The sequence below is a fragment of the Cryptomeria japonica genome, chromosome 8, assembly GCF_030272615.1.
Source record: "Cryptomeria japonica chromosome 8, Sugi_1.0, whole genome shotgun sequence".
Taxonomy (NCBI): Eukaryota; Viridiplantae; Streptophyta; class Pinopsida; order Cupressales; family Cupressaceae; genus Cryptomeria; species Cryptomeria japonica.
The window spans coordinates 240,568,207-240,640,295 of NC_081412.1; the positions used below are offsets into that span (position 1 = coordinate 240,568,207).

Below are 72,089 nucleotides of genomic sequence, written 5' to 3' on the forward strand. Positions count from 1 at the left end.
GTTAATGGTCACTTCAGTCGAAGAGTTCATATTAGACATGTTAGATTGTGATGGAGGTATTATGTTATTGAAAGAAGGTATTGATTGAGAGTAAGGTGGCAGGACACTATGATAGTTAGTCATAGGAGATGATTGGAAAGAAGGAACACTACAAGGAGGAATGGAATGGTTAAATGAATTGCCCCCTTGCGTCATGTTCATTTGTGGAGATGTAATAGGGACACTCATTGAAGGAATGAATGAAGAAGTCGGATTGAATGAAGGAAGAGGGTTGATTGAAGAAGAAGGATTGCCCCCATGACTGGTGATCATAGGTGGAATGTTTTGTATTGAAGTAGTCATTATGTTTGATGTAAAAGTGGGTATACTAGCAATAGAAGTTGTCAAAGGGGTAGAATGATTGACTTGAGTAGGAGGTTGTGTATAGCCTAAAGTTTCGGCACAACTCTTCATAGGCATCACATTCGAATCCACGATGTGTGCAATACTACGCAAAACATCAATTCCATTCTTATCACTTTGAACCATACGTTTTAGACCCTCAATTAATGAAAGAGCTTGACTATCGGGATATTCTTGAGACATCCATTGCTGAAAATCATCAAATTGGTTATCCAATTTCGAAAGTTGTTCTACAGAAACCTCATGGAGAGCTTTTTCATCATTAAGAGGATTAGAGGAATTACCCATGTCCTCGTTAAAAAGGCCATTCAAATTAGGTTCCATCTCCTCGGTAATTAAACCTTGGAAAGACTTAATTCTAAGGCTTCGTCTAATGGGAATAGTGTAAGTAGGGCTTATTGTTGTAAAACTCATGCACAACTTCCAAGAAAGGTAGGCACAATTGAAAATTAGGGCCAAGGGGGTAGCACTTAATTTTAATTGTTATCTTGAAAATTGAGATCTTGAATTTTGAATTTATTTTCCAATTTAGAGGTAGCAAATTTCAATAAAATCAGCCAATCTCCTAGATTTAAGCTGTTAAATGCAATCATGACAATCTCCCGAAGTTTTAGAAAAAATGTCAGGGACCGTGGCGAACGGAGTGCACACGGTCCTCGCAACTTTTTTCAAAATTTTCAAGGATGAAAGTTATGATGATTTTAAAGCTAATCTGAAAAAATTGAGTGATTTCACGATCTGTAGATAGGCCAAATTAAAGTTGCAATCTCAAAATTGAACCCTACCAAGATTGTTGAAAAATGCAAAATTTGAATTTTGAAAAAGAGAGGGAAACTGAAATTTTGAATTTTATGATTTTAGAGGGAATACTGAAAGCAATGCAAGCTTTGAAATTTAAAAGTTGACTCGATTTCATGCAAAATTCAAATTTGAAAGAAGAAATCAAAGTTGTTGCAATTAAACACTTAATTTCAAAAGTCACAAACTGCAAGAATTTGAATAAAGCACTGAAATTTCGAATGAATGCCAACACACTTTTCAGATTTAGGACTGTAAGAAACACAATTTTAACACAAAATTTCAATTTCAACAATTTTTGAATGATTATAAGCCTTAATCCAAGCAATTACTAGACCAACTTTGACTTTAATTTTGAAAGTGTTGGAATTGATGAAATCAGCCAAGATTCTAGATTCTAGCAGAAGAATACAGTAAGATCTAGCTCTCAAAATTTCAGAAAAAATGTCGGGGACGATGGCGCTCGGGTTGCACACGGTCCTCGCAACTTTTTTCAAAATTTTCAGGGATGAGAGATATTATGATTTTGTTGCGGAATCCAAAGTTATAGCTGATTTGGAGGTGTTTTGATCAGTGAAATCATCAGTCAAAGGTTGAATCAAGAGGGTTTTAAAAATTAGGGTTTTGACACTTAACCACTTAATTTTCAGAATTAAAGCACAAATATGATTTGACAATTTGCAATAGAAGGGTAGATCTGGAACAAGCATTAACAATTAAACATTTCACAAGCTCAATTACTAAAAAGATGATTTAGGGTTTTTATGCAATTAACTTCTAAAATTTGCAAAAGATCAAACATGGAAATGTAATTAAGGAAGCAAAAAAAAAATTTCAGATCTAACCATGAATAATCAGAATTAGGATGTTCACGTCGGGTTCACCAAAATGTAAAGCGGAAAATCGAACCCTAGGTGTTCCCCCACTCCATGGAGAGAGAAAGGAGGTCACTAGGATTGACGGTTTTCACTTAGGAGAGACTTTACATTCAAAAGAGGGGTTGAAACTCACAAGATCCAATCCCACACAATGCAAGATTGAATTCTAAATGAGTTTCAAGGGTTGAGACAGCAAGGATACCCTCTTTTGTAAAGAATGTAGATAGAAGGATTGAACTAGGAGTGTATGTAAAAGTAAGAAAGATTCGCTTGTAGACGGAGATAGGGACACGGGATGAAGCTACGAACCTGAAATTAGCAGTAAAATGTCGAGACGATGCTGTCCTGCAAGTTTGAGCGAAAGTTGATGGGATGATGGCACCCGGAGTGCACACGGTCCTCCGAAAAATCTGTGAAACGAAGGGGGATATGTTTGTCTCTGCACAAGGATTCCAGATCTTCAATTACAGCCGCGTACCTGCAACCTACACGCAGAAAAGAGAGGACGATTGGGGGGTTAGGGATTAGGGGTTTGCCTTTAGGTCAAACCCCGGTTTTGGAATTAACCAAGAAATGAGAATGTTGTAAATGTAAGTGTTTGTAATGTAATCAAGTACTGATACCTTGTTGTAAGAATGTTTGTATTCTTACATGTGAAGGTGTAATGATGGTGTATGTTGTATGTTGTAGGTGATCTCCTCTTCAATGGTTGAATCCTTGTCTTGAATGCAACACCTAGCCTTGAATGGAGACTTAGAATGCTCAATTGCTTGAAGGAATGCTTGAATTTTTGAATGTTTGAATGTTTGAATATCGCTTCCGCCTCTTGCCTACATATGTTTTTCCTCCCTCTTTTGGGAAGGGAAATGTAGTTTATATACTTGTCAATTAGGGTTAGGAGACTGATTTTTCCAACCTTAGGCCGACCTAGGAACATTATTTTCCAAATTGCAAACTTAAAGACCCGATGCCCAACAAGAGACCGGGCCCAAAATAGGGCCAGGGACCAGGGTGTTGGGCGCCATGGTCCCGAGGGACCAGGGCACTAGGCGCCATGGTCCCACCTCCCGGGACAGCAGGGTGCAAGGAGGATCAAGCCAAGGTGCAGAAAGATGCAGTTTTTGATGTCGTAAACAGGTTTCAGGGTCTCCATTCAGGTTCAACGTTGCGCCGCCATCGTGAAGACCCAAATGCAGTCGAAATTGCAAGTGTCACAATTTTAGGACGCTATATATATATATATATATATATATATATATATATATATATATATATATATATATATATATATATATATATATATATATATATATATATATATATAAGTTGTTAAATTATCGCAAAAGAAAAGAAAACAAAACAAAATGATGATGCAACACAGTACGAAGAAATGTACAGTGAAATGATTTGCATAGGGTTGAGGGCCGCTGCAGGGAGGGGACGACGTAGTCATGTCGCAAGTTGAGGGGGTACCTAGTGGTACCCTCCACTAACCTACGACACTGGCCACAGGGTAGTGGGGGGGACCACGGTTGTCCCCTCATCACTACAGGTCTGCGCTCACAGACCCGCAGTGATGATGGGACCCGTGGGCCCTTCCCACTCCCCAGAAAAAAAAAATCAATTTTAAATGTTAAGTGTTAAATCTTTTTTTTTTAATATACATAAAGTTTTAGTTTAATTAAATTATTTATATATATATATATATAATTTTAGTTTAATAAAAATTTTAACTTAGGTAATTTTTTTTTAGATTTATAATTAGTTTTAGCAATTTATAAACCGCAAACTAAACTATACCAAATATTATAAATTAGACTTTTTTTTAATCCACTTAAGCAATTGATCCATATTAAATGATTTGAAGCTAAATTCTATTTTGGGATTAGTGGCTTTATAAGCGATATTTTCGCATGTAATTACACTACCTTCGCCTCATGCAAATTCCTTACATTGATTACCTTTATTGGTGTCTCCATCTCCATGCAAGTTTCACGTTTAAATATTATTATGCAAGTTTCCCAATCGTTATTATTATGCAAAGTTATATTTCAAGTTTTGAATAATAAATAATGTTAGTTATGGCTTTTATTCCATGTAATTCATCAAGTAGTTATCTCAATTAATTGAGCCTTGCAATGTCTAAATTCATAATTATTTTTCAAGCATGATGTTTATCATAAGTTAGAAAATTAAATAAAGGAAGTTGGAAAACCAAAACCTAGTAGTGTTCGGTATATACAGTGCCTCTGGGTCACGCTTATAGGTAATGCCATCATGTTGAACTACTGCACTTAATGCCTAATAAAGCTACATCAATGACGTATGTGGCATCATCCCTATAAATCGTTGGGGAGTAATAAGGGACACTTGGAAGTTAAAATCCAAGGGGCGGGTAATCCCCCTTGGATCGATAATTTAATAAGATAATTCTAAAACAATCTTTCATTCACTGAGTTAAACTACAGTAAACCCCTATAGGGATGTTGAGTGAAATGTTTTTATGAAATTGTTTTAATCTCGAATAATTGTTGTCAATTGACAATTGGTTATGGATGACGCTTATGATAAGATTTTAGGATCTAGTGTTTTAGGCCACAAGCAATAGGCCATCTTGAGCCTTTGCTTAAGCGCTACCATCGTGGGTAGCAACCGCAGAGAAACTGTCTGGGACATTGACCCTAGAAAGGGTTGCGTACCCACTAATTAGTTTACATCAAACCATAGAGTAGAAAATAGAACTACATACTTTACGCCTTGATCCCGTGCCGAAGCGGGTATGTAGGTAGTCTTGGGACGAAGTTGTCCCTCATACTCAGGCGTTCGTGGGTGGGGTCTAGGCTTGGTAAAGGAAAGATTGAGTAAGAATCCTATTTGAAAGATAAGATAATTAAAATTGGAAAAAGTAATTCAATGCATACTCGGAAGGAATCCCATATGGATTCGCTTGACTTCCTGAGGCTTTAAGCCAAATTTCAAGGCGGAATTCAAGCTTGTATTATGTTATTCAATTACTCCTAAGGACGGCGACCTCGATGCACTTCTGTTAGAAGAGTGTAGTACTTAGTGAGTGACTCAGGACCCAAATGGTCCCGATGAGTCTAAGTCTCTGGCCAGAGCACCTCCTATCCCGATTGGATAGATGCCTACCCCATATGGGCAGATGCCTATCCCGTATTGGATAGATGAAATCTTATGTCCCGTATGGACAAATGGTTAGATGCTCATCCCAGATGAATGAATGCCTAATCCAAATGGATGGATGCCCAGAGTATGCAATTGAATCAAACACAATGATTAAATTAAACACAAAAAAAAAAGAATGGTCAATTTTGTTGAGTTAATTATGGTGGGTTATTACATGTGGTATCAGAGCAAAGGTTCAAATCTAGGCCTTGTGCTCACTTAAATTTATTCAACTAAGGGAATGTTTTGCAATGGTATAAATTAAATTTTAAAATCCTAAATCAAGAACTAACTACATAATTTAACTTTCACGTAAAAACCTAGAATGGCTAGAGGAAGAGGAAGAGTAAGAGGAAGAGGAAGGGGAAATGGAAGACATACTAGGAGTCAAAGGGAAGAAAACCATGAGGAAGACCCTGAAGAGGATCGACACAACCCAGGAAATAACAAAGATGGGGTCAAAACTATAATCGACCTTCTAACCAAACAAAGAGATAAAATCAACTTCTTGGAACAAACAATGCAGGACCTTAGGGAAAGGCAGAATGACTTTTAAAATAGAAGTGGTACCAAAAATGGAAACCCTAGTAGCAATCAAGGGAATATGATGGGTAATAGAAAGGAAAATAACATATTGGAACTCTCCAAGGACTTAAAGAAAATCACCCCTCCTAAGTTTGATGGGAGGCAAATTGGTGAAGGAGCTGAGAATTGGCTAAATGAAATGGAAAAGTATTTTGAACTAAGAGATTTTAGCGAAACAACCAAGGCTTTATGGGGTTCCTATCAACTCACAGGGGAGGCAGCTAGTTGGTGGACCAACACCAAGGAACAAAATGGGTATAGCAGGGATACAATCACATGGGATCAATTTATTCACCACTTCCGAGAGAGGTGGCTCCCTCAATTGTTCTTTGATGAGAAGGTGACAAAATTCCATAATCTACGTCAAGGGCCCCTATCCATTCAACAATATTGGGATAAGTTCGCCAAGTTGCTTAAATATGTACCTATGTACCAGAAAGATGAAGAAGGCCAAGCAAGGAAGTTCATTTTGGGGCTAAATACCAACATAGGGGCAAAGTTGACATGCATGGACCCAAAAACATGAACGAAGTACTTGAAAAGTCCCTAAGGCAAGAGAGGAAGATTCAAACACTAGCAAGGTGGACCTATAATGGGAACCACTCATTTAAAAGGAAGCAGGAATTCAATGGGAACACTAATTTCAACAAAGGTCAAAGGAATAATTCTTCCGAAAGAAGGCCACCTCCTAATCAATATCAGAGGAATGGAAATAATAATAATAACAGGGGCAATAATAACAGAGGCAACTATAGCAGGAATGACCAGTAGAACAGGGTAACTTATCCACCCAGGGCCAATGAAACAAGGAATGATCCCCCTAGGAATCAAGGTAGGAGGGGTCCTCCAGGTGGATGCTTCATGTGTGGGGGAAACCATTTTGCTAGAGAGTGTCCCAAGATGCAAGGACAGATTAGGGCCAATCAACCCCAACAAGGGCCCCAACAAAGGATTCATGCAGCAGTTAGGAAACGAAGAGGAAGATACCAGAATGTTCCCGTGAAAACTATAGGTACACTATTTGAACAGCCAATTTCAATTGTAATTGACACTGGATCATTTGAATGTTTCATCTCACCTGAATTAGTAAGCAAACATGCATTAAAAGTTAATCAAATGGAGTCATCATGGACGGTTCAATATGGGGATAAGGCAACTAGGGAAGTAACTGAGTGTTTGCCAAGGGCAAGGGTACAATTTCCTGAGTTCGAAACAAGGGTAGATCTCTATGTGACACCCCTAGGATTATATGATGTAATTATTGGAATGAGTTGGTTAACAAACCATCAAGCTGATGTAGATTGCTATAACAAAGTTGTTGAATGTTTGGATGATGGGGGGAAAAAGGTCAAAATCCAAGGAAAGTTTAAACCCATTAATATAGAAAACATATCAACCATGCAATTAAAGAAGGAAAGAAGAAGAGGAGGCCAAATCTATATGGTTGAAATTGATGAAGGAAAAGAGGAGAATACACCAACCTTTGAAAATACCCCTTTCTTAAAAGAATTCAAGGATGTTCTTCCAGAAGAATTACCCGGCTTACCCCCTAAGAGGAAGTTTGACTTTTCTATCGAAGTGCTACCAGGAGCTGAACCAAAATCAAGGGCACCTTACCGAGTGAACACAACTGAATTACAAGAGCTCAAAATGCAATTAGAGGAACTCTTAGCTAAGGGATTAATAAGGCCAAGTGTATCACCATGGGGAGCGCCAGTCTTATTTGTTAAGAAGAAGGATGGAACCTTAAGACTATGCATCGACTATAGGATGTTGAACAAGGTCACAATAAATAATAGGTAGCCCTTACGTCGCATAGAGGATCTTTTTGACCAAATGAAAGGAGTAGCAGTTTTCTCAAAGATAGACCTCTAGTCAGGGTACCATCAACTCAGAATTAAGGAGGAAGACATTCCGAAGACAACTTTCAGGACGAGATATGGGCATTATGAATTCACAGTAGTTCCTTTTGGTGTAACCAATGCCCCAGCTGCATTTATGAACCTAATGAATAGTGTACTCCATGACTACTTGGATAAATTTGTTTTGGTATTTTTGGATGACATATTGATTTACTCTAGGAATGAGGAGGAACATTTAGTACACCTACAAATTGTTTTGCAAAGGTTGAGAGAACTTCTTTAGATCTGCATAAAGTTTGTTAACTCCTGGGTGCCCTGAATAAGGGGCATTGTGAGCCTCCGACAAGACTACTTCCCTTAAGTTCCCTGAATTAGGAATATAGATTCTGTTATTGTATCTGAGCAACCCATCTTCGTCTAATGTATACCCTTGAATCTTAGGATCGGTTGGATCGTATTCTAAAGTCAATTTGACTTGTTCATACCATGGCTTATGTCCTTGTTCATCCATTACTTGCCTTTTAAAAGAAGTTTTGAATGTTGCTATAGTCATCAAGTGTCTCCTCCTACTTAAGGCATTTGCCACCCTATTTTCCTTCCCCTTAATATATTCAATTTCAAAATCATATTCACTTAGAAACTCTAACCACCTTCTTTGTCTGGCATTTAAGTGGGGTTGGGTAAAGATGTACTTTAGTCCTTGGTTATCTGACTTTAACTCAAAGGGCTTCCCTAGTAAGAAGTGTCTTCATTTTTGTAGGGCACGGACCATCGCTGCCAACTCTAAGTCGTGGGGTGCATAATTGACTTCATGAGTCTTTAGCTTTCTGGATTCATAAGCTACTACCCCTTCATCTTGGACAAGTACTCCTCCTAAACCTTCAATGGAAGCATCAGTTACGACTGTGAAGTGTCCATTCGGATCTGGTACCTTTAGAATGGGTGTTGAAGTTAGTTTCCCTTTCAAAATTTGGAATGCCTTATCACTTTGTTCTGTCCACAAAAATCTTTTACCCTTCCTTTGTAATGAGGTGATGGGGTTTGCTATCTTAGAAAATCCTTCCACAAACCTCTTATAGTAACCTACTAGCCCCATAAAGCTTCTTACCTCTAAAATGTTTTTAGGGATCGGCCATTCTACTATTGCCTTTATTTTATCTAGATCAACTGCTATTCCTTCCTTTCATATTATATACCCAAGGCAGTGAATCTTTTCCTCAAAGAAGGCACATTTTGACAATTTTCCATATAACTTATGTTCTCTCAACCTTTGCAAAACAATTTGTAGGTGTACTAAATGTTCCTCCTCATTCCTAGAGTAATCAATATGTCATCCAAAATTACCAAAACAAATTTATCCAAGTAGTCATGGAGTACACTATTCATTAGGTTCATAAATGCAGCTGGGGCGTTGGTTAATCCAAAAAGAACTACTGTGAATTCATAATGCCCATATCTAGTCCTAAAAGTTGTCTTCCGAATGTCTTCCTCCTTAATTCTGAGTTGATGGTACCCTGACCGGAGGTCTATCTTTGAGAAAATTGCTGCTCCTTTCATTTGGTCAAAAAGATCCTCTATGCGAGGTAAGGGATACCTATTCTTTATTGTGACCTTGTTCAACATCCTATAGTCGATGCATAGTCTTAAGGTTTCATCCTTCTTAACAAATAAGACTGGTGCTCCCCATGGTGATACACTTGGCCTTATTAATCCCTTAGCTAAGAGTTCCTCTAATTGCATTTTGAGCTCTTGTAATTCAGTTGTGTTCACTCGGTAAGGTGCCCTTGATTTTGGTTCAGCTCCTGGTAGCACTTCGATAGAAAAGTCAAACTTCCTCTTAGGGGGTAAGCCGGGTAATTCTTCTGGAAAAACATCCTTGAATTCTTTTAAGAAAGGGGTATTTTCAAAGGTTGGTGTATTCTCCTCTTTTCCTTCATCAATTTCAACCATATAGATTTGGCCTCCTCTTCTTCTTTCCTTCTTTAATTGCATGGCTGGTATGGTTTCTATATTAATGGGTTTAAACTTTCCTTGGATTTTGACCTTTTTCCCCCCATCATCCAAACATTCAACAACTTTGTTATAGCAATCTACATCAGCTTGATGGTTTGTTAACCAACTCATTCCAATAATTACATCATATAATCCTAGGGGTGTCACATAGAGATCTACCCTTGTTTCGAACTCAGGAAATTGTACCCTTGCCCTTGGCAAACACTTAGTTACTTCCCTAGTTGCCTTATCCCCATATTGAACCGTCCATGATGACTCCATTTGATTAACTTTTAATGCATGTTTGCTTACTAATTCAGGTGAGATGAAACATTCAGATGATCCAGTGTCAATTAGAATTGAAATTGGTTGTTCAAATAGTGTACCTGTAGTTTCCATGGGAACATTCTAGTATCTTCCTCTTCGTTTCCTAACTGCTGCATGAATCCTTTGTTGGGGCCCTTGTTGGGGTTGATTGGCCCTAATCTGTCCTTGCATCCTACGACACTCTCTAGCAAAATGGTTTCCCCCACACATGAAGCATCCACCTCGTGGACCCCTCCTACCTTGATTCCTAGGGGGATCATTCCTTGTTTCATTGGCCCTGGGTGGATAAGTTACCTTGTTCTGCTAGTCATTCCCGTTATAGTTGCCTCTGTTATTATTGCCCCTGTTATTATTATTATTTCCATTCCTCTGATATTGATTAGGAGGTGGCCTTCTTTTGAAAGAATTATTCCTTTGACCTTTGTTGAAATTAGTGTTCCCGTTGAATTCCAGCTTCCTTTTAAATGAGTGGTTCCCATTATAGTTCTGCCCTGCTAGTGTTTGAATCTTCCTCTCTTGCCTTAGGGACTTTTCAAGTACTTCGTTCATGTTTTTGGGTCCATGCATGTCAACCTTTGCCCCTATGTTGGTATTTAGCCCCAAAATGAACTTCCTTGCTTGGCCTTCTTCATCTTTCTGGTACATAGGTACATATTTAAGCAACTTGGTGAACTTATCCCAATATTGTTGAATGGATAGGGGCCCTTGATGTAGATTATGGAATTCTGTCACCTTCTCATCAAAGAACAATTGAGGGAGCCACCTCTCTCGGAAGTGGTGAATAAATTGATCCCGTGTGACTGTATCCTTGCTATACCCATTTTGTTCCTTGGTGTTGGTCCACCAACTAGCTGCCTCCCCTGTGAGTTGATAGGAACCCCATAAAGCCTTGGTTGTTTCGCTAAAATCTCTTAGTTCAAAATACTTTTCCATTTCATTTAGCCAATTCTCAGCTCCTTCACCAATTTGCCTCCCATCAAACTTAGGAGGGGTGATTTTCTTTAAGTCCTTGGAGAGTTCCAATATGTTATTTTCCTTTCTATTACCCATCATATTCCCGTGATTGCTACCAGGGTTTCCATTATCGGTACCACTTCTATTTTCAAAGTCATTCCGCCTTTCCCTAAGGTCCTGCATTGTTTGTTCCAAGTAGTTGATTTTATCTCTTTGTTCGATTAGAAGGTCGATTATAGCTTTGACCCCATCTTCATTATTTCTTGGGTTGTGTCAATCCTCTTCAGGGTCTTCCTCATGGTTTTCTTCATGGTTTTCCTCATGGTTTTCTTCCCTTTGACTCCTAGTACGTCTTCCATTTCCCCTTCCTCTTCCTCTTCCTCTTCCTCTAGCCATTCTAGTTTTTTACCTGAAAGTTAAATTATGTAGTTAGTTCTTGGTTTAGGATTTTAAAATTTAATTTCTACCATTGCAAAACATTCCCTTAGTTGAATAAATTGAAGTGAGCACAAGGCCTAGATTTGAACCTTTGCTCTGATACCACATGTAATAACCCACCATAATTAACACAACAAAATTGACCATTCTTTTTTTTGTGTGTTTAATTTAATCATTGTGTTTGATTCAATTGCATACTATGGGCATCCATCCATTTGGATTAGGCATTCATCCATCCGGGATGAGCATCTAACCATACGGGTTAGGCGTTTGTCCATACAGGACATAAGATTTCATCTCTCCAATACGGGATAGGCATCTGCCCATACGGGGTAGGCATCTATCCAATCGGGATAGGAGGTGCTCTGGCCAGAGACTTAGACTCATTGGGACCATTCAGGTCCCGAGTCACTCACTAAGTACTACACTCTTCTAACAGAAGTGCACCGAGGTCGCCGTCCTTAGGAGTAATTGAATAACATAATACAAGCTTGAATTCCGCCTCAGAATTTGGCTTAAAGCCTCGGGAAGTCAAGCGAATCCATACGAGATTCCTTTCGAGTATGCATTGAATTACTTTTTCCAATTTTAATTATCTTATCTTTCAAATAGGATTCTTACTCAATCTTTCCTTTACCAAGCCTAGACCCCACCCACGAACGCCTGAGTACGAGGGACAACTCTGTCCCAAGACTGCCTACATACCCGCTTCGGCACGGGATCAAGGCGTAAAGTATGTAGTTCTATTTTCTACTCTATGGTTTGATGTAAACTGATTAGTGGGTATGCAACCCTTTCTAGGGTCAATGTCCCAAACAATTTCTCTGCGGTTGCTACCCACGGTGGTAGCGCTTAAGCAAAGGCTCAAGATGGCCTATGGCTTGTGGCCTAAAACACTAGATCCTAAAATCTTATCATAAGCGTCATCCATGACCAATTGTCAATTGACAGCAATTCTTCGAGATTAAAAAATTTTCATAAAAGCATTTCACTCAACATCCCTATAGGGGTTTACTATAGTTTAACTCAGTGAATGAAAGATCGTTTTAGAATTATCTTATTAAATTATCAATCCAAGGGGGATTACCCGCCCCTTGGATTTTAACTTCCAAGTGTCCCTTATTACTCCCCGACGATTTATAGGGACGATGCCACAGATGTCGTTGATGTAGCTTTATTAGGCGTTAAGTGCAGTAGTTCAACACGACGGCATTACCCGTAAGCGTGACCTAGAGGCACTGTATATACCGAACGCTACTAGGTTTCGGTTTTCCAACTTCCTTTATTTTATTTTCTAACTTATGATAAACATCATGCTTGAAAAATAATCATGAATTTAGACATTGCAAGGCTCAATTAATTGAGATAACTACTTGATGAATTACATGGAATAATAGCCATAACTAACATTATTTATTATTCAAAACTTGAAATATAACTTTGCATAATAATAACGATTGGGAAACTTGCATTATAATAACGATTGGGAAAGTTGCATAATAATATTTAAATGTGAAACTTGCATGGAGATGGAGACGCCAATAAAGGTAATCAATGTAAGGAATTTGCATGAGGCGAAAGTAGTGTAATTACATGCGAGAATATTGCTTATAAAGCCACTAATCCCAAAATAGAATTTAGCTTCAAATCATTTAATATGGATCAATTGCTTAAGTGGATAAAAAAAAAGTCTAATTTATAATATTTGGTATAGTTTAGTTTGCGGTTTATAAATTGCTAAAACTAATTATAAATCTAAAAAAAATTTACCTAAGTTAAAAATTTTATTAAACTAAAATTATATATATATATATATAAAGAATTTAATTAAACTAAAACTTTATGTATATAAAAAAAAAAGATTTAACACTTAACATTTAAAATTGATTTTTTTTTTTTTTGTTCAATGACATGGTACCGGAGAGTGGGAAGGGCCCACGGGTCCCATCATCACTGCGGACCTGTGGGCGCAGACCCGCAGTGATGAGGGGACCGTCGTGGTCCCCCCCACTACCCTGTGGCCACTCCCGTAGGTTAGTGGAGGGTACCACTAGGTACCCCCTCAACCTACGACATGACTACGTCGTCCCCTCCCTGCAGCGGCCCTCAACCCTATGCAAATCATTTCGCTGTACATTTCTTCGTACTGTGTTGCATCATCATTTTCTTTTATTGTATTTTCTCTTGCGATAATTTAACAACTTTTATATATATATATATATATGGTTTCCAGTTTTAAATTATTTAAGCACAGAGAGTATTATATAACCAGTATATGAGAGATAAATATTAATGTAAACAATAAGGATTTATTTGCAGGAGTGAATAACACAGAGGGTTATTCACAGAGAGATCTATTCCTCAGTTTCAACTATTATTTCCAGAGAGAGGCAGATAACCAGACATAAAAACATTAATGGAACCAAATGAGAATATCACAGAGAATTATTCACATCGAAATCTATCCTTCCATTTCGACTAATTTTCACAGAGAAAATATATAACCAGACTCAAAAACATTAATGGAACCAAATGAGAAAATCACAGAGAATTATTCACAGCGAAATCTATCCTTCCATTTCAACTAATTTTCACAGAGAGAATATATAACCAGATAATAGAAAAAAATATTTATGGGATCAAATGAGATCAAGGATTCATTCACAGGAGATATATTCTTCAACTTCAACTGATATTCACAGAGGAATTTTGATTCAACTATTATTCACAAAGAGATCTATTTAAAGATTGAGATTCAGATTTCTATTCGAAAAACCAGAGAGATGAATTAGAGGGAGGAAATAAGGATTGATCTAATCTAATTCTTAGCAAGGAATTGAAAAAAAATCTTTTTTTTTTTTTTTTCTTTTACTAATCTAATACTCAGCAAGGAATTGAAACAAATTGATCTAATTCTCATCAAGGAATTGAAACAAGATTGATCTAATCTAATTCGCAGCAAGAACAAGATGCATGATTCAAAATAAAATAAAACTGAATTAAAAGAACCTGGATACTTGAAATTGATGTAGAATCCCCTATGAATCCTTCAATTAGCCTCCCTTGATCCTTCAAGCTTGAAAAAAAAATCCTCCAAAGCAACCTTAGCTATTCTCCAAAATGAAATATGACTACCAAAACAATTACTTGAGAGAAGAATTTCTACAAGGAATAACCAACTCCCATTTTTTAAAACTTGCATATCATTTATAAGAAAAATCCCTCTATTCCACTATCTAGAAAATTTAATTAAAAAGGAGATTCTTTCCCAATTTTGGACTTCATGCAAATTGATTAGACTTAGTGGAGGAGTTACATGCAAGGTGGTGGAGAATCCTCTAGAAGCTTCTTATTATTCCTACAACATGTGTCATAATTGAATGTGGAAAATAAATAAATAAGAATAATGTATATTTTCCATGTGTGTGTGTGTGTGTGTTATTATTTTTCATTCTTTTTTATAACATTTATTCAATCATTTAAATAGCTTATCCAAAAAAAATATAATAGAATAGTATTTTAAAAAGGAGGGTTGTGACAATCACTTTGTCTTATAATTTATAGAAGGAAATATTACTAAACCCAAAATACTCACACTAATCAAAATGCTTATCAAAATAAGAAAAAATGTCAATTATCTTTTCATTAATCAAGGTTCATGGATATTTTTCTCCAATGTGACCCAAATGTTAGTACCACAACATATATGTGTTTTTAAATTTTCTAGCTGTATTGGTAGAGTTACAAACATGGAGGCATTCAACCCAAATAAAGTTCCAACATGATATCTTTTAGCTACCACCAAACTCTCTATCTTACCAACGTAGAACAAGAATTGCCAAATGACACTTGTATTACAAACTCATTCAATTTGGATTTATAAAGGATTTTTCTCACAAGTCCAAGAATGTGAAAAATATTATCATGGGATTTAATCCTCCTATGTAATTGAAAAACAACTATGCATTTCCTTCACCAACAATCCAGTAGAGAGTTTCATTACCAAGGGAAGCTCACGAGGGCTTCACTTAGTGAGCCTAGGTTATAGCACGTGTGTTCATAGCATACTAAAGAATCCCCCTATTTCAAAAAATATTGCCCTAGACTCCTTTTTTGTCACCCCCTCCCAATACACAACCCGAATTAAAAGCCCCATATTTTCACCAAATATTGTATTTTTTCATAGTCGGAATTAAAAACTCTTATATTTTCACTGATAAGCAGTATATTGCACCCTCATTTTTGGGATATTAAACCCCCCAATATGACTGCACGTGATATAATATTGCCTAGCCAGTGAAGCCCCCATGGGGAGGCTTTGCCTCCATCATAATCCTCATAAGATGAAAACTAACATTAGAGTCAAATGGTAGGATCAATCTAAATCAATGAGCCAAGAATCATTACTAATAGTATAAGTAGAGATATATAAAGCATAAGTATCACCATCATTAGAAGATTTCTTTGTGGAAGAATCAAAGGATTTATTTTTTCTACATTCCCTCTTCAAATTCTCTTTCTTGTGATTGTTCCTATTTGTTACTCTTCTCTTCCCTAGGGTTTGGGATTCACCTATTGATCTTTATATCTACTTTTTAATTTCTTCCTATACCTATCATACCCATATTTAAATTCTTAGTCCTTCCCTAAATATACAAGGCATCCTTTGAGCCATTGTTTATGGATTTCCTTCTCATTTTCTTTGAAACTAAAGTAACAATGAGTGTCCATATTTTAACTTTACATCACCACTAGGAACTAGAAAATAAATTTCTACAATTGAAAAAGAGAAAAGTAAAAAGATCCATTTATCTTCCTCTTGCATTTTAACATATTTAGAAACTAGTTGACTTGTAACCAAATTAAAAGAAATTAAATGATTTGTAATCTTATCACCGTCTTTCATTTTCAAATAATATAATAATGTTTTAGGATACACTTCATTGGTTAGAAGCACTTGTCCTCTTCCATAGCTTGTATGCAGCATAGTATCCTAAAAAACATTCAAAGAGATGAAATATGCAAGGAACAACTAAATGGCAAGAATCCAACCAACTCGCTCTAACAAAGGGAGTAGTTCTTTGATCATTATTAATATGCAAGGAACAACTAAATGTCAAGAATTCGACCAATTGGCTCTACCAGAGAGAGTAGTTCTTTGATCATCATTATGTCCCATGTCAATAGAAGGTTCCAATAGCATCCTTATACTTGGAACTATACCACTTCACTTAGCATCATTGACTATGTAAAGAGAAGAAAAAGAAGGAATGTGTTGTCATGTGATTTCTTCCAAGAGGAACTCACTACACATTATAGTGACAATCTTATGGTAGCTTATTTAACTAGATTATTAAGTAGAGTAAATAGGTACAGTCAAGGAGTATACTCAACAATTCCAAACCTTAACGGTGGAGCATGTTACAAAGGAAATTTTGAAGAAAAGGGACTAAATTAAATTTAAGGTATGCATATTCAATCCAATTTCATGTCCAATTATTATCGTAAGGTGGATAGATGAAAAGATTTTGGATAACAAAAGGGAAAAATTTTATAGCAACATAGATTGAAGAACCCCTACATCATCATTCCTTCAACCTATGAGATTGACACTTCAACAAATTGAAGAAAAAAGGGCCAAATAGTTATATTAAATAACTTTGATGAAAAATACAATTGAGAACATAAATATACTAAGAAGAAATTATTATACATGAAGGCAACTATGATGAAGAAATTAATGAATAGGATATAGTGGTTATGGAAGACACAAAATGTGTCCAACCATCTTGTGTCATGCATTATTAGGTATTGGCATCCCACAAACCCTTAAGATATTAGATTTCCTTAAGCAAAAGAAGTTAATAGTATTGATTGACTCAAGAAATACTTATAGCTGTTAGTGTAGGTTTTTTATTTCCCTTATGTTAAGGGATATTTATTTTTCCTACACATGTGTTCTTAAGCTTGTTTAGGTTATTAGGAGTGGTTAATATGAGGACACGTGGCAAAATACTTCAACTACATGTGTGACTCTACACCTCACATGGGTAGTTAAATTACACACCCTCTTTTGGCTTGTTGTGCCACCTCTCATAACCACTATTTTGTCATTTCCTAAGTGGGTTATGGGGTAGTTGGGTTTCTCACCCTCTTTTGGCCTTATGTGCCAACTTTTTCAACTCCTTTCCTCTGTTCATGTAAGGAGGTTATGCCACATGTTTTGGCATTTACCAAGTAGGTAAAACCTCCCACTTTTTATGGGGAATAGGAGTTAATGTACCCCTTGGATGTATATGCTATTATTCTTCTATATAATAAGCATTATACTCTCACCTTCACTAGTTTAGTGACAACTCGGTGAGAGTCTTCTCCAAATTCTCTTCTATCTCGATGTTTTTCTCTCATATCAGATTTATCTTCATTCAGCAATTTTGATCTTCGATCATTTGTTTCTTGGAGTTGTATGTGATCTACGACCGACATCAGATCCTAGCTCGGTTCTTGCTTGTTGCATAATCTAACAATAGCTTCATCAAAAAAAAATTATAAAACATGGTTGAACTATTATCCAACCTCAAAATTTTAGGTTATGATTGAAATTGGAGGTACAATCAATTGTTCAAGGAAATGCCTTAGTACTAAACTCACCATGGGAAACTACATACTTATTATCCTATGTTTGATATCCTCATGGCTAGAGAATTTTTTTGGGGAATCTAATAGTTCACTACCTTAGGAATAACTTTATATGAACTTTTAGGATTTATTCATGTGTTTTATAAAACATTTGAGCTAAGGGAGTTTAATGCAAAGTATCCACAAATGATAAGTTTGAACCAAATATAAAAGATCACTAACAAGGGAGTAGATAGGGGTGTGGGTCAACTATTGTCATTGGAGGTATAATAGTCAAAGATTTATACACCAAATCCACAAGAAAATTGAGGGATTAGTCAAAAAGACTTACTACCTCTTCTTCGAAGGTACACCAAAAGGTAAAGTGGAAGAATGTGTTCATTACCAACAAGAGGTACTCTTTAGTCTCATGAAGAACAAGTCAAAGACATATAACAAAATGAAGCAACAAATTGATCAAAATGTAAAATTTTAATACAAATAGTTCTACATGATCTAGATGTAGAGGGAAGGCCCATCTTGAACCCTAAGTTAACTTTCCAAACATGCACAAAGAATTGAGGACTAGGAAAATCGTAAAATAATACATCAAATAGAATTATTTGTATTTTGAAGATGTCAAATGGGAAGATGAATATTTTGAGAAAAAGCATCCATAATTGATCAACATCGAGGGCAATACTTGTGTGAAGGTAGAGCTTTCTATGCCCTTAATTCTATAGTGTCCAAAGGATGTGTATGTTTAACTTGTGGCTAGCATAACCCTTAATTCATATGATCATTTATTTAGTCATATACGAGTAGGTAAGTCAACCTAGGTGGCATCCATGGCATAAGTTAGTATATATAGGAGATAATTTTTATTTTATTAGCATCGTAATGTAATTCTTACTAGGGGCTTTTGGATGTTTTCCCCTCAAAGTATTCTCTTGTACAAGTTATCATTACAATTTCTATTTCATCTAACAAGATGCCTAATAGCAATATTCATGGTACTTAGTACATTCAAAATTATGGACATACTAAAGGAATATTGATGGAACCATTCCACAAAATTATAAAGTAACATTTATTGAATATGCACACTCAATATGATTCTTATTCCACATCCAATGTTTCTCTTAAATGTTATAATGGAATTACTAATATTGGCTAAGATCATCCCTACTTTGGATTGATTTCATCTTCTTCTTATACATTTGTGGATTGAGCATGCATAGGTTTCCCCCTTGGTACTGCATCAATACTTGAAATTTATGTGGAACAATGACTATGAGGTGGCTACTAATTCATGTCATGAGTATTGACCCTTTTACAAGTAAAGAAACTTTACAATGGATCATTTCATAAGGAAGCCAAAATTTCCTCTATAAAAGTAACCTAATGCTATGTTTGATCTATATAAATGCTACATGGAACAATAGAATCTTAATCATATGGCTACAACTCCTAAGATTACTACCTTAAAATTGTATAGGGGCATTGACATATTTCTTAAGTCTTATAATCTTGATTCTAGTTATATTCAACATTTGTATGCACCTCCTCGCCACTATCAACGCCACTATCTATCTCAAAACAAGCAATCTAGGAATGATCTTGCTCCACAAAAGTGACAATTTCTCCTACCAATTTAAAACCCTATTTTTTTCATCCCAACATAGATGGTTTCTAGTCATTCCCACTCCTTACACCCTACTTTAACTGCTTCCTACAACTAAGATTGTCCTTTTCCTTAACCATGGACTAAATATTTTCATTCACTATGTACTCCACCTAAACATAAATCATAGTATGCACCCTACCATTCCTTACAGTAGCTTAGAACTAAGTTGGTGCAAGAGCACCTAGTTTTGAGTCCAACTTGTTCATTTTGGTGTGTTTGTTCATATTTTGGTTTGAGATGGTGAATAAGAGTCTTCTCTTAGGTCCTCATATATTTTTGAAATGTTTTTGTAGGTTGAATGTCCTTAGGACAATGCATTTGCTCAAATTTTGGCTTGTAAGCCTAAAACGACATAATCTTGAATTTGATGTAAAATGCCTTGAATAGCCTTGTTTGGCATTGGGACATGTTAATGTAATGGTCTTTAGCCATCGTAGATGGTTTGGAGGAGAAAACAAAGCATGTAAGGCAAAAATGCACTTTTTGGCAAAAGTTGTCAAAGTTACTTGAAAACTTTTTGCAATGTTGAGCAACTTTTTGCATTTTTGAGCAAAGGATTGGTTAGGAAACCGATGGAGAGTTAGTTAGGCTAAAAATGGCATATAAATTCCTTGAGAATGAATGTAATGAGGTTTTTGAACACCTGGAGTAGATTGGAATACAAATTGGAGACCAGTTTTGAGTTTTACCTTGCATTTTTCAAAAATTAGAGCAACAATCCATACTTAATGGATTGATTGCATTGATGTTCTTTGCTTGTTGTTTTGTACATGTTCTTGTAGTGCTCAGGAAGCATTTTGGTTAGTTTTATTGCAGGTTTGAATTGAGTTTTCAATTTTGCAAGATCTCGGCCTGAGCAAGGGTTTGAGAGGCCCAAACATGGTTCCAACTTGAAGTCCTTTGAGTTTTTCTCAATAACCCTTGGGACTCGAGACATGGAACCTTTGTACAGTGTACATAGCTTTTATTTTCCTTTGGAGATTGTTGAAAGGCTAATGAGCATCATTTCCTAGGCGAGCTCAATCATAGCCCAGTTAGGAAATGAATGAGATTATGCAAGTGTTTGCACGGATGAGCAGGGTTGGAGTTGCAGAGTGTTTGGAATGAACAAGTGGGGTGTGGTAGAACATATGTGTGAGTTTGAAGGTGTGGTAGATCAAGGAAGACACCTAACCCTTGGAAAAAGACCAAAACAAGCCTAAAACCCTCTAAAACAAGCATTTATCGGGTTTCGTACCTGTACAGTCAGACTGAGATTCCTCACTTCATAAATTGGAAAGTACTTCCAAAAGGGTATCCTAATCATCAAATATTTTGTGTGGGTCTTTGGGGGAATTGTGAGCAAATCCACAAAAACCGGTTAGGTAGGGCCGATTGGGGCTCTAGGGGTACTAGGCCTAGAAAATAGGGAATGGAAGGAGCGATGGGGAAATGAGTCAAACCCATGCTCAAAACTAGTTGATTACCCTTGGAAAACATCATAAACACCTACTATAACCTATGCAAGCATTTGTTAGGAGTTTGAGAGTGTGAGGTTGGATTTACCCTTGTGAATCTCAGCCAAGCTTGAGCAACCAGTGAGCATATCTTGATTGGGAGCACTCTTAGAGATTTGAGATGTCTAAATTGATTAGTAGACCAAATGAACAATGAAGGGAGCCCACTAGGACAACACTTGACTGCCCTTAGACAAGGAATTAACCCTCTTTGAGTTTACCTCCCCGTCATAAGCCCCTTCTCCCTTTGATATTATACCGCCTTCCATGGCATCCCCTTCTTTACCTATTGGTCTTATAGATCCTTCCCAACCTCCTATCAATCTTCACATGTATCCCACATCTAATATCATTACTAAGAATCCTCATTATCCTCCTACTTATACTAAAACACATTCTAGGAATACTCCTAACTATCATGTTTAGCCTCCCCTTATTCCTCCTTATGACTTAGTGGTGACTACTATTTCAATTGTTCCTTCCATGTTTTGTATTATTTTTCCTCTTGGGGATAGTATGTTTGCAATTGTTGTTGATGTTTCACCTTTGTCTTCTAATAATAATGACTAGTGTAGATCGCTAACGTTGCATCAACCAATTTTTACAATTATGGCTAATGATTTTGGCCTTGTGGATGATGGTGACTTAGTCAAATGCATTGATTGGATGAATATTTTTCATTGTTACTAGATTATTATGAATTTTCAACTCATTGTATGTGCTTGTGCTTTTTGGCCCCCACTATAATGGGTTAAGTGTGATACTAGGTTGAGCTCATCCTAACACATTGTGGGTGGCAATGTATGATGGTATATGATGTGCAACTCTTAACTATATGTGCTACCTAGCATGTTTTCTTTGTATGTGTGTATCTACACTCCTCTTGATTAACTTGGGTGTTCATACCCTTTTACATGTTAATCTAAGTATTTTTGGACCATTGTTATATGTTATGTTTCCTTGTATATCTCATATCCTCACATATGCCTTTGTCTACTTTATGTTGTTTACACTCATTGTGTAATTCCTACTCAAACCTTTTGGGGATGATGTGAATTGTTAAGGCATAAAATCCCCTTTTTATGTTAACCCAACTTAGACATATTTGTTGATCTAGTCGCCATTGTGTCATGTTTCCTACTTTGCTCTTCTTACTTGTATGTGATGTCTTATAAGAATAGATAATGATTATCCTAGGCTAGAGATCATATTATATAATATCCTATCTAGACTAAATTCACTCTCATAGAACTCTTTGTACCTTTTTATGTTCATGTGTTTTATTTTCGTACTCCGTGACATGTATCTACACTCATCTCCACATTTCCTCTTCTTCACTCCTAATATAATTCTATTCATTTCAACTACTTATCTTCTTATGCCTTTTGGTAATCCATGTGCACTCATATATGCCTTACATTCTTGATAGTTATCTTATAATTGACCTTAACTTTCTCTATTTTCCATGGGCATATACCCCTTTCTACAATTCATATATACATACATAGTATTCTTCTCTTGACACATACATACAACCATGTTAATGTGATTCCTCATACTTTCTACTTTAAAATTTTATATTCTATGGTCTCCTTATAGATTACATGTACATTTATTTACAATGTTAATTACATTTCCTATCTTCTACGTTATCACTGTATATAGGAAAACAGACATAAGATTCATAACACATGAGTTAGCTAACCACAAAAAGCAACAAGTTATGAAAATGAATCCTAATACATTCAATGAAAGAACGAAAACAAAACATTAAAATAAATACGCAAACCATCCCAATGTGTTGTCTTCATTAACCTCCATTGTTATCCTTTCACCTTCAAATAGGATTTTTGTGGATCTAACCTACAAGACAAGTGCAATTGAAAAACAATATTGCGAAGATAGAGTGAAATCGACAGAATAAGGGTACTCGAAGCGTGGTTGTCGAAAATGAGCAATGAGGGCTCAATTTATAGACTTTGAAATCACATTGAACGGACAAGATCAACTCAATCTAATGGTTAAGATTCTGTGCAAGGATGAGTTAAAAGAGAAATTGTCATTAGAAGTGAAGACAAAAAGTCGTTAAATCAAAAGGAAAATGGAACTTTCTATTTGCATGCCAAATATTCCATTTAAACTTGACATAAACTACAACAAATGGAGAGAAAAGGGGAGAGGGGAAAATGAGGTGGAATTAATAATTTAAAATTATTAATTTCACTCATAACTCAAATTAGGCAATTAATATATAAAAATATTAATTGTAGGAAAAAAAAAGGTGAAAGAATAAATAAATGAATATATTCATTTATTTATTCAAAAGGGAGGACATGTTAGTAAGAAAGGGGGTTGATTAATTACTTAATTATTAAACCTAGGTGAAATGATCAAATGATTAAGGAATCCCAACCCGGTTGTTGAATTAGGTCCTAATAGTGATGATTGATTGGCTAATAATTGATAAAAAATAATGACAAGCAATTGAGGTTGACAACAAAATAGGACAAAAGATCGAAAAAGACTCAAGATTGATAATGATTTTGATAAGAGACTGATAAGATTGATTGATAAAGTGTCATGAAAAGCTAATAGAGTGTCACAAAAGACTGATTGAAATTGATTGATAAAGAGGTTGATAATTAATGACTAATTAATTATCAACAAAGAGGGAATTGAGTCTAATTGTCAAGATGAGACCAATTCGAATGATTTGAAAATGATAAAATGTCAATCATAATGATTTAGGACCAAATGCGAATGAACAAGACTGATTAGGGTTGGATTTCAAATGAACTGAAACTAGAGGAATGACACAAAGTCAGCATATGATGAAGATTGAATGCGGCATAGAAGACATGTTAAAAATTAGGTTAGCGACGTAGGAGTGATGACCGATTTTGAGTGTCTACAATCACAATTGTCATTCCCTTGCAAGCACCTTATATTGATCCTTAGTACTTAGGTGGTGATTGATCCTTAGTACTTAGATGCACCACCTCAATTACATGTTCCCCTCTTCCTTAGGCCATTTTTCTCTCATTATTACCACTCTATCCCTCATTTATGATTTGTGTGGCCTATTAAGAACATTAAGTGTTGACCCACTACTTAGGGGCAACTATATTAAATTAATGAGAATATCCCATTATAGGTTTCCTATTCTATCACCTTTCCTACTATTATGCCTTATAAAAAAATCCTTTTCCTCCTCTCTTAACCTTATTGATCAAGTCCTCTTCTTATTGCAAATTAATTTAATGGGTGCATAGTATATGCATTATATCTGCATTGTTTATTGCACTATTATCACTTGGCATGGCTTTGCCTTTTTTATCAATTAGGGTGGCAACCACATATTGACAAACATAATGCCCTCATCATCACATTTTTGTTTTGTGTTTAGCCTAATCTATTAGGTGGTGGGAACCTCATATAATCAAGTGGTGACCACATAACTATCATCATCATTACCATTTCCACATGTTGCCCTAGTCTAATTCATTCAATGGCAATGACATCAACATTTTTTGTTAATTTTTTCCTAAATTATAACCAAAACTTCTGCCAATGTCGCATTCTATTGTGTAGCTCATATGTAGCCTTATCTCATTATTTGATTCATCATGGATTGAAGCAGTCACCGGTGAGGAGGGACCTCAAAGAGATCAATCCAGACCGGTTAGCAAGAGTAACACAACAAAAACACAAAGATATGATGGAGGCAATGCAAAACATATTATTTTATTTCATGGAAATTGGTTACAACCAACCGGTAACAACCGGGTTACAGCATAACCGGCTCATGGGCCTGGTAGAACATACAGAATAGGTCACAACCGGTACCTTGAATCTTGAGATCTATCTTCTATGCACAATCTCACTACTTGATTCTTCGATTGATTACATTCTAATGTGCAATTACAATTATATATACGATTCAAAGGATCCAGTCGGCCCAAAAAGGGATCAAAACCCGAAGAACAAGACCTAACATGCAAAATAAACAAGGTCAGCCTCCGCTAAGAGATTCCTCTGGAAAATCCAAATGATGAAACGTAGATCGCGGGAAAAGGTCGACCACATGCCAAGGAACATCGGAATCAATGCCCAAGGCTCTGCAAGCTTCGGAAGGGGTTCCAGTAGATCGCCAAAATAGGTCCAGGCAATTGATAACAAGAACTGTCAACCAGTAACATGAAACTGTCAAGGGATCCGATAGCAATATCTTGCCGAAAAATGATCCAAATGCGATGCGGTCTAGAAATAAGAAAGATGATCAAGTCTTCAAGTAAAATCCAACTCCACAGGATCCAGTGAGCCAAAACCGAGACACACAAAAAAGATAGGCTAAAACTGCAAGATTGCTATGAACCGAGGATGCTCCTGCATCATGGATTATCTTCTATTTTCCTCTCTAGTGTTACTACATTAGACATATGGATTATTGGGAGTTTGTGAATATCTTTTATTTAACATTTCATTCCTATTTTATAGTATTACTTTCTTTATCATACAATAACTCTACTTTCTCTTGTTTGGGTGAATTGTAGGTTAATTGTAGGTTACTAGCATGCGATGGAAACGAAAGAATAGGGAGATTAAGAGCACACATTGTCCCATATATTTTTTTTGTGTGTATCATTTATAAAAAATTAAATTATTATGAAATGTACTTTACTTGCATTAATTGCACTTCACTTTAGATGATTCTTCAATTACTATCATTAACCCACAAAATTGGGGTCAAATGTAAGGTCAAATTCTACCTACTTTAAAATATCCACTATATGTTCTCACACTCATTTTGTTGCACATTCCTTTAGTTGTGTTTTATGACCATTCCATAAGTTTCTATGGTTTTCTCCAATCATATATGGGTAATGAAATAGAATCAACTTGAGCAACTTAACTTCCATCAACCTTGAAAGTTTAGATGCTTAGCTCTTCAAGGACGCCTATGTTAATGTAGCACTAGTGTCTATGTTCAAATTTAGAAAAGTGACTCACCTCCCCACCCCTCATTTCACCTTAATTATTATCATACTTTCGACAATCATTTGCCCCCAAAACTAGTATAAGCCTAACGTGATCCCTTTTTGTAATGATCATTCTCACAATAAAGAATTAGAAAATATAGTCCCCCTCTATCCCTCTCCCTCTCTCTCTCCAATTGTGGGTAATATGCAAGGACTTCATTACAAAGTATGGTAGCTAGGTAAAAGTCTAAAGTATAGAGATTTAAATCCATTTTGTGGCATCTAAGCCATGGTGTCTTAGCAATTGGTTTCCACATTCATCTATTGTTTCATAAAATCCATCAAATCCCCATATGAATCAATTTCTCTTTTTCCAATCTAAGTCATAATATGAAAAACGATAGCCATTAGCCTTCTCAGTAATATCGAAGCAAAATCCCATAATTTCTTCTCTTGCATCTCTCTTTGTATCTCCTTCACTACATGCACTAATTCTTTTTTCTTAGTTTAGCCTAAAACATATTTGTAATCATTTCATATATTGTGAGTTAACTCTCACCATGGTTTTTCTCTATTTGAGTTTTCCACGTAAATCTGGTTTTTTCTTGTGCATTGTGTATCATTATTCTATGTTTCATTGCTGCTAATAAGGATAAAGATAAATTGACACTGTGTGAAAGATAAAAGTTTAAAGTATTGTATTTTAAAGGTACGGACTGATTCAATTTCCCTCCCCCGCCGCCGCCGCCCTCTCAATCCTAAGGTGTGTTCAACACAATCTCCCACAACAAGCACTTGAATGTTTCGTTTACCTGAAACTTTGTGTCTTGTCTGATGCAGCCTTATTGTTCTCCTTTGCCAAATAATCCCAGCCCACCACCAAATATTTTGGTAGATAAAAAGGCATGTTTACATACAGATATAAGCATGCAACAATGCATACACACATCTAATTGAATTTCTTGCTGCTATGCTTTCACAACAAAGAAAACCCCGATCCTAGGCAAATACAAATGAAATATTTAATAAACAAATTACTACACGCTGGATTTTCAACGATAAATTTATGCTCTAATGTAAACCACAACTAGATTCCTTGGTAGGACTGCACCTTTTGACTTGGTTCAGAGGAATTCTTGCTCCCGCTCAATCTACAGACTCTGTGCAACATATAACTTCTTCGGATAGGCATCCTTCCTCTTCACACAAGGTGACCATGGTTGAAGTGTCAATTGAGAACTCCCCCCTCAGTCCGCATTCAGCGGAGTTAGATAATGGTGTATCTTGGATGACTGGTCAGAGAAGAGAGAAGTCTTTCTAAATCTATTTTGGAATTCCATCCCCAAGTTAAGGGTATGCAAATTGCAAGGAAAGGGTGAGACATAGTGTAAGTTGGGTTGGGTTGGATGTTTTCCAATGGCATCTTGGCTGCAACTTGATGCTGTTGAATCTTTTCTGATGTCTGTTGTGTTGTTGTTGGCCGGTTGTAATTTCTACTAATGTTTTGCTGTAAAAGGATGTTAGGAACCCATTAAAACCTATTCATCCCTAAATCAAAAACACTGGGTTCACTAACAAAAGGTTGATATTTTTATTTTTGACGAGTTTATATTAATGATTCGATCAATAAAGCATTACAACCCAACTTCAAAATGATGGAAATAGCTCACTTACCTCATGTTTCTCTGGGAAGTGTCTTACTGATGAAATGTGTAGCATTTTCAGTCACCTGACAGCATTCTTGTAAGATTCAATGGGGAATACCAAGAATTCTGTTAATAATCCCAAATGCTTTGGCAAACTCTCACTGTAAGTGGAAACGATGTCTGAGTTGACCTTCTCAACATAATATAACAAAAAATTTGCAACCAGCAAAAATTCTTACTTGTGTCTTATCAGCCATTCCCAACTGCATTGCATCGGTTTTCTGACACAAAGTGATCTATCTCCCACAGTCAATGCTTGAACTTCTTATATAGGTCAACCAATTTATAACCTGCATGTCATCTACTGCTCTCTAAATGATTGCCTCTCATCTTTGCTAATGATCGTGCATTTTTATCTGTATAATAGATGTTTGGTAGACGATAGAAATTGGGATAAGACATGAGCTTGTTGGACTTGATACTATCACCACATCCAAGACACACTCATCCCTGTAATATGTAAACAAGAAGTTTAACAAAGAAATTGCTGCAAAATGGGTTTCTAAGAAGTAATCTTGAAAGGGCACACAGATGCAAGTGACAACTTCTAAAACGTTTGTAATTTACTATACTCCATTTATATTAATCCTTAACGAACATCATCACTAGTTATTGTATGAGAATATTCCACCCTTGAAATAACGGAAATTGTCTGCAATGTTGATGTAATTTTTTGGGTGCAATCTTAGAGATGAAACTGGTCACACTGTGCCTGTCATAACAACAAAGAAGGTTATTTGTCAGTCCAAGTAGAATTGCAAGGACTGTCTTAAACTTAATAATCCCAGTAACATTAGCCAAAAGCTGGTCTAACCTTTTCAACATTGTGCGGCGCAAGGTTTGTATCAAAAACAGATCATGGCTCTATCTGCCAATGTGACATCAACAGTATCTCATAGTTTATTTAATCAATACTGTGATCGATCTCCAGCATTGAACTTTGTTATTGGCATCGACCAAGTTACCACGTCTCAATTACCCTTATTGACCATCGTTTGACATCTTTCCTGAGTGATATGGATACCTCCTGTAGCATAGTTGTTTTGTACACAATAAGAGAGACATCTTTATCTATTCAGACGCTACCAAACAAATACACATAAACTTCATTTAATTATACTATACCCTCATTATCATCATACAAGAAAATCCTTGGCCCAGACAAATGTAAATGCGATCTTCCTCAACAAACGGCTGCAGCTTGAGGAAATTAATTGTGCTACAAAGTGAACACACAGAGATGAACATAGCAAACTTAACACATTGGTTGTTGCCCATGCATATTGAAATCACCAATAGTCCCTGCAAGAGCATAATCCATCCTTGAAGTGATGGAAACGGTTTGCATCCCTCATATAAATATCTCGGTCAGCAATTTTGGAGATGAATTTGGCAGCATTGTGGCAGTCACCACAAACACGAAGGTTTTTCGTAATCCGAAGTGGAGTTCCAGGGCTTGTGTTTATAATGCCAAATGCAATGGCCAACTTCTCGCTGTGAGTCGACAGCATATCTTCCTTCAACTCCTCTTCCACGTCATGCAGAACAAAATTTGTGTCAGGTACATATCCTGCCTCCTCCATCTGCACTGTTAAGGTGTCCAGCATTTTGTATATTTTCCCTGATTGAGGATGCGACCTGTCTCCAACAAGAAATGCTTGAACGCTGTTGCTTACTTCTATTAAGCTATATCCTGGAGTCTTTTTCAATCCCCTTTCTTTCATCATCAATCTCATTTTCGCTACATCATCCCATCTGCCAGCTGCAGCATAAATGTTTGAAAGCAGTATGTAGCATCCAGCATTGTCAGGCTCTAAGTCCAAAAGGTGTTCTGCCACACAATGCCCTAAATGAATATTGCTGTGGATTCTACATGCTCCAAGCAAGGCACCCCACACACTGGCACTGGGTTCTAATGGCATTGCTCTAATAAAGTCCCATGCTTCATTCAGATGCCCAGCACGTCCAAGGAGGTCCACCATACAAGCATAGTGTTCTACTTTAGGAACAATGGAATAATTTTGAGTCATAGAATTAAAATATTTCCAGCCCTGCTCCACTAGGCCTGCATGACTACAGGCAGACAAAAGAGAAACAAAAGTTATGTGATTGGGCATTTCACCAGCCAGCTGCATTTGACGAAAAAGCATAATTGCTTCCTCACCAAGCCCATGCATTCCATAACCAGCAATCATTGTACTCCACGAAACTACATTTCTTTCAGGCATCTGATCAAACAATTGGCGTGCAATCTCTACACTTCCACAATTGGCATATGTGTCGATCAGGGCTGTCCCCACTCCAACATCAGAATGAAATCCACTTTTAATTATATAACCATGAATCTGCTTACCTTGATGCAGAGCTGCAAAACGGGTAGATGACAGAAGTACATTCACCATTGTCACCGTGTTAGGTTTCACGGCCACTATTTGCATCTGACGAAAGAGTGCCATAGCCTCACTGGGAAGCCCACTATGGGAATATCCACCAATCATTGCTGTCCATGATATTGTGTTTCTATTAGACATTCTATCAAATAATTGGCGTGCACTATCTACATTCCCACATTTGGCATACATATCTATGAGGGAATTCTGCACAAAAGCATCCAAATCTAAATTTGCCTTAACTATGTAACCATGGACGCACTTGCCTTGATGCAGGGCTCTTAAATGGGCACATGCCTGGATGATTATTACCATAGTACAGGAGTCAGAAGTTGCATCTATCTGCTGCATTTGATAAAAGACAGTAAAGGCCTCCCTGGCATTTTCATTCTGAACATATCCAGCAAGCATGGAATTCCATGACACCACATTTCTTTCAGACATTTTCTCAAACAAAAGATGTGCCAGATTTACTCTTCCACACTTGGAATACATGTCTATAAGAGAATTTCCTATGTAAACATCTGATTCGAACCCACTTTTGATTACATAGCAATGCATTATCTCACCTTCCAGTAAAGCTCTTACATGGGTACATGTCTGAAGCACGCTTACCATGGTAAAAGAATCAGGTCTTATGTTTGCCAATTGCATTTGACTATAGAGTTTCATGCTCTCGCTGCCATTTTCACTTTGACTGTACCCAGCAATGAGCGTACTCCATGTTATGACATCCTTTACAGTCATCTTGTCAAACACCCTTCGCCCGTTCTCTATACTCCCACACCTAATATACATGGCTACAAGAGAGTTACCCAGATTGACATCCAACTCAAACCCTTTTCTAATTATGTAATCATGAATGCACTTCCCCTGCCGTAGAACACCTAGATGAGCGCATGCTTGAAGTGCAGACACCAGAGTCGCTGAATCTGTTCTCACATCTGCTAAGACCATTTCATTAAAAAGTAACAGTGCCTCCTTCCCCAGCCCATTATGTGCATACCCAGCTATCATTGCATTCCATGAAACCAAACTTCGATTAGGCATTTCGTCAAACACCAGTTCCGCAAAATCTATACTCCTACATTTCGTATATAGAGATAACAAAGAATTACTCACAACTATATCCGAGTCAAACCCACTCTTAACTACAAGACCATGAATCCACTTAGCATGGTGTGGAGTTTCTAACCAAACACATGCCCTCATCACATTGACGATGGTTATACTACTGGGGAGCATGCCACAGTTTCTCATCTGAGAAAAGATTCGCAACGCTTCATGCCCATTACCATTCTGAGCATATCCCACGATCATAGAATTCCATGACACTACATCTCTTTGCGGCATTTTGTCAAATATTTGACGTGCAAAGTCAACCCATCCACATTTTCCATACATATTAATAAGTGAATTGGCTACATAAATATCAGATTCATATCCAGCTCTCACGATGTCTTCATGAATGCCATGACCATTTTCAATAGCCGAAAGGCCGAGACCTGTACAGGCCTTGAGAACCAGGGTGAAACTAAAATTGTCTGCTTCTATTCCTCCTTTTTTCATCTGGTAATACAGTGAAAGAGACTCACCAAACAACCCAAATTTTGAATACTCCCCAATAATAACATTCCATAACAAAACATTTGTTTTGTTTGTTATTCTGTCAAACACAAGACGTGAATTCTTCAAACTGCCACAATTGGCATACATACTCATCAATCTGGTAGCTAGAAAAGTGTCTTGGCTGAACCCATCTATGAGAATACGGGCATGCAGTTTGGTGAGTATTTTTATGTTGCTGCATGCCTGCAATAGGCAAGCATATGTGTTGGGATTCAGATTGTATTGCGATGATACACCTTGTACCTCCTCTGTGCATCGATAGCTTGATATAGTATTTAAGGGTTTGAATAGAAAAAAATTGTTGCATTTGAATTTCTGAATAACCTTCTCAGAATGCCAGTGCAATACCATTATACATTTAACTGTAAAATAAGCTTAAATTAGATGTAAGTGAGTTTAGATTTGTTTTATACGCCTTTAAAAAACAATTTTCCTATTTGAATCTGCATCCAATGCATTGCAGTGGAGAAACATGTACTGTATTTGTGCGCCAAGGGAAGTCAGAAAATTGTTGAGATGTAAAAGCCAGGCTAGGAACGACTAACATTATAAACTCGAATTAAGGACAAAACTAAGGGTAAGGATGTTTTGGTGAAGTCTTGGAAACTTCCGCCTTCTTGGAGGCCTGGTGAGGGAAGAGTGGCGCGTGACCCCTTTCCGAATGACCTACAGAAGGATTCTCTCATCTTTATCTCAACCCTGAAGATTTAGATGATCTCCTTCGTATTGTCACCGATGTCGTCGTGGATCATTTCAGGTTGTCAAATGGTTTTTCCTAAAGATTATCAGAATCAATGCGAGACTTCCTCTATCCATGATAATGAGGGAACCCCTAAGGTACCTGATGAAGATAAGAAAATGTTGGCTATCTTGGAGGAGGTAGCCAAAGATGTTAACATAATGAAAAATCATAATGAATAAGGTCTGGAAAAATTGGTTATAATTACCTACACTACCATCCAAAACAGTGCTGAAAGTATTAAACTCAGAAGATTCAAGCCACTAAAACTACTGGTGCAGCTATTGTTGATGTAGAAAATTTGAGTAAGGGTAAACAAGTGACATCTGAGAAGAGACCTTGCATGCGTATTTGGGATAGCATGAAGAAGTCAGCCGAGGAGGCCAAGATTTAATTCACAGGATTTGGCTAATCTCCACTTTAACATCAATCTGATGGAGATGGAAGTTAGAGAGACTCAAAAACTTGCAATAGTTGTGCTTGTCATTACTATTTTTTTTTAGTTGGTTGTGTGTATCTATGTAGTAGCATTTTGTTAAAAAGGTTTTCGGTCTTTTCAAAAAAAATTTCACTTTACAAAAATATTAACGTAAGAAAGATTAAAACCAAATTCCATGTAAAAATTTAAGCAAATAGAATGAATAATTTCATGAATATGTCAAAAAAAAATCCAATGCCATCTTTGATATAAATTTAAATTATTTACTTTTGAATTTGCATCTAGTTTTGGCATTAGGTGTATTTGAAAATATTCACCTCAATCTCTTAAAAATTACCTTTAGTGCCACCTGACATTTACATGAAAAGAATGCATTCTTTTGAGTTGTTAGAGTAAGAACATCAACATGCAAGACATCTTATTTGTAATGATTCAAATAAAATAGTTATGAACATGCCAATCTAAAGATGCACTTTTAATTAACTTCTAAAAACATCCAAAATTTATAATACAATTGCACGTGCAATTAACTATTTGCTATCCAGGTCAAAAGGAAACTTTGATAGACTTAATATACTGATAAATAACATCAAATATCAATAATCTTACGGTATCATGCTATCATATATCAGAAACTTATTAGATTTCATCACAAACTAATAATCTCACTAAAGTCACAGGAAATGACAAATTATGGATATAACTTGTATTGTTGAAATATTTGATGGAAGTAAACAAAAATAATTTTTTATAATCACAAAAATAGCAATAGACAACTGAAATAAATCTAAAAACACCACATTGAAATCTTCTTAAACTACATAATATTAGGAGCATTATTTTGTCTCAATTTGAAGAATGAGTCTTCAAAACTATGAAAGATGGTCTAGAAAAACAATAGAATTACAAAATAATAATCTATAACAACAAAAAATTGATAACAATAACTAAACACTCTACAAAATACAACACCCACAAATCTCCACTCAACGTCATTTGAAATCTGCAATTGTTTGAAGTTGTAATGCAACCTCTAAATAATATCACCCTTCAATATGGAAGGAGTTTGAAGGATTTTGTCCCTTGATACCAATCTCCAATGGATTTTTGTCCAAGGAATATTTTTGTTGAAGACAAGTGTCCAAAAAAAATTTGGTGGAGTTTGTATGATAAAATGATATGCCTGAAATGTGCATTTTTCTATGAATAAATAGAGGACCAAAACCAAACAAACCCCTCTTGTAAAATTAAATTAAATAATATTTTTTTTAATTAATTTCCATCCAAAAAAAGGGTTGGGAGCTTGGCTCAATTGGTGAGAGCTTCATGCACTAGGCACGAGGTCATGAGGTCCAATCTCCCCCTATCCATGTGGTACTAGAGTGCATATAATTATCGTAAAATCTTCTAAAAATAGATTTTGACAATTCCAAAAACACTCATTCCATATTCCGCACCCCCACTTGTGCAAATAATCCAAAATAATTATATTTAAACAATTGTTTGACCCCTTTTATCATAAATACGATTTATTAAGTTATTTGACCCAAATATCCATTTTTAATTATAATTATTTTTCAATTTTCATACCTTAGCCCAAGGAAAATATTTTGAATTGAAAAATATCGCATCCAACATGAATTAAATAAAAAGGGGACATGACAAGTCCGTCCTTCCCAAAATTCCATATTGACCATAGAGTCTATATCTTCTACCATGGAGATGTATGTGTAAACCAAAATAATCAGGTATCTCTATGCTAATGTCATAAATCAAATTATAATGTTCAAATGATATGAAACTTTTACCTATCAAGAGAGACATTTCATGCTAGAGGAAACTACAAGATTTGCAACCTGTATAATTCACAATATTTCTTTACAGCTTGCATAATTTGATCGCCTCTTTAAAAACAACTTTTCCTCATGTGGATTATTACTAACTTAATGTTTCAAAATTACAACAATATAAACAATATCTTCATCGTGTTTCCCAAGAATGTAAAATCCTAAGTCTCCCTTTGTACACAATAGCTTATCAAACCTATCCTCACCATAGCTGCAATCTTCATCATGTGCCATAAAAAAAACATATAATGATATCCTTGACTGCATTTTTCCACTCTTGATAAGGAGTAAGAAATGGTTGCCATAAATTTTTTAGATACACTTAATTTACCTCATTTTGATGAAAGATAATGTGATTCCTAATGTGTTTGAGAAGCTCCTCTTCAAATTTCCTCTATGATAATCTCTCCCTTTTAGATCTACAAATATCGTAGGATCCAAGATGCCCAACCATGCATGTATCATGCAAAGCTTTCAAAACAATTCCTTCTTCATTACAAACTCAAGCACTAAAAAAACTTCACCATTACACCAGATGATACTATTTGCTAGCTCATACTTATCATCTTCAATCTTTTGCCAAAGAATTTCTAAATTGACTCAACCATGTATTCTGAGAACAAAAGATAACAGTTATAAACCTTCCTAAATCTCCTTCTAAGTAGTGTTATGATGGATGGATTGATTGTCACTAATAATAATGAAGACAATCCTATCATAACGATGCAAGAAAACCTCAAAATGCATCAATCTACAATTGTTCATCACTGAGATCATCCTTTTGGAAATCTAATTATGTTGTCATTGATGTAAAACTTGTTGGTTTAGATGTGGTACGGTCCGGATATACTCTTGTGCTATGCAAACTATTGTTGGTTACAGTTGGTGACAAGTGAGTTGTTATTATGTCATACAAGTATATGAAGGCTTCTTTATTTTGTTTTGTTGATTAAGAGTGTCAAAAATTGGTGTTTTGTTGAGTTTGATTGGTGTCTCAATTGAAGTTTATTATGGAAGATGATCAAAGATCTATGATATCAATATGTGTTGCTTGGTGTTGTTGAGTTTGGTTGATGCCTCAGTTAAATTTTGTTATGGAATATGATCAAAGATGTATGATATCAATATGTGTTGCCTAGTATTGCTATTGAGTTTGAGTTGAGGTTGTGTTGTCATTGATGTTACAATACTATATAAAGTTGTAGCAGATGTTCAATGGTATATTTGGTCTAGAATTTAATATTCAAATGTTGTTGTATTGTTTGGTGAAGGTGTTGTGCCTACATCAGGAGCTCCTAGAATATCAGTGTAGTAGAAGTTTCAATATGCAAGAAAGAGTGTTGAATGCCCCAGTGGAAGAATGTTTTGATCTGGATTGTGAAGAGTATGGTGTGCAGACTTGGATATAATGTTAATGTTTTGTGAATGGTGTACTATCAAGTTTGTAGGACCTCTAGTTTCTCAAATGATGAGATTAGTTGTTGTTGTTCTCTGATAGTGAGAGTGTCTGTCAAACTGATTTGCAATTTGCTTGGTGGCTTTCAGTTATGTGAACTCAAGTGTTGTAGTTTGGAGGACATACTTATTTGGTCCGTTCAGTGTTCCAATTCTAATATTTGGTGTTGTTTTTTATTCCACATGTGAGTTATGTTGGTTTATACTTGAAATGGTCAGTCATGTTGGGTCTCAGTATGCCTAGATGAATTATCTTGTCTAGATCATGCTTTTTGGTTTGGATATGTGTTGGAGGTTAAGTTGGAATATTATTTTGGGTATCACCATGGTGTGTGGAGATCCGCATTAGGTAATTTGCATTGGAAGATGTTTTGGGTTGACCGATTGTTGAGGCTCATTATTTATCGACATATTTCATTTAAAAGTCACTTTGGAAGATGTGTTAGGGTATGTGGGTCATTGGAATCAACTTAGAGGGATGTGTGGTGCTATTTTTGGGTCCCCTCTTTCTTTTGGTGTGATGAGATGTATAGATGTATGGGATGTGTCTGAAATAATGCAGTGTGGATGTGAATGATATGCAAATAGATTTGATTGAAAAGGTGTGCAATAGTTAGTTGAGAAGAGCCTTGATGGTGTTAAGTAATAGAGTTTGAGGTCAGATGTATTTGTCATGATATTGGACACTTGACACAAAGATTTAAGGTCAATTTCATGGTCACGAGATCCTATTCATTTTTCAGTTCAACTATTCCTGTCAGAAGATAGTGTGTCTCTCTTAGCATATCTTTGTATCTTACCCTAAAATAGTGATTTTTAGTTGTGCAATTCCTTTGTATCTTGCCCTAAGGTTGTGCACCTTACCTAGCAATTCTTGAGCAGTGAGCTCCCTAGCTTGTGGTTTAATTATTGTAATCACTTATATCTATATTGTGAGTGTGATTCTCACAATGGTTTTTTCCTTCTTAGGTTGTCCACGTAAAGCTAGTGTTCATGAGTTGATTGTGTTGTGTACTTTCATGATTTGATTAAATTAATATGTTAGTGGCGGTTTGAAGTTTAATAGATCAGAAATAAAGTTGTGTTAAAGATCTGGACTAATTCAACACCCCCTCAGTCCTGTTGTGTGTTCAACAATTGGTATTAGAGATTGGTCCCTCTCGAGAAGCTTAACCACTTGAGGGAGATCCAAAATGTCATAGGATTTGAATTTCAAAGCACCAAGGTTTGAAGTTACAAATTACTTTTATTGGAAAGAGAGAATTGAATTTCACTTGGAGTCTCTACTGAAGGAAATATGGAAAATTATCAAGACTGGTTATAGCGCTCCATAGGATGGTCCTTCACAAAACTCCAAATGAGATAAAAGATAATGAAAATAATACAAAGGTTAGGGTTGTTATCGTCAGTTGCTCAAGTGATCAAGTGTTTGGCAAGGTTGTGGGATTGAAGATTGCTAAAGAAAATTGGGACAAGCTAAGAAGTGTATGTGAAGATTATTTGAAGTCAAAACGAGCTAAATTGACAAATCTAATGCATAAATTTGAGAACCTACGGATATTTGATGATGAGCTCATTGAAGGATATGTCCATGGGATAAATGAACTTGTAAATACTATCAAAGATGTTGGTGGAAAAATAGAAGAAAGCGATGTTGTGAGAAAAGTGTATCCCTACAAGCCCAAGATGTTTGCGATTAAGGAGAGCTATGATCTAGATAAGTACACACTAGACCAGCTCCTTGGTTCACTATCTACTTTTGAGATTTATGAGATGGATGATATCAAAAAGGAAAGGAGAGAAATGACATTCAATGTTTCAAAGAAGCTTGAAGATGAACCCAAAGTAAGAGAAGAGATAGATGAGCTTGATGAAAACTTTGTAAGTAGACAGAAAAGAGGAACCATGAAGTACAAAGCTATGTTACCTTTGAAATATATAATTATGGTAAAATTAGTCATTGTGTTTCTAGATGCATGTATAAGGAAGACTACAAAAGATCTGATGATGATGAAAGGAAGGATGGATACAAAAGTAGTGATAGAAATAAGAAGACAGATGACAAAGATAAAGGAAAAAGAGGCTTTTTTCCAATAAAGACACACATATCTAAAGATGAATATGGTGTTGATTCAAATGAACAATTCTTCTTATTGGCTATAAGGGAGAAGGATAAAGGAAGACCCCATAGACCAGAAAATATGAAAACTAGTAGAAACCTTGTAAAGGAAAGGTTGATTTTCATGCTAAAGTTGAACTAAAGACTTGGATAATTGATTATGATTTCTCAAACCATATGATATGTGATAAAGAGGAAATTTCATTAACCTTGAGAAGCATGATGGTGGCTCAATGAAATTTTTAGGAGAGGAATTTGCACCTATTTATGGAAAAAGATGCATTACAATTGGTGGTAAGCATAAGATTGGTGATGTTTACTATGTCAAAGGCCCAAGATCTATAATTTGTTGAGTGTAACTCAGGTGTGCAATAAAGGTTATGAGGTCATATTTAAAGAGTCAGGATGTGAAATAAAAAAGGGAGGTACCAAGAAATTAGTTGTAGAAGGTATGAGAATAGATGGAAATTTCTACTATGTGAAGGATAATAGTGGAAGTAATTGTTTGTTGTCGTATTGAAGGTGGTACAGAGGTTGGTGGGTGAAGATAGGAGGCATAGCCAGAGGTGGAGATGGGAGAGGAAGAAACATGAGACAAATTAAGGAGGTGTGAATATCTCAGATAAAAATTGTAACCATGGGGGGGTCCCCCCAATGTGACCCCCACTGGTTCAAAGCTCCAGTCAAAAGTAGTTACCAATCCAAAATAAATAAATAAATGTTTGTTGACGTAAGTTTGTGGAAAATGGAATCATACTGAGACTACAAATGAACATGGGAATGAGGTTATTCATGTTGATGTAGAAGAGAGAAAGTTCCATAAGTTTAAATTTGGATAAAGATGGTTGAAGAGGATTTGAATCATATAGAGGAAAGTCGGACAGAACATGCACCTACAATAGTAAACAAGAGTGAGATAGAAATCAAGAGAACATTCACAAGTAGGCTGAATAAAGATGATAAAGAAAAAGAAAAGATCAAAATTGAATTAAATCAAGATGAACTTACTATGGTCTAGAACAAAAGGAATTTTAGGAAGTCCTCTGCTCAAACCAGATAGTCATCATCTTTCAATGGTAATATTTTTGCATGCACTAAATTTGGACATAAAATAAGTGAGTGCAAAAATCAGAAGGGTCACATTCATTCAATAAACAATGTTATTCTTGTCCTAAGTTTGGTCACAAATCTAATGTGTTCCAAAGTAGAATAATATGGAATGGGAATATGAAGGCAAGGTACGGTAGGAATGTTCAATCTTTCAATGAATAATGTTATACTTGCAATATGTATGGGCACAAGGCCATTGAGTGTAGGTCTAATAGAAGATTCAGAAGGAATGGTGATGGAAAAATTAATGGAAGTGGACTACAGCAAGGTTCAGTATGCTATAATTGTAACAAGATTGGGCATATTGCTAAGTATTTGTAGAGAAAGGAATGAGAATTATATTGATCTAGAAAATAAGATTGATCTTAAAGAGAAGTTGAAGATACTATGGATGAATAAATTAGATGGAGCTACATTAATGATTGGATATACACCCTCAATTGGTGCTAACTCTTTTGGCAATTAAACATAATGTTGTGTCTAGGGGGAGATATACCTAAAAATCTCATGAACCCTCTTAAAGATTTGGGTGTTGAATTATCTTCAGCATTGTTTCTTAGGAAGCTTGTGCTCTCAATGTGAGTTTTTTATGGAGATGTAGAAATGGTGATCTGGATATGAAATCAATCTGTAATGCAGATAACAGAAGAAGTTTAGATGGTGGTAGAGTCATTTGTTGAAGAAAAATACTTTTTGGTAGTTCTTTGTAGTACTTAGATCATGAGATGAAGTATCATGTAGGAGACTCAAATCTTATCTTTTGTCTCCTGAATTGGTGTGATGGTTTCTCTTAAGGGGACCAATGTAGTACATGTTTCCTTGATTTCACGAAAATGGTTGTAAATGAAATTTGTCCCTGTTAGGTGGAGTATTGCATGTATCAAAGAAAGAGAATGTACAAAGATAAAAGAGATTAGAAGAACATTACAAAGGAAGGGAGAACTCTAAAGGAAGGTGATTGTTTTTAGATAAGTGCCCTTTGTATTTGATGTCAAAGGGAGAGAAATTTCAGTAGAAGATGGTACAAGTATTTTTATTAATGAAACTAGGGAGATTGTTGGAAATATGAGTTATGTTGTCATTGATGTCAAACTTGTTGGTTTGAATGTGGTTTGATTTGGATATAATCTTGTGATATGCAAACTACTATTGGTTACAATTGGTGACAAGTGAGTTTTTATTATGTTTACATGCAAGTATATGAAGGTTTCTCTATTTTGTATTGTTGATTAAGAGTGTCAAAAATTGGAGTTGTTGTTGAGTTTGATCGGTACCTTAGTTGAAGTTTGTTGTGGAAAATGATAAGAGATGTATGATGTCAATATTTGTTGCTTGGTATTACTATTGATTTTGATTGATGCCTCAGTTAAAGTTTGTTGTGGAAGATGATCAGAGATGTATGATATCAATATGTGTTGCTTGGTATTGCTATTGAGTTTGAGTTAAGATTGTGATGTCATTGGTGTTGCAGTAATTTATATAAAGTTTTAGTAGATGTTTTGTGGTATAATTAGTCTGGTATTAAGTGTTTAGATGTTGTCACATTGTCTGGTGAAGATGTTGTGCCTACATGAGGAATTTTTTGAAGATTAGTGCAATAGAAGTTTCAATATGAAAGAAAGAGTATTTAATGCCCTAGTGGAAGAATGTTTTGATTTGGATTGTGAAGAGTATGGTTTACAAACCTGGAAATAATGTTAATGTTCTATTAATGGTGTGTTATCAAATTTACAAGTCCTATGGTTTCTTAGATGATGGGATTAGTTATTGTTGTTCTCTAATAGTGAGAGTGTCCATCAAACTAGTCTAGAATTTGTTTGTTGACTTTCAGATATGTGAACTCAAGTGTTGCATTTTGGAGGACATTCTTATTTGGTTTGTGTAGTGTTCTATTTCTAATCTCTAGTGTTGTTTTTGTTTCGCGAGTTATGATGGTTTGTGCTTGTAATGGTCAGTTGTGTTGGGTCTCAATGTGCTCGAATGGATTATTTTGTCTGGCATGCTTTTTGGTTTGGATATGCATTGGAGGTTAAGTTGGACTATTGTTTTTGGTCTCACCATGGTGTGTAGAGATCCACATTAGGTAATTTGTATTGGAAGATGTTTTTGGGTCGACCAGTTGCTGAGTTTTATTGTTTATCTACACATTTCAGTTGGAACCGGATTTGGAAGATGTGTTAGGGTATGCAGCTCATTGGAATCAACTTAGAGGGATGTGTAGTGCTATTTTTCGGTCCCCTCTTTCTCCTAGAGTGGACCACATTGGATATTATTGGTCTGTATGGCCTATTTTATGTAATCTTGTATACTCTGTTTTGGGTTGACCTTGTTGAGAGTTTTAATTAATATCTTTGTATATAAGGATGAGTAAATGTATGTGTTGAGATATACAGATATATGGGATGTGTCTAAAATAATTCAATGTGGATGTGAATAATATGCAGATAGGTTCGAATGAAAAGGTGTGCAATAGTTAGTTGAGAAGAGCCTTGACAATGTTTGGTAATAGAGTTTGAGGTCAGATGTATTTGCCATGATATTGGACACGACACACAGATTCAAGGTTAATTTCATGATTAGGAGATCCTATTCATTTTTAGTTCATATATTCCTACTGGAAGATAGCGTGTCTTTCTTGGAATATATTTGTATCTTGCCTTGAAGCAGTGAGTTTCAGTTGTGCAAGTCCTTTGTATCTCGTCCTAAGGTTGTGCGCCTTAGCGAGCAAGTTTGGAGAAGTGAGCTCTCTAGCCTATAGCCTAATTATTGTAATCACATACTTATATTATGAGTGTGATTGTCATTGTGGTTTTTCCCTTCTTAGGTTTTCATGTAAATTTGATGTTCATGAGTTGATTGTGTTTTGTGCTATCATGATTTCATTAAACTAATATGTTAGCAGTGGTTTGAAGTTTAATAGTTTATAAATAAAGTTGTGTTAGAGATCCAGACTGATTTACCCCCCCTCCCCTCTCAATCTTGTTGTGTGTTCAACACATCCAAATCATAAACATACAAATGATGTAACAACTACAAAATGACAAACCTAAGCAACATTCATCAATGTGATTGATGCAAAATTGGTGGATAGCCATGTAAGAACTAGAAACTTGCCATTAGTAGTCACATTAAGATTTTTTTTTCAAAGGGTACAATTCCTACTATACCATAAGCTATAATGATCATGATTGTGTACAAATCATCTCATATACAAGTGTATATTATTACAATCAGCCATCCAAAGTCAAGGAGTATTGAAATCACCAATATAAAAAGGGTGCAATAACAATAAATTAACAATATTTACAAAATGGAAGTTGTAGTTTTTTAAACATTGATAGAAAATCACCACACAAACATTTTCGTACTTTTAAAAGCCTTCAAAATTAAAAACCTTGAGAAGTTTTATACAAATTTAAGTAATGGACTATAGTGTTTTTTAATGAAGGAAATAATTTTCTTACAATTGGGAATTGTAACGTCGTAAATTGTATCCACATACAATTTTATCCTCACTTCGACCTCACCTTGGTGCTTTGGTTTTTGATGCCTAATGCATGTTATGATTCTACTCACACCATTTATAGACTTGCATTTTCATCTCCTGGTCTACCTTCCCTCCAAAACTGAGTCCTAATTATCAAGACCAGGGCACTCAACGTCCTGGTCATGTCAATTAGGGCCCATTTTTTGTCCCCTTAACAGTCATCCTAGATGTGCGAGAAATTTGATCCCATGTAAGCCTACTCTATAAATTTAATTAATTTTTGGGAAATCAAGTATAAAAGGAGGTCTACCCCTCTCATTTGAAACCTAATCCTCTAAGCCATTCAAATTACACTCTAGAAAATTCAAATGAGCAAGCATCGGTCATTCATCAAGCATTGGAGAAGAAGTGAAGTAAAGTTTATGCATTCAAGATGGCATCCATCATCAACCTTCTTTGAAGACATTCTACATGAAACCCTAAAACCCTTGTATGAGGATCAAACAAAACTTCATCAAGGTATATTTTAATTACAAGAATTTTTGTTTCAAGTCTAGCCTTCCCTTCAATAGGAAAGCATCTTGTAGTAATTTCCATTTCAATTTCTATCTCAATTTCAAGGTTAATTCCTAGACTGGAGTTTGATCTAAGGCAAACCCCTATCGACAATATCTTTCCTTCTCTTTTTGTGTGCAGGAAATAGGCTTAGGAGTTGTACTCAGAGATTATGACATAGTTGACAATGACGAATGGGTTCAGCTTTCAACAGAGTGAAATTCGGAGGACCAAGGAAAATCTATACTACCTGGTCCCAAAACATTAGGCCAAACTTTTGGGAACAGGCTCTAAACATCTTATTTTGCCTAGATCTCAATTTGTGGCTCCGTAGGATATCTTAGTAGTCTACTTTCAACAATTTACTTGAATTATTCATTTTTTTGCCCTAATTTTATAATTACCTTCCAATTTCAACTAAGAAAGAGGGTAATAAACAAATAACTAGTGAATCTAATCAAAATTTCAACCCTTTCCTTATTTGGATTGTGGCTAGATCTATTGGATTCACCCCTCTTTCAATGTGTTGGCTAATTTGGCTTGTTAGTGGTTTTCTTATCTTAATTGAAACCCTAATTCCAAATTACACCCAAAATAGGAATCATGCTGACCTCATTTCTCTTCCTCATTGTGACTTGTTTACTACCTTTAGGAATCATTGCACAAGGATTATGCAACACTAATTTCATATATACTAATCTCCTCCTTTCTATTTTCTTATGGTAATTTCTCATTCAATTAGACAAATTTTTTCAACATATTTCTTTCCTTCATATTTCCTTCCTTAAGAATCACATTCTATATTGTGAGAAATATAAGTTGAAAAATACAAGAGGTTATTGTATTATCTTCATACACCCTTCCAAAAAAAAATGGGTTGCATCCTTCTAAACACCTTGAACACTAGTGCCTTCAACCATTTATGTGACATCATTCTCCCATGTAGATTTTTGATAAATATTTGTTTCCAACTCTAGGGCATGTTGGAACTCCTCCACTAAGCAGCGTGTACCTCAACTAGTTGCCCCTAATAATCTTTCAACATTACTTTATCTTCAATAGTAGAGTGATGCTTTAAGAATTTCAAACCTAGATCTTTCATAACCTTGTTAGTTCTCATGACATTGAATTCAAAATATGTCGTAGTTTCATTTAAGGTTGTATTGCATGGAATGGTTAATTTATTTGCAAATATAATATTACACCCCTTGTCATTTTCAACCTTCATTTGTCTTATCTTATTACTTGGATCCCATATTCTTATGTACAAACAACTTTGAACCTTTGGAGAATGATCTACCCTTTTTGTGCACTCCCCATGATGACAATAATTTTTGTAGTAACATAGAAGGCAACAAATATTAAATATTTTAGATCTATGGCTACAAGTCGAATGCTCATCCTCATTTTTTGAAAATAAATTCATTGAGATATCCTCAACAACTATATTTTTGTGATCCATAACCCATGAATTAGGATTAACCAAAATATTTATTTGAAGAGTATGTCCATCCACAATGCTACTCTATAAATCAATCAATGGCTCATCATGTCCATGATTCGGCATATTTCCCTTCATCTTGAACTCTTCACTTCAAATAAGTGAATCTCTTTCTCTATGGTCTACACAAATATTTTTTGTGTCATACATTCATTAGAAACTAAAATATATTTTACTAGTAAATGTTCCTTTCCTTCACAGTAGATTTATTTTATTTTTGCACAACGCTATCCTTATTGAACACCAACTACAATTTCAATTGGTGTTCCTTCAACACCATTAGAATGCATGGGAATAACTTCAATTTTTTAGGCTTCACATTCAACATACAATGATGATTTTTATTGGCTTCATTAAAAAAGAAAATTATTGATGTGAAATCTCAAATTATTGAAAAATCTCTTTCAGTTAAAATGTTCTTACTTTCAACCTCTAATTTTGACACTTCTTCCTTGTCTTGTACTTGCAACGATGTATCAAACACCCTTTCTAGTTTCATCACCTCATTTAATATATGTATATTTTACTTCTTCATTGCTCCCATATCTACATCCTAGATCCCAAGGTTCCTTACATGTAAAAAAAGCATTTTTTCTTCTAATTTTATTTTTGGTGTCCTCATCTACCTTCTTTGTAATAATTGGACTTGTATTCTTTTGTGAAAGTATGGTTTCATGATATGGCTTCTTTTGGAATTCTCACTTAAATTTATTCTTTATCTCTCCATTACCCCAATTCTTGTATTTTTCTTGACCTCCTTTTCAAGGTTCACTCTTCTTTACATGTTATATATATTCTCTACAAGACATTTTATATTTTTTCTCTTTGGGTAGGGATTTGTAATCTGTATGCCATCTACAAACCTTACTTTTTACTTGCTTATAAAATGAAATAATTTGATGGCAATTATGGTTGGTTATTTTAGGATTATTTAATTATGTGTCAATGTATCTTTGAAATTAATTATTAATTATATTGCATAAAGTTTAATTTGATAATGTTGAATAAAATATGTACTTGTTCTTTTGTTGTGGTTTTATGAACTAACCTACTAATGGAGAACTGAGTGCAACTGGGTGGACGTAAAAGTGTCCTAACTTCCTAGTAATGAATGGTTTAAGGGATCTTGATTCACACACCACATAAATCATATAATTTGCATTCATGAATAAAATGGTATTGCATACATGTGTCTTCATGTGTACATAATTTAATTTGAATATTGTATTAAAAAAGTGTTTCATATCATGGTTTTTATTAGATACTCGGTTTACTATATATATATATAATTTCAAATGCTTATATTTTTATTATTTTCAAAATTTTAAAAATTAAATAAATAAATATAATAAATTTTATTACTAATAATGAAATTACATATTTTATTTTACAACTAATAATATAAATATTTTTTATTTTTTTGATAAAAGTGGATGAGACCACTAAAATTATATTGATTATATATATTTTTACATGTGTCTGGTTCAAAGAGCACTGAAGGGAAAGAACCAGTAAGAAAACCCTTCAATATTGCTCAAGAAAACATAAGCCTATCTACCCATTACAAAAAGCTCATAGGCATACCAAAACCCCCAGATACATTGCAATGTATTGCCATCCGCATTAAAAATTAAATTTTGTTTATTTTAAAGATATTTAACATATTCTTTTTATTTAAAAATTTAAAAGTTATCATATTAATTTAATTGTGAAATCATAGAGAATATTTTTTAAGAAAAGTAAATACTTTATTTATAAAGAAAAGTAAATGTTGGAAAGTAAATATTTTTGTGGGAATTATTTTTAAAGAATATTTTTTAAATTTTAAAACAATTATAATTTACTTAAAAGTAAGAATAGAATTTATTATGAATGCATGAGTTTATGAATTAATTAAAAATAAACAAGTCACGTGTGCATGCTTTTAAAAGAAATTTATTCTATTTAATATTAGCATTTGTATCTTTAGGAGGTTCAAGGGATATATCGATAGAAAATTAAAGATAAGATTTAACTAAAAATATATTATAAAGGACTATTATGTAAATGAATTTAAAATAAACACAAATTTTTGTTACGTGTAAAACGAATGTAGTAATAGTTTCTTATTGTGATGTAAATATATTAATTCTACAAGTTTTCTACCTTGAAGCTCATTAGTAGATTGATTAATACACATTAGATTTCCAATATATTTTTCTACACTTTTTACAACTAATCTATATTAAGAAATATAGTCAACCTAGAGATTCCTTGACTGTATCTTGATTGCATTCTCAAGGATGTCATCCTAGAAAATTTTCATCAAGGTAATAGTAATGTATTGCTTATTGCTTTGTGAAGAGGACTAGATGCAACTTAAATTTTGGTGTTAAATTTGATATGCGGTAGCTATAACTATTTTGTTGAGGAATTTTTTGAGTTTCTTATATAATTGTTTTAAGGAAATGGGGCTAGTATTGCTAGAACTGTCCCATATGCTTTTTTGCATTTCATGACATATGAATAATACCACTACTAGATCATTAACTATTATCCCAGGGTGTTGGGATTGGTCCAATTGTTGATATCTTGGTAGGATCCTTATCAGGAGTAAAAATGGTTATGTGCACATATCTACTTGATTTAGCTTGTATCAATCTAGCATATCAGGTAAGTCATTTCAAAGCTTTATTTCTGAGAGTATACTAAAATTCTAGCATGCCAATGGTTTATTATAAGCTTGTTAACATGTAATCTCCCCAAATTTTGAGATAAATCTTGTGAATTGCATGTACATAGATTTCAACAAGTACCTAGACAAATCCTCTACATCTGAATAGATTTTTTCACAAAATTTGTATGTGCTTGTCTAAGAGTGTAAAGAGATGTCTCTCTTGGAATGTTGAATGTTTAATTTTAAGATGGTATATAGACTTTTTTTTTTGTATCGTATAATTAAATATGAACCTTGAGTATCTATTTTAAAACAAATATGCATGTATGGAGAATAAGATTTTACAATTTCAATCAACTGGAAAGTAGAAGACATGAATGTGTACATAAATTTTACTCTTCTTTCTATTCATTTTTATGTTCCTATTTTTACTTGTGCAATTGGAAAGATCATACAAAACACATTTGGATAACAAATTAAGGCATGCTCATTTTTAGGCAGCCTACAAAGGGATGGTGGATGAGTTTACAAATATTTACAAGGAGAGTAGTCTTTTCCATGGATTGGGTATGGACTTAGGGATTTTAATGAGAAAAAATAAAACACAATAAATGATTAGGACACTCAAAGATTCCAAAATAAACTCACTAAAATAATGGCAAGTGAGTTACCTCAAGATTTTTTGCACAAATTTTGTCATGTCAACAATGTTAATGAGAAAAAATGTGGAGAGTTTGCAAGTTAAAAAGTATGAAACCCTACCAACTTATTGCATTTTCAATTATAGTTCTACAAATGTTTTAAACTTCTTGAAACTAATAAGTGCCTTATATTTGTACCACAAAAAATAGAACTAAACATAACTATTATCACTAAAAATTTAAGAGGTCAAGACATGATTTGTGTCCTCAAATAATGTCTTAGCTAGCGAACCTGTCAAAAAAATTATGGACAAACTAAAGAGGGTACTTATATCTAAAATAAATAAGGCTTACAACCCTTCATTGTTGACCACAATAACTTAGCAATCTATCTCAATGCTAATCATTGTTGATGGAAGAGACACTTGGTGTGTACTCCATTTTTGTAGCCTTCAAGCTCACGAAGTGGCTTGTGTGCTTATGAGAAGATTACAACCATGATAGATGCAGGGGTAAGGTAAGCCTTACATGTTTACTGGTAGACCTTTGTTCTAATGCCAGGGAGGAGGATTCAAATCAAAATATGAAGAAAAATGAAAAACATAGAAAATGCTTTAAGTCCAACTCGGGGACTCATTACAAGTAATAGTTCATTAATAAAGGAAAAGAAACAAAGAAATGCAAGTTGAAATCAATGAACTTAATATAATAACTCACAATAAGTAATGTATCCGGTGAAAATGGTGATAAAACTATTGTAAAACCAACAAAGATCCAACCACATAAAACCCTAGTTCTACAATTAAGAATCCACAATACACCAATGAAGAACCTAAAACATGCAAAACATCAACAAAATAAATTGATTATACCATTCACATGCTTAGTAAGGTTTGATCTCCATTGTTTCCTATCTCCATTGATCTTGTTTGATATGGTTGCTCTCAAATTTTGTATTGTACACAAGAACTCAACAAAGAACGGATTGTGGTTGTGTAGATGCTTGATTGCATGAAAGTTGATTGATCACATTGGTTAAGGTTGTGAAAGGATGAAGGAATCGTCTTATATAGAGGACACCTTAGAAAATGGAGGGATAGGATTAAGAGATGTAAAGGATGAATGGTCAACTAGGATTAAAGGGTAGGTAGCAGAAATAATAAAATATGAAGGGGGTAGTTAAGGATAAAATGGAGAGATAAACGACAAGTGTCATGGAGGGATAAATCTAATGCATTAATTGAATAAATAGAGATCTATTTAATTAATAGAGGAAGTGAGACCAATTAAATAAATAAAATATTTATTTAATTTAAGGAAAGGATAATTTAAATAAATACAAATATTTATTTAAATAGGGAAAGGCAAGAAGAGGATAAGTGAATTAATTAAATAAATAAAAATATATTTAATTAATAGAAGTCTTAGGATAAAATAATTAAATAAATAAAATATATATTTAATTATGACAGGACAATTTTAGGTGTCTACAAGTAATTATGCATTCATAAAGGAGAGAAACAATAAAATATGGATTTTTTATTTTTTTTGAACGAAAGTGGCAAGCCACTAATATATATATATTAATAAGCTAACCAATTCAAGAGCTCAATAGGGAAAGAATCAGGAAGAAAACCCTATATCCTTGCTCAGATACAATGAACAAAGAGGAAAAGAGGCTATGAGAAGGAGCCCCCCAAAGATCCGAAGAGAGAGATAGAACCTGCCCATATTACAAGCCTCTAAGAGGCCAAATTTAGAGTAGCAAGTCAGGACAAGTTCGAAAGAAAACTTAAAAAACTGCCCCCACAACCGGTAATCATGAAGACTTGGAAAGCGGAATTCTGTTGTCAGAACATTGTAGAGCTACCATGACTGGTTATTGGTTGTGTTATACCGAAACTTTGATATCGGTATGTTGTCCTCTTAACCGGTTCATAAAAGAGCCTCCATTACTGGTACTAACTGACTGGTTAATAAGATGGCTCGGCTACCGATTTTGTTATACTGGTGGAAAAAAAAGACGAATAGACCAACACTGGTAATAACAAGGAGTAGTCAAAAAATTTCAGGTCATATCAGTTGCCGACAAATTTTTTTACACGTCAAAATGGAGCATATTCTAAGCAGCAAAAAACAAAGCCAGAATTACTTTACTCATCCATGGCTGCATCATCCTAGGTTTGAATTTCAGGGGCATCGAAGGTTGGAATGTTTACCTCCCATCGTACTAGCACTACATCTTCTTGAGGGTGATGAAGGACCTCCCAAATATTGACCTTTGTGTGTTGTCGTAGTCTACTATCTCTCGAAAGGGTTAATGCGGTCGTTTCCCACTCCTCAGCCACTTCGGGTTGAGAAGAGGTAGTCCATCCCAAGGCCTCATCCTGCATCAGTGCATTGAGGTCATGCACCCTATCTAAAGCCCATCCCCTTTCCACTAGTTGCGAAATTGGCAGACTGGGATCAACATTTTCTATTTCCAGGATCACCATGAGAGCCCCAACTTTGATTCTGACTCTATGCACAATATGCTCATCCACTTGTCTACCAAATTGCTACAGGTCATTCTTCACATGGCGGAAGTTTTGTCATTCGAGGGCATGCCTTATTCGTTCATAAAGAACCATGTAAGCATGGCTAGATTGAATAAAATATCGTGGAAAAAGGCCCCCAAGGAGAGCTGACCCCTGCCATAGATTATAATTTACCAAGGCTCCATGGAACGAGGTCGGTGCAAGCACATCTTGTCTTACCAACTTAAAGAACACTAGTTCAAGCAAAGGAATCGATTGCAAGAGATCCAGAGCATTGGACAAAAAAGAACTGAGAAGTTGATAGGGAAAAAGAATTCTTTTGGCTTGAGGGGACAAATTCTCCTTACCAATGAAATCTTTGACAACTCTTCTCAGTTGTGGGTTGTGCAGAAGAAAAAGTTGATCGAGGTCCCTGTTATTGATGTGTCCATGAAAATCCGTCGAGGGTTATGTAATTCACACTGGAACCTGGTAGTTTCATGGTATATACTTCCAATGAATTTTCCTACACCCTTCACAAGAGTCATTCTCCATATTGAAGAACACTGAGATACTTCAAAAATAAAAAAACTTTGAAAATTTCCACTAGGAATTGTGTATATAAAAGCAGGCAAGTTTCCATTTATAAGCAAAAATTAACATCTAGAAGTGCAATAATTAGTCAAACTTTAAAATCAAGTTCGCGATTTCTTGCATTAACTTGTGACTGTAATGTAGTCGGGAGGATGTGTGAGAGGCCAAAATCTGTTTTGCCCCATGTGAAGTGACATCATGAAAATCCCATATTACTTCACACTCATTTTTCATTCATACCATCTGCAAACTACATTTAAATGCATAAATGCTAGTGTCCTATCAGTCATCATGTTCGCAGGCTTCCAGTTAAATGCATACATGCGAGTACTTATTAAGTAGTAATTTGTGATTAGAGTGTTGTACTTTCCTTTTGTACCAATTCAAGCAATTTGGGAAAAGAAGACAGTTTGGTGGGAGATGCAATTGACTCAACTGAAATGTCATCCCAGCCCATATTTGCTAATATGTCAACAACAAAGTTGCCCTCTCTTAATGTGTGATTGACAATGTAATCTGAAAATGTGTCAAGTGAATCCAAGATATGCTTCAAAACATACGATAGGTGCCAAGTCTTAGATCTTTTCGAGGTAATTTAATTGATAATAACTAATGAATCCCCTTCTATATGTATGTTGGACAAACCACATTTCCTTGCAACACCAGGCCAGCTAGTAAGGCATTTGCCTTCGCCAAGTTATTTGTACCCGAACGGATGGGAGAAGCTTGGAAAGCACACATTTTGCCAAATTGATCTCTTATGCAAACTCCGATCCCCGACTTCCCTGGTTTTCAACGGGAAGAGTCATTGAAGTTAATCTTAAAGAAATTAGGTGTTGGGGGTACCCATTTTATGAAAGACCTATCTCTAACATGAGTTGAGGACCAATTCGGGGGAATCCCTATTGGCAAAATAATACCATTCCATGATTTTGCAATTACCTTATCCCACTGGGTGAATGACTGAATATCCTTGGAATTAGTGAGAGAAGAATTTATAATTTTTGCAATCGAGTTTTCCAAATTGATCAAAACTTGATCTAGAGAAGAGGATATTTTTTTGAAAATTCTTTTATTCTTCTCCCACCAAATGGCCCAAATGATGTGAGCAGGAGCACATTTCCAAATGTCTAAGAAGGTTGATGAAAAAAATAAAAGAGGCCAAGAGTTAAACATATCCCAAAGTGATTTCGGGAAGGGAATCATAACTTGGAGTTTATTCATGATGAAGAACCAACATTGGGAGGCAAAGGTGCAGTGTAAAAATAAGTGATCAACTGATTCTTCCTCTAAGCCATAAAATACACAATTAAAAGCTTGTGAAATGCCCAATTTTACTAGTCTATCGACTATTAGGATTGTTTTGTTCAACGTTAACCATGCAAAACAACCTGCTTTTGGTAGAACAATGTCATTCTAACAGAATTAATATGTCCGGCTACCTACCTTACTGCTGCAACCCTGCTGTAAGGCTTTGTAACCTTCTTTAATTGAATATTGCCCTAATTTAGAAGCTACCCAAATTAACACATCTTCTTTGTTAGACATGAGAACTATCCTATTCAATAAGATAGTTGCCAAGGCGGAAGATTGCTGGGTGGATATTGGGAGAAGAGTTGGGTCTTTTCAGATTAATTTACCTGAAAATATTTCTACAGCGGACACATAGTCACTCAATTTTGTACCACAATGAGCTATAGCTATATTCATAATATCTTCCATATTATCCATTTGAGCAATTGGAGGATGCCCACACCATGAGTTTGTCTAGAAGTTAGCACTGAGACCATAAAATATGGATTTTAATCAATAAGTTTCAACACAATTTAATAATAAATTGAAGAATGAAAATATATGTCAAATATCTTTACACTCTTTTAATGACAACTCGGGATAAAGTCTAGTAAACTCATAAGGCAAAGCTACCAACTGTGAGTCAGTATCATGTGTGCGTAGTTGGTCATATAATACAAATAAATATTTACCCTCACAAAATGAAATATAAAATGAGGAAATCAAGATTGATATTCAAATTTTCCAAGAGATTAAATTCGTTTCATTTATTCTGTGTATAATACAAGTGCATGCTTGTTTCAAAGAGAGTTGTTATAAATCAGCTTCTAAACAACCATGCAAAAATAAGCTCCAACAAATACTTTTAAATCCAAAGCATAATACTAAAATATCATTTTTCCATCATCAGGATCTATCAGCTATACAGGAAGAAAATATCCATTTGAGAGGTATAATTCCTCCTAACACAATTGGAAGGCATGGGAACTATATCTAGTAGCCAATTTTAATCAATTCCGGGAAAAATTAAAGTGAAATAGCTAATCATCAAAAGGCAACTAGTAAGATAGGCATATAAAATCCTAGAGAGATAGCAGTAATACAAATAGTTTTTGAAGCTAATTACATGTTTTATATGAACATTGCCTAGCAAATTTTATTGATATTACTATTTGTCATATGTTGATTGCAGACACTACATATTCATGTTAGGAACTTCATGTGAGTATATCAGGTGTGCATCGAGATACCCTCCTACTCTTTATTTCTAATTTCAATTTGTGGATGACCTTTGATGGTTAATGGAAATTGGAGACTTTATTATCTGTATTTAATTTTATATGTATAACAGATGAAGATTTATATGAGCTTGTATTTAATAATCATTTAGATGTGTCAATGTGAGAGCCAATATGTATAATTGTACTTGAATATATGTACGTGTACCTAGAACTAGCATGATTGCATGGGAAATGTAATTTTATCTTATGAATATCTTTTCATTTTTTAATTTTTTAATAATTAGGAAAATGTGAGACCATTACACCTATATACATTTCATCATGTCATGATAAAATTCAATTGAGCTTTCTCTTTGATCTCCTTCTTAGTAACCTTTGATTTTTCTTTGACCTTTCTCAATTGTTATTCTTCCTCTATAGTCCTTATGAAATACCTATAAAATGATACTCAAGATTTAAAATCTTCTAATTTACCTTGGAAATGTTTAAATATATTGGTAATATAAGTTAGATAATATTTTACATTGTTATTTATATTCTCATATTCTTCATACCATTCATTAATTGCACTTACATTGTCTCTTTGTAGCATTCTCTTAAAATGGGACATTTCGAAACCTCACATGATAAGCACTTCACAAGTCTCATGCTATCCTAGCTATATCAGAAAACTTATTAGATTTCATCACAAATACAAATCCACAGGCCAAAATAACAATTTCACTACATTGAATTTCATCGAAAGTCATAGAAATGAAAAATTATGCAATCCAGATTATGTTATTGAAATATTTTATGGAAGTTTATAAAAAAAGATATTTTTATAGCCACAACAACAACAACAACAAAATTAAAACAAATCTAGAAACACCACATGAAAAAATTCTTAAACTACATTGTTGGCAATTTGGAGGAATTGTTTATGTGTTGCATTGATGTTTTGTCATTGATGTCAACACTAGTTGTTTTGTTGTCTACCGACTTCTACTAGAATGGTTGGACTATGATATTGATCTGGAGACCATCTCTGGTATTTTCCGATTTGGTCCAGCTTGTGGTATTGGCTTGGATTAGTTATTCATGTGTTCCTGATGCGTATCACATTCACTTGGTTCAGGATTTGATGATTTGGATGCTATCATTTGTTCTAGTAAGCCTTTTGGTCACCGATAAGGGTTTTACCGATAGTTCTATGATGAAGATCTTTTGATGAAACTGATAAGTGTTGTCGATGTTGCTTCTAGAAGGTTATCGGGATGCTGATGGTTATCTTGTTCATGTTCCAGTTGATCAATGGTGTTTCATTTGGCTTATGGCGACCTATTATAAGTCTGGTCTTATTCTTCTAGGTTATGGACCGGTTTGTGTAACGTGTTGGTTGATGCTCCTGATGCATCACCGATTGGATTTATTGTTTGGATTATGTTGTTTTGGTCTTATGCTGACTTGGTTTATCATTGTTTTGTGGGATTATGTAACAGATCTATTGTATTATCTTTTAGGTGGTCGACCTAATTGTTTAGGTCCGGGGTTGGTATAAATATGATGTAATATCTTGTAGATCGTGGTTTTATGGGATATAGGATAATTTGTGTGCGAACAATGTTGTAATCACATGCAGAGGTTTTGGTCTATCATAGGTGATTGAATTGGGTTTGTGAAAGAGGTTTAAGACCTCTGGTATTGAGCTTAACTGGAACTATACTCAGGCATAGGAGATGTTATTCTTGTAGTTCACTCATCTTTTTCAGATTGTAGTCTGGATTTATTTGTAGTTAGTGAGGCTCCTTTTGTGATGATCAGTGTGCTCTAGGCAGTGTGTCTTCCTGCATGTGCAGACTCCTCTTATTGTAATCACATACTTGCTTCAGAAGTATTATCTGACTGTGGGTAAGCTTCCTACCATGGTTTTTCCTTTCACTGGGTTTTCCACCTACAAATATTGGTGTTAAGTGTTATAGATGGTTGGTTAATTATTCTGTAATTTATGTTTATGCTTAACTGTTACATCTGCTATTCCGGTATTTGGTTTATGCATTCCAGTAGAAGGTTATGTGAGCTTAAAGTTTTATAATCTATTGACAACTGATTCACCCCCCCCCCCCTCTTAGTTGTCAATCGGTTATCCTAACAATTGGTATCAGAGCTTGGTCCTCTTTTGTAGAAGCTTAACCGCTTGAGGAAGATCCTATGGAAACTAATAATTCAACCGCATCTATTTTTCGAAGAGAAACCCCTAAGTTTGATTCAACAAATTACAGAATATGGAAGATTCAGATAGAGACTCATTTGAGATATATTGGGGAAGAAATTTGGGAGATCATGGAGAAAGGCTATACTCATCATAATCCGGCATCTAGAAATCCTCCTCTGGAAAGCCTGGATAAGGACATTGAAAATGATTGTAGAGCTAGAGAAGCACTCTTAAGTGCACTATCTGATCAAAAAATTATGAGATTAACTGACCAATCTAATGTGAAGGCTATATGGGATAAGTTGGAAGCTTTGAATGAAGGTGACCCTACTATTAAAATTGCTAACTTGATGATACCGAGTAAGGTATGAGAACCTGAAGATGGAAGAAGATGAAATGATTACTGCTTTTATAGAAAGAGTTAATGAAATTGTTATGGGAATTCAGTGTTGTGGTCGATCTCTGAGTGAAGATGAGATTGTTTCTAAAGATTTGAGAGATTTTCCACTGTCTTACAAGATGAAGGCTACTGCAATTAATGAGATGAGAACAATGACTAACACTTTTGTTAACCAAGATACTTTGGTTGGAAAATTGTCTTCTTTTGAGCTTGAAGAATTTGGTCCTCAAGGAGATACAAAGACTGAATCTGCTTTTCATGCACCTACATCATCAACTGACAAGAGTGATTGGAAAGCTTTATATGCGAAGTAACTGGATGAAATGAAGAAAGAAGATGAAGAGTTTGAGAAAATGGAAGCCCTATTTGCTAGAAGAGTACCTAAAAGTCCTGCTGGAAGTAAGTATGAAGGAAAATCACCTTTTAAATATTTTGCATGCAATAAGATAGGTCATAAGGACAGAAGAAACAAAGATAAATCATGTTGATGCTCTGCAAAAAGGACAAGGTTGGGATAAACAAGCACCAAACAAGAAACAAAAGAAGTCGATTGTTAGATGTTAGAAAATCACAAATTAAAAACTATCCTAAGCAAGCATATCAAAAAAGACACTACTAAGCAAAAAGAAAGCTTAAGCAATCTACAAAAAGAAACTAAACTTCTCCAAATGCTCTCTACCATGCTGGTAGCTTCTCCTTCCTTGTTCCTCTCCTCTCCAAGTTCCAAACTAGTGTAGCTCTCAACAACTTTTTGCACTATGGATGCTTATGGAGGTTTGAGATTAAAGTATTTTCTCTAAATGTGAATAAAAAGCTAATACTAGATGCTATAGATACTAAAATGATTTATTTTAAACCAAAATGACAAGATGATTAATGATTTATGCTAAATGCTCTCTAAAATTCTCTATAACTTAGATGCATACAAGTTTTCAGGATCTAGATTATGAAGAAATGGGTTCTATTTATAGGAAAAATGGAGCAATGGATGGTTGAGATTGAGTAATCTCAACAAGGGTCAGGATTGAATGATATTAAATCCATGTGAGGGCTTTCAACCCAATCCCAGGATGACAAGTGTCCATATGAGATAGGTTGAGAGGAGAGGGAATAAGCATTAAATGCTTGACATGACCTGGGAGTCAACTTGGGGGTTAAGGTCAAGGTTGGGTTGAGTAAATAAATTCTTTATTCAAAGAATAATGCTTTTATCCAATGGATAAACTATTGTGCAAAGGCAAAAGGGATAACCATGGTCAAAGCAATAAATACTTGAGGAGACCCATGAGTGCAAGTTGAAATAACCATAAATGGTTATGTAAGAGTCATAGGTGGTTTGGAAGACTTTGGAGGTTAAATTGTTGAACACACAAAACATTTAATGCTTTTCAAAGACTTTGAAGTCTTTGAGAAGTGAATCCAAGTTGCTTAGGAATGTAACAATAATTAGGGGATGGATTAGGTTAATTAGGAAGGGTTTAGAAGAATCTAGAAAGGGGTTTAGGAATGCAAGTGGGTTTGGTGGGTGAGGGAAAATAGGATTTTTTTAAAATAAAAATTCATTTATTTCAATAAATAGGTGCAAGTTGCATTTGTAGGAAAATGCAAGTGGGGGGGATAAATGATTTAAATAAATGTTTTATTTTAATTTATTTAAAAGAGGAAAGAGGATTAAATTGAATAAATAGTATTTATTCATTTAATTGATTTGTGATTTTGGTTGAATGAATTAATTAAAATAAATTGAATAATTTATTTAATTAATAGGAGAATGTTTGAAGATGAATTAATTAAATATTAATTTAATTAACTGATAGCTTAGTGGATTTTTAATCAAATAAATAACAAATATTCATTTAATTAAAATGGACAGATTTATGTGACTACATTTGCCCCTCTTTGAGACGGTACGGTTTATCGCGTCGTTTTAAAGAAAGAAAAATAGGCAAGAAGAAATATGCCCCATAAAATGTTAATTTAATGGGTGGTATGCCCCCTCGAGAGATGGGCCGAGAAATTTTGAAAAATCGGGCGATCTCTCGAAAAAGAATGAAAATTGGCAGGGTGATAGAAGAAAAGAAGTTAGCAATAACGGTGAAAAATAGAAGAAATCAGAGATAAAATGGAGAAATGGGAGGCTCAAAAAATTCACGGGGACCACAGTGGTGAGCGGGGGAAAATTTGGGTTACGACGAAGGGTTTATATGGGGAGAAAGGGGTGAAAACAAGGTCATTTGAATCCACGACCATAGTGAAACTATAGCTTTGATAGTGATATTTTGGAGGAGCAAGCAGCAGTCAGGATGTCGGTACCCATTGCAAAGCACCGATTTGAGCGAGTCCATCGATTCCAGCGGCCAGATGACTACTGACCAGCGGTACGCAAATTTGAAATTTTGAATTTTATGTATTTTTGACATGTTTTTTGCTGAGTCCAAGTTGAGTCGTGACAATAGCGCTGAAACTATGTTTTGGCGCTTTTGTCCAATTTATTAGCGCTTTTGTGCCGCAATGGTGCTATTGTGTTGTTGTTTAAGCGCTTGTGAAAATATAAGCACTATTGCATGCATGTTTGAGTGCTATTGTGTGTTTAGTGCTTTTGAGGTGTCGATTGAGCGCTTTTGATGTTAAGTAGCGCTATTGCATAGCTTTTGTAGCACTTTTGTAATGTGAGTGCTTTTGTATGGTTGATTAAGCGCTTTTGTTAGGGTATTAGCGCTATTGTTTAGAAAGTAGCACTTTTGTTTGCAAGATAGTGCTTTTGTTTAGGAAAATAGATGCCCCAATTTGTGTGAACAAAAATCTTTCGATGCCAATAATGGATGGATAAGGATGTGAAGTGAGAGTTGTTTTGAACCATAGCAGCCCTGATGAGACTTAGGCTATTAGGATAAATGCATGTTGAAGTCTAGGTGTGCCATGATTGCTTACTTGTTGAGACCCGAAGATACTTGATCAAAGTATCTTGTTAATAGTCTAGGTTTAAACTTAAGAAAGTTTGAAACAAAACAACTGATGATGATTGATGGTGCATGTGTGCAGGAGGATCTACGCATCTTACAGTTGCATGAGAGACATCTGGCTACATAAGGGCTATGCGATTGTTTGATAGAAGCCAAGATTGATTGTATTGCAGTGACTGGGTTGTATGATGTGATGCATATGCCCGTGATTCGGATGAATCACTGTTTGATTATAGCCTTGGCAGAGTGCTAGCATAGTGAGACCTGCACATTTCACTTAGCGCAAGGGGAGATGACAGTGACACTGAAGGATGTGTGGCGCATCCTACATATTCTCATTCGGGGTGAGCTGGTCACATATGATAGATCATGGGGGACTCTAGCAGTGCAGAGATTCTTCGATGAGGACGTGTACATTGATGATGGCTCCATAGCCTAGGAGGATATTGCTGCTTTGTACGAGCCATTGCCAGCAGTTTTGTCAGGGATCGTGGGAGGGCTACTATGTCCGGATAGACGATCACATGGTCTGGCCGTTGGGTGGGAATAGGTTATAGAGCTGATGATGACAGAGGGGACCCGATTTGCCTAGGGACTATATGTGTTAGCGCACATGTATCAGGAGTTGCATGAGGTAGTGTACTGCGGGAGAGGCTCCTTGGCAGTGGGAGTGACACTGCTGCATATATGGGCATGGGAACACTTACTAGTGACGCGACCATTGAGTCTTAGATTCTGGGCAGTTGACCAGCCTTATGTGTTTATGTACAGCGGGATGATGAGGTAGCCCCACCTAGGGAAGTTAGAGTGGTGGCGGCGGGCGCTAGATGACATGGATGCAGTGATTTGGAGACCCTACATTGAGTGCGAGCCCTGGGAGGATGATGCGGAGGCGCTGCCATATGTATTCATGACCCGATTCCTCATTGGGAAGACATGCTACGATGTAGAGAGACAGGTGTCGGGCAGAGTGATGAGACAGTTTGGACGTCGGCAGGGATTGCCGAGGGGATCAGGAGAGTATGCCAGAGTGGTTCGAGAGAGATATGCATGGGAGCTAGTACTTCCTTATGATCAGGCATTGGTAGAGTTCTAGATGTTACAGGCGAGGCCATGGGATATACGGGTGAGGGTGGTAGATGCAGGGGTATCGGAGGACTATATGCAGTATATCGTGGCTCATCCGATACTTCGGATATCAGATCCAGTAGAGCCGATTCCTGATTTTGAGGAGGAGAGGGGATGGAGATGGAGGAGAGGAGGAGGTCAAGGACTGATGATAGGTGGACGAGGGAGGGTGGATGGTGGAGGTGGGGGAGGAGGAGGAGGAGATGGTGGTGGAGGAGGAGGAGATGGTGGAGGTGGTGGAGGTGGCGGAGGACGTGGCTTAGGTGGTCGAGTCCAGCGGAGAGGGAGAGGTGGATTGCCTCTGTAGATATCACATGGACCGTTGATGCTAGGAGGAGTTAGATTAGGTGGTCGAGGTATGGAGAGGGAGATACCGATGGATAGAGGGGAGGGAGCCACTAGAGAGGGAGCTATAGGTGGTCGACCTATGGATACAGAGGAGGGAGTGACAGGGTGTGGTGATCTTCAAGATCATATGTTAGTACATTTGCAGACTCGACTAACAATAGCCAAGACATAGGTGGAGGATCTGGAGGCAGAGGTTGCAGCGAGAGATGTGCAGCTATTTGCACAAGAGTCGGAGCTGACTATAGTGCTGCGGGAGAGGGATAGTGCGGTGGAGAGATTAGGGGAGCTGCAGGAGAGAGTCTAGGTGGGAGTAGGAGCATAGGGTCCTACTGGGGAGGTGATGAGACAGTTTGGACGGACACAGGCTAAGATAGAATACTGACGGGGATTATATGAGCAGGTGGTGCCAGCTAGTCAGCGAGCACTGAGCTATTTGCAGATGTGGCAGACCAGGTCAGAGCGGTCTCAGAGGATGCAGAGCAATGGGGGTGTGATGGGTCCACGATGGAGAGAGGTGTCAGGTGGTGCAGGAGCTAGTGGGGGTTTGATGGGGCCTCCATGAAGAGATAGGTCAGATGGTGCAGGGACTAGTGGGGGAACAGGTGGTGATGGTGGTGCAGCATCTGGTCAGAGTGGTATCTGAGAGAGCATTTTTGTATGCATGTATTTATATGATCATTTTTGGACTATGTCTTGGATGGCTCTTGGTAGCCAATTTTGTAGACTTCATTGTACTCTGATACATGAGATGATATATATGAGGAGATCCCATATTTTTGTGATGATATGCATGTTGATATGTATGGATTTTTATGCTTAGATGGATATTTGTACTTTGCTATATGTATGTGTTTATGAGATGATTCCTATATGCATATTTTTATGATGATTTATGCTAATATGTGGATGCAGGTTAATGTATGTGTGCCTTTGATAGCTCTTGGGATAGACTACCTGATGTATGCAATGTCATGATGTTGATGTATGCATAACAAAATGATGATTTATGATGGTATAGATACTAGTTTGTACTTTATTAGCATAATGATGGGATAATGATATGCAATGACGTTAATGCAATGCTTTGAGTCTTTTTATGGATATGCATCTATATGATGAAAAATGAATGTAACATGGATAAATGTAAAGTACAAATGTTTAAATGATGATTTATAAATGAATGCATATGTTTATAATGTATGACCAATGTTGGAAACAAATGGTTTTTATGATTACAAATGCCTAAATATGATTAAGTAAAATGATAATGCAACTCATGGTTTAATAACTACACCTTAATGCAATTTTTAAAGGGGATAATGAATGCAATTTAAATGAATCCTAAGGAAAAAATAAAATGAGTATGAGTAAGACACTAAAATGGATGAATGAATGCACTTTTTAACTAATGGATAGATAAATGAATGTATGCAATGATAAATGTTAAATGGTGATAAATGATGATAAATGATGATAAATGATGATGTCTAAATGAATGTATAGTAATGGTTAATACAATCAAGGACAATTTGATTATAGTAATGAATCTAAACATTATGAGTATGCAATGATGAAATGATCTAAGCAGACTAATGTTAATAAATGATAATGAACTATACGCATTGTAAACAACTAAAATGATATGAAATGTACTTAATGCAAATGCAATTAAATGTAATGATGATGATATGATCATGGTGGATGAATGCAAGGCTGTTTAGACTTTGCATGATGCACTGATGATGTATCAGAGTACTCGGTCGCAATTTGTATCCAAGACTAGCTTAATTTTCACATAACTGCTCATATTAACTTTGTTCACATTTGCATATAAAATCACGTATATGAATGAGAAAATGGATGGGCGATATGCAACAAAATGCAATATATAAATAGATGAGATGAGATGACGATCCATAGTGCTCTATTTTCATCATTGAGATTTAAAATGTTGTAAGAAAATACAAGCAACTTGACATTAATGTTTCAAGATGACCTGAGTATTCCTTACATGGATTTGATATAGCAAGTTAATACAAACAACTTGATATAATGGGTCAAGTTGACCAGAGTATTTCTTGCAGAACAGACAAGGATTATTTCCTTTCATGCATGACTTGGATCATCCTCCTGGATCTTAGGCTAATCATATCCTGAGACAACTGCATACCATAATAAGAGATAAAACCTTTATCTAGTTTGGATGAGGTAGGAGGAACCAAAGAAAGAGCATTGTACTTGCAAACAAATAGTATATACATAAAGAATAAAGAATATGGATCCTTGGTAATGGTTCATGCTCATATGGTTGAGGTATACATTGTAGTCAGCAAGTCGTAGTGATCTATGACTGTATTTTGCCTATGATCACGTAGCTTAGTGAACTTCCCACGTATACACCATTAGTACATGCCCCATAACTTCATTAGAATAATGCGCAGAAGATACACAAACAATGCTGGAGGAAACTGATATAAATAACTAGCCCATAAATCAACCAAGTATTTGATAGCTTCAAACAAAATTTTCTTGTCAAAGAAAATGTCATCTTGTCTTTGTTTTGGTAAGGAAGGATGCATCCTTGTTGAAGATAGTTTGTGTGTTTGAAATTGACTGTTTGGTTTGATTGATAAGTGGTCATGTGTTTCGAGTATATCACAATGTTTGTTTGGCATCTGCATGGATGAGTATGTACAACGTGTTGCCATGTTTTTGATTGATTTTTGATGTTTTCTGATGTTTTTGGATTTTGTTGATTTGATTTCCAATGTTTTTGGTATTTTGGTGATTGTTTTGAATGTTTTTGGATTTTGTGAGACAGTTTTGAATGAAGAACCCAACGAATCACCATTAATGCATAATCCACTTCCATCAAAAAGATTAAGGGCATTGCCCCCAATTTAGACATGACTATGAAAAAGCGGGATGCAAGACGCATGAAGTACTATCTCTTGATCGTAGATCAATAACAAGCCATGGTTTGGGTGGATGGATGTGTGTATGTAATGAATGTGATTGCAACAAGCCTGAAAGACAATGGAGCCATAGCATTTACGAGTGGCACCTATTTGCCAGGTTTTCACCATCGCAGTTACCCAAGGTGCCACCGGAGTGGTTGTTCACCATTTGGATGTATGATTTTTCTTTACCATTTTGATGTTTTTGTATTTTCTTTAGGACATTTTTTTGAATGTTTTTGGTATTTTTCCGATATATAGGGGAGCCTGATGCTCTGTGCAGCTCATGTATAAAACCTTTTGAGGTGCATGCTGTTGATCAGATCTGCTAGTGGTTCTCCTTCTGAAGTAGCCAACTGATATGCCTCAGACCCAAATACAGTAGTAATAACATATGGCCCCAGCCAATTTGATTCAAACTTTCCCTGATGTTCTCGGTTGGGTTGGTTATGAGGATTCTCTCAAAGAACAAGATCACCTACCTTGAATGTACGAGGTCTAACCCGATGATTATAGCTTCTGCTCATGCGCTGCTGATAGGCTTTGAGGTGATTGTATGCAGCTTGTTGTTTCTCATCAAGTAGTTCTAAGTCTTGGAGGTGTGAGACTCTATATGCTTCATCATCTATCAGATTATGCAAGGAAACCCATAGTGATTGTATCTCAACCTCAATAGGTAAGATAGCTTTTGCACCATAGACCAGTGAGTAAGGAGTTACGCCTGTAGGGGTTTGAATACTAGTTTGATATGCCCATAGTGCTGGATTCAATTGAACATGCCAATCACGACTAGCATCATTGACTGTCTTCTTGAGGAATCTTAATATGTTTTTATTTGATGTTTCAGCCTGACCATTACCTTGTGGGTAATAGGGGGTGAAAAAGTGGTGTTGGATGTGAAACTTCTCACAGAGCTCATGGACATCTTGATTTTTGAAAGGAAGACCATTATCTATGATGATGGACATGGGTACACCATACCGGTAGATGATGTAATTGAGGACAAATGAGGCGATCTGCTTGCCGGTAACTTGGGTAAGTGGAACAGCCTCGATCCACTTTGTGAAGTATTCGGTGGCGGTAATGATGAATTTATGGTCGTTGGATGAAGATGGATGAATTTTACCCACAAGGTCAAGGCCCCATTGACAAAAAGGCCATGGTGTTGTGATTGGTTGCAGTTCCTGTGCTGGTGCATGTATCAGGTCTCCATGAACTTGGCATTTCTTGCATTTTCTAACAAAGTAGTAGGAGTCCTTTTCCATAGATGGTCAATAGTATCCAGCTTGCATGATCTTCTTGGCTAGTGACAGGCCACTTGAGTGAGTCCCACAAATTCCTTCATGTACCTCTTCCAAGGCCTTTTTTATCTCATCTTGTTCTAGACATCGAAGGAGAGTACCATCAAGATTGCATCGGTATAGGGTTTCAGCAATAATGGTATATCAAGCGGTTTGGCGAATGAAGGTTTTACGTTGGTTATTCGATTGGTTAGGAGGAAGTGTGTGATCACGAAGATAAGTGTAAAAATCACCATACCATGGGGATTCAGAACTGACAAGGCGACATATCATCTCGGATTCGAGGATATCATAAGCGGGAATCCAAAGTTGTTCAACCAAGAACTCGTAGCGTGTTGAATTCTGTGGAAGATCTAGAAGAGATGTGATAGTAGCCATAGCGTCAGCAGCTTGATTTTGATCTCTGGGTATCTGCTCAAAGGTTATAGTAGTAAATGATGCCTTTAGACTGTCCACCATTTTCTTGTATGGCATGAGTTTGTCATCCTTGGTCTGATATTCATCTGTTGCTTGTCGAATGACCAGTTGGGAATCTTTGTAAGGAAGTTAAGTAGCGGAAACAACTTCCTACACTAACCTTGAGAGGAGGGTAATGCAAAAATTTTTCAGATCATTACAACAGTTACAGAAAAATAGAAATAGATATAATAGCATTCATACCACTACACAGTGATTTACGTGGGGAAAACCCTTTCGGGAGAAAAAACCCCACACTCCAAAAGCAACTCAATATTTTATTCAGCAATCAAAAACAGATTACAACATACTTGCAGAGCAAGCTCTTCGCAGGAGTACCACTAATCAGAGATTCAGAGGCAACTCAATAGCCATAAGACTCTCTTACACCCAACCTCTATCTCACACACCTCATAAATAGGAGATACAATACAAGAAACCATCAAACGGTATTACAAAACCATGGGCTAAAACCACCCAATAAGGTGTAGCCGACCTTATCTCCCTTCTAGATGCCCTATGACATCTAAAAGCACACATTAACATGTGTCGCTCCCTTTTACAGCTCATTTATGTATCCGATACAAATTATTTTTCCTATTTCAGGAGTACAAACTTTCGGAGGCCATAACTTGAGAACCGGGTGTCTGATTGACGAACCGTTTGAAGCGTCGGAAAGCTCGTGAAGTGCTCTATCACCTCGTAATTCATTGTGCCAATTACGGCCACTTTTCAGGGTGTTTCGGAGCCTCTAAAGCCCCCAAAATTAAGTTTAAACATTTTATCGCACCCCTCCAAGAGGAAAACTTTAATATCTTCAAAACTAGCTGTGACCTTGTGACACAACTTTACCGGAATGCTTATCTAGCCAACCAGAAGCTTCAGGGAGAGTTTCGCACCATTTCGTGCTCAAATGAAAACTTTCTATAAATAGTAACCTCACATAAATGCAAGGTTGAGACACCATTTTTCCCAACAAATCTCCCACTTGTCGAACACCTTGCAGGAGCGGAAGGGAATGTCAACACGATGAATCAATTGCTAGGGGCCATAAGGCCCATAGACTCTGAACACCATCTGAACTTCTCTGTGCTCACAGCCTTAGTTAAAGCATCTGCAACATTCATCAAAGTTTCCACCTTAACCAGCTTCACCCTACCATCTTCGACCATATCTCTAACAAAATGATACTGAACATCAATATGTTTGGTCCGGGCATGAAATGTCGGGTTCTTAGCTAGGCTAATTGCACTCTGACTGTCACAGTAAACTGTCACTGTACCTTGTTTTATTCCAATATCCGAACACAGTCTCTTAAGCCAAATGGCCTCTTTACAAGCATGAGTAGCTGCCATATACTCTGCTTCAGTAGTGGATAAAGCAACCATAGCCTGTCGCTTACTCATCCAACTAATTGCACCACCAAACAAAGTAAACACATAAGCACTGGTGGATCTTCTGCTATCAATATCACCTGCCCAATCTGAATCCACATAACCATGGATATCAAGGGAAGTCATGTCTCCAACTGAATTACCATGATAACACAAAGAATACTCTTAAGTACCCTTAAAATATCTGAAGACTCTTTTGACTGCATCCCAATGAACTCTACCAGGATTAGACATATATCTAGAAAGTACTCCCACTGCTTGGGCAATGTCTGGTCTAGTACAGACCATAGCATACATCAAGCTTCCAACCGCACTCTGGTAAGGCACTCTGCTCATGTCTTCCATCTCCAATGGGGATGTAGGACAATCTGAAACAGATAGTTTCGTTCCAACTATAAAAGGAACACTCAATGGTCTACAATTCTGCATGTTGAACCTCTGTAACACTGAATTCACATACTTACTCTGGCCTAGCCATAGCTTTCTGTTTACCCTATCTCTTCTAATTTCCATCCCAAGAATGTGCTTTGCTGCACCAAGATCTTTCATTTCAAATTTAGCAGCGAGCTGAGACTTCAGTTTTGAAATCATACCTTTCCCTTTACCAATGAATAACATATCATCAACATACAATGCAATGAATAAGAAATGATCACCATCAGATTTATAATAAACATAGTGATCTAATTTAGAACGTTCAAATCCCAAACTCAACACATATGTATCAAATTTCTGGTACCACATCCTAGGACTTTGTTTGAGGCCATACAAAGATTTCTTCAATTTACAGACCAAATTACTTTTGCCTTTCACCACATAGTGCTCCGACTGTGTCATATAAATATCTTCCTCCAAATCACCATGAAGGAAAGCAGTTTTCACATCCATTTGCTCAACCTCTAAATCATAAGTAGTAGCAATAGAAAGCAAAAATCTAATGGACGTCATTTTTGCAACAGGAGAAAATATCTCACCGTAATCAACACCCTCAACCTGAGAGTAGCCTTTTGCAACCAACCTTGCTTTATACTTCTCAATGCTTCCATCTGAACCAATTTTTTTCTTGAACACCCATTTACAACCAACAGGTTTTCGTCCTTTAGGCAATGGTACAAGATCCCATGTATCATTCTTTTTCAAAGCTGCCATTTCTTCCTCCATAGCAATCTTCCAAGATTCTGCATCATTCATACCTAATGCCTCTTCTACAGATTTCGGTTCATCCACACTAGTATTCAGAGCAAAAATACATCTCCAATCATTAGGTGAATACCTTTCAGGTAGTTGTCTATGTCTTGTAGACCTTCGAACAAGCTGAGTTGGAGGTTCTTCCTCCTCTTCTGAAGATTCAGAGCTAGACGAGCTCTCCTCAACTTCTTGCCTATCTAGGGGTCTCGATTCAACTCTTTCAGGTGTAGAAGGAAGTTTAATCACATCTTCTTTTTTAGTCTGTTCTAGCTGCAATGTAATAGAAGGAGACTTAATTTCTCTAAAAATAACACTTCTACTGTGAATTACCTTTTGTGCAACAGGGTCCCAAAGCTTGTATCCTTTTACACCATAACTATACCCGATGAAGATACATTTCACAGCCTTGTTCTCCAACTTTGTTCGCTTCTCCTTTGGCACATGTGCATATGCCTCGCAACCAAAAACTCTAAGATGTCTCAATGAAGGCTTGTGACCTGACCATGCTTCCATAGGCATTTTATCAACAAGAGCTGATGTAGGAGACCTGTTAATCAGGTAGCAAGCAGTGGCAACAGCTTCAGCCCAAAACTTTTGTTCGAGACCAGCACCACTCAACATACTCCTAGCCTTCTCCATCAGTGTCCTGTTCATTCTTTCTGCAACTCCATTCTGCTGTGGAGAATACGGAGTTGTTTTCTGCCTGTTAATTCCACAGTCTTTACAGAATCTATCAAAATCATTAGAGCAAAACTCACTGCCATTATCAGTTCTCAAACATTTTATTTTCTTTCTAGTCTGCAACTCAACCATTGCTTTAAATTCTTTAAAACGACTAAAAACTTCAGATTTACTCTTTAGAAAATAAACCCATGTCCTTCTACTAAAATCATCAATAAATGAAACATAATATGTGGATTTTTCAATCGAAGAGACATCTACTGGACCAAACACATCAGAATGGATAAGATCCAAAACACCACAAGTTTTATGAGAACTTGAGTAAAACTGAACGCGGTTTTGTTTTCCATAAATGCAATGCTCACAGAAATCAAAGTCAAGATTACAATCATTCAAACCTTCAACAAGGTTTTTATTTTTCAAGGTCCTTAGACCCTTTTCTCCAATGTGGCCAAGTCTCTGGTGCCATAACATAGTCTTCTCTGCAGGTAACTTTGCTTCAGACGAAAGAGCACCCTTAGGTACCCAAAAACCATTTCCATCTGCTGAAGGTGAAACCTTCAAATCTTTGAGTGAAGTATCCGCAGATTTACTTTTTACAGAAGTGCTATTACACTCAACAGTGTATGCTTCAAGCTTATAAAAAGTGTCAAACCTGACACCTCTAGCAACTACCATAGCACCCTTAATCATCTTACATCTTGCTTCAGAAAAGACTACCTGCACACCCGCATCTATCAGTTTGCTTAGAGATAAAAGGTTTCATTTTAATCTAGGGGTATGCAGCACACCATTAATCCTTTTTATTCTACCATCAGAAAACCTGATTCTAACCTTACCTTGACCAACAATGTCTAGAGGTGAATCATCACCCAAGTACACCTTACCTCCATTAAATCCTTCATATTCAGAAAACCAATCTCTATTGGAAGTCATATGAAAAGATGCACCTGAGTCAATTAGCCAGGCATCATTACCTACATGAGTCGCCAAAGCCGCAATAAATGCATCGCCATCTTCCTTGTCGGACTCAGAATCAGAATCGAACTTTTTCTTTTTCTTCTTCTTCTTTTCTTCTTTGCAGTCCTTACGGATGTGACCCGGTTTACCGCAGTTCCAGCAAATGACTTTGGACTTTCCAGGAGATTTCGATCTCCCTTTGGATTTGGACTTGTCGCGCTTCTCATTCTTCTTGCCTTTCTCCTTAGGTCTTCCACGAACGGTTAGGGCTTCCTTTGAACTGATGGATACCTTCCTTCGCATCTCTTCACCGAGTAGGGCACCCACCACGTCTTCAGATTTCAAAACAACAGAAGTACTACTGATAGCCATAACAAGAGAATCCCACGAATCAGGCAAAGAACAAAGCAAGATCTGACATTTCTCCTCCTCGTCCATCTTAACACCGACGGATACTAATTGAGCCACCAACATATTGAATGCTTCCAGGTGGTCTGCGATTCGTCCACCCTCTTCCATCTTCAAGGAATACAATTTCTTTCTTAAGAAAATTTGATTTAATAAAGATTTTGCTTGATACATCTCACCAAGCTTAGTCCATAGCTTCTTTGCAGAGTTCTCTTAATGGACATTGATTAGAACAGAGTCTGCCAGGCACAGTCTGATTAGACCCTTGGCTTTTCGGTCCATAACATCATACTGAGCTGCCGCAGTAGGATCTGAGGGCCTTTGGACATTCGCATCAATAGCATCCCAAAGATCTCGATATATTAGCAGATCTTCCATCTTCAGCTTCCACATCTCAAAATTCCTTCCATTAAATTTCTCCACCTCTATTCTCCCTGACGAACTCGCCATCTAAATATTCCTGCAACAAGATCAAAAAGTGTCTTCTTCACAAGCTCCCACTCAAATCTGGATTAGTTCAAAAAACCCAACTGCCCACAATTGAAACCAAAGGTGACCAGGCTCTGATACCACTTGTAAGGAAGTTAAGTAGCTGAAACAACTTCCTACACTAACCTTGAGAGGAGGGTAATGCAAAACTTTTTCAGATCGTTACAACAGTTACAGAAAAATAGAAATAGATATAATAGCATTCATACCACAACACAGTGATTTACGTGGGGAAAACCCTTTCGAGAGAAAAAACCCCACACTCCAAAAGCAACTCAATATTTTATTCAGCAATTAAAAATAGATTACAACATACTTGCAGAGCAAGCTCTTCGCAGGAGTACCACTAATCAGAGATTCAGAGGCAACTCAATAGCCATAAGACTCTCTTACAACCAACCTCTATCTCACACACCTCATAAATAGGAGATACAATACAAGAAACCATCAAACGGTATTACAAAACCATGGGCTAAAACCACCCAATAAGGTGTAGCCGACCTTATCTCCCTTCTAGATGCCCTATGACATGTAAAAGCACACATCAACATGTGTCGCTCCCTTTTACAGCTCATTTATGTATCCGATACAAATTATTTTTCCTATTTCAGGAGTACAAACTTCCGGAGGCCATAACTTGAGAACCGGGTGTCCGATTGACGAACCGTTTGAAGCATCGGAAAGCTCGAGAAGTGCTCTATCACCTCGTAACCCACTGTGCTGGTTACGGCCACTTTTTTGGGCATTTCGGAGCCTCTAAAGCCCCCAAAATTAATTTTAAACATTTTATCGCACCCCTCCAAGAGGAAAACTTTAATATCTTCAAAACTAGCTGTGACCTTGCGACACAACTTTACCAGAATGCTTATCTAGCCAACCAGAAGCTTCAGGGAGAGTTTCGCACCATTTCGTGCTCAAATGAAAACTTTCTATAAATAGTAACCTCGCATAAATGCAAGGTTGAGACACCATTTTTCCCAACAAATCTCCCACTTGTCGAACACCTTGCAGGAGCGGAAGGGAATGTCAACACGATGAATCAATTGCTAGGGGCCATAAGGCCCATAGACTCTGAACACCATCTGAACTTCTCTATTCTCAC

General features: G+C 36.1%; 1 protein-coding gene across 1 annotated transcript; it reads right to left on the reverse strand.

Moving 5' to 3' along the window:
- Nucleotides 1-26,897: 26,897 nt before the first annotated feature.
- LOC131033226 (pentatricopeptide repeat-containing protein At3g12770) lies at nucleotides 26,898-33,134 on the reverse strand. Its single transcript, XM_057964394.2, has 3 exons — nucleotides 29,034-33,134; nucleotides 28,723-28,935; nucleotides 26,898-28,620 (listed from the first exon to the last, which is right to left on the reverse strand). The coding sequence occupies exon 1, from the start codon at nucleotides 32,276-32,278 to the stop codon at nucleotides 29,198-29,200; it is 3,081 nt and encodes a 1,026-aa protein (XP_057820377.2). The 5' UTR covers nucleotides 32,279-33,134; the 3' UTR covers nucleotides 26,898-28,620; nucleotides 28,723-28,935; nucleotides 29,034-29,197.
- Between the last annotated feature and the right edge of the window lie 38,955 nt (nucleotides 33,135-72,089).

Coding starts and splice junctions, on each gene's coding strand:
- LOC131033226 (XM_057964394.2), bottom strand. CDS start 32,278: ATGGTATTGCACTGGCATTCTGAGAAGGTTATTCAGAAATTCAAATGC.